A 69,245-nucleotide genomic window follows, 5' to 3' on the forward strand; every position below is an offset into this window, starting at 1 on the left:
TTTAAAGTGAAACAACACAAAACACTGCAAACTACAACACAATTAAATATGAAAACAAAAAGATGATGCACATTCTCTGTCATATAGGCCTGCATGAATAAACTTTCTGAATCCTTTATCATACGCAACTGAAAATAGTTGTGGATGATTACTATAGAGATTGACAGACCACGTGACTTTCACGCATTGCTTTGTGGGTACCCGTGGCAACAAAATCAAAATACTGCATCAAGCGCTAATATTTCCAGCACCGGTAATCATTAATTCTGCGGTTTTAATCCCTACTTGCATTTTATTTGCCCCCAAGAAGTTATGTACAAAACGACGGAGAACACGGCAGGTCCGTACAAAGACAGACTTGACGAAAAGGCAAAAAAAAAAAAAGTACGAGTTAAAAATCAAAGGAGTGAAAGGTTTAGACCCATACGAGCATACAGAGTGGAGTAAGGACGTTCGCGTGCTGCCCAACTTTCATCACGCACATATTTATTATTATATGGTCCTAAGCGTGAGTGCATGCACTTCATGTTTATTAACTTCAGATCCCTGCAACAAGCCCAGGTCCAGTTTACTTTGGTGATTTGGACTATTCTATGTCACAGATGTTTTTTTTCCCCCTTTATCTCCTGTACAGGCAAACGCAAACCTGTCGTTTCAGGTTGTAGTATTACACAACATTTTCAGATCTAATAGAAATAAAATAAGTGTTTCGTAATTCATTCAATTTATTGTCTTTATTTAGAACTGGCATTATCGTTTCATTCTATTATAGAATCTTACAAGATAGAGGCAAAATTGTATTCCATTATGCTTTATTAGCTGCGTCGGTAAAAAACAAAACAATGCAAAAAAAAAAAAAACAAAAAAACATATCAAAACAACATACTGGAAAACAGTTAATTATCACTTGATTGCTTCCCTTGGGCACATATATGCGGGACGTTTCGTGGCTGTTTTGATCTCGCTCTCTCTCTTAACCGATCAAATCTTGCTGTGGTAGCAGCTTTAAACTCGGTATGACCCAGGCTGATAGAGGGTGCCCAGTCTGGATCGCATTCCAGCATTTTGTAGGCTGGTTTTCCTACAAAACACAACAAACATTAGTCCACAAAGCCACAGTGAACAAAGCAGATTTATTTGTAACCTACATCAACAATTATGTTATGATAAATTACGTAATTACAACTACAACAGAAGACTCACTTTTGTGGAAGTGCTTGGAGCAGACTAACATGTGAGCTGGAGTGTTCTGGAACGTTATATTTGGTCTTCGAATGGCTGCAATCCAGATCATCCGTCGCCTCTTTGTTACTTCGGAAACATGGCTTAAACAATTTCTCTTCCACAACGTAATCCGATAACAACCAATCTCTTTACCCGTTGGCTTCCCGTGGCTGTCATGCGACAGGCTATTGCAGTTAATAATACAACAGCTTCTTGCCATTCTTTGTGGGGGGTTTTTTAATCGCTGTGTGACTGTTTTCATGTGAAAGCCTGCGTGCGCTAGTACCGCTTGCCACTCGTTTTTAGACATTAGAAAGCCACAGCTTCCCTGGCTCTCTCTCTCTCCCGCTCTGTTCCTGTGCTACTGCGAGTGTAACTACCGCCCCTACCCCCTCTTCCCAGCGCAAAGCACAAGGCTCGCGTGCGGAGTGAAGCGGAAAAAAGTGCGAGAGAGAGGGTGAGACAAAGAAAAAACAAAAAACACTGCTCCCAATAAGGAGCCCGCTCGCGTCGTTCACTTCAAAGACCTGGCTCTAAGAGCCATTTGGTTCGCAACCGACACATTACTAATTCAGGTGTGTTGACCCAGGGTGAGATCCACAACCTGCAAGACACCACTTGAGGCCTGGAGTTGGACACCCCTGATTTAAAAAGTGGAGACAATTGCGTTTTCACATTGGGCCAAGTAGGTTTGTATGACGTTTTCCCCTTAAAAAATGAAATCATCATTTAAAAAAAAAAATGTATTTTGTATTTTCTGAGGTTTTCTTTGTCTAATATAAAGCATTTTTGATAATCTGACCATGTAAGTGTGATAAAAATACAAAAAAGAAATAAGGGGTGAAACAAATACTTCTTCACAATGGTGTAAGTGAATCTCTTAACAGCAGTGATGTGTCAGATGTTACAGTTTTTAAAAACTTCTACTTTTGGTTTATTGTTTTCCAAAGTTATCCAGCCCAGGCATTCTGCTTTACACTGTGTTTAACGCCCAAGTTGTCCAAAAACTCTGTAAATTGTAGTGTCGTCAACTTTCTACAATTACCATAAATTTGATTTGGAAAGGTGTTCTCACAGACCAAACTTTGCCATCTTTGGCTACGTCCACAGGTATTTTTGAAAACGCAGCTTTTTCTGTGTGTTTGGGCCCTTCGTCCACACGTAATCGATGTTTTGGGTCACTGAAAAATTGAGCTTTTTTAAAAACTCCTGCCAGGGCGGAGATTTTTCGAAAACTCAGTTTTTGCGTTTACATGTAAACGAGGAAAATGGAGATATAGACATTTACATGTGGACAGGATTAAAAACAAAACAAAACAAAAATCTCAGTTTTCAAAAACTGTGGACGTACCCCAGTTGAGACTAACACAGAGCTAACTTATGTTACCAAATAACACCAAATGAAAGCTAACATTCCTGGATGTGTAAATGTGCACCTGTTGCTAAATGGAAATATGGGACTATCTGCCATGTAAAATGCGGATGCTTTGGTTTGAAGGCAGTTCTGCTGCCTCCCATCACCCAAAAAAAGAGCTTAAAAATGTAGACTTGTTTTTAACGTGTGAAAGAAGAATAGACAATAGAAGGTTAATGTGATAACAAGTTAGGAATCTATTCTTACTGGTACTCTGTACGTACAGTATTTCTGTTTTTGGAAAGTTCTTACAGTTTCTGTGTCCTAGGGTTGCATTTGGAAAGAAATCCAACACAGTTTGATCATCATTCATTTTCAAACTGCCTAATGCCATACAATACATTTCTTTTAGTAAGTCTTTGGTTTCTTCATTTGGGTAGTTCAGTCTTGTGTATTTGTGATATCACAGAAAGGAACCTGGTTCATCAGAATTAAAACGCCTGCTTTGTGATAAAGTTGACAGAAGGAGAAACCTTTTATCTCGACATTATCCAAAGTTCATGTGTGTAAATATAAAAAAAAAAAAAAAAAAAAAAAGTATCTTCGCATGTGTAGCCCACTTTGAGGCCGAATACACAAAGCTTGAAATGGTCAGAGGCGGCGACTTTGGATCCATTTTTGCTGGGAGAAGAAAAACAGGTAATTTGCCAGTGAGTAATGACATACATATTCTTATATATCTCTTATAGCGTTCCCTGCAGTAACCAAAGTACTCCTGACTGGCCTGTAGGTGGTGATCAAACACATCCACAAAGAAGATGTACAATGTGAACAAGTGGTGAGTGATCAGAACTTTTTAATAAAGATGTTTCACCTTCTTGTCTGAAAAACTCGTGTACTCATTCACTTTTATTCTTTTTACAGTTTCTGTGGGGAAACCTGAACAGTTCCACTGAAGTTCTACCCATGACTAGAGTGGGAAGTGGGCCACCTCTGTAGGGAAATCTGCCGCCGTCTCCATACTGGACTGGTATGAGCTTGAGAAAAAGGTTGTTCTCATCATGGAGAGACAGTCCCCTGTGTAAAGGAGAAGGTACTGAAGCTGGGTGAAGGAAGTTTTTTTTTTTTTTTTTTTTTTAGTTTTATACAGATTTGTGTTGTAGACTTTCCCAGAGAAGCTCCACAGAGCTTGTTTGTTTGATAGCTGCCACACTGACAGGAACCAGTTTGTTCTTCAGCTCTGCAACTGTTTGTCTTTGTGTTTAACCCATGGGAGATATGAGGTCCCACCACAGTCTGGCAGTTGGGCATGTTGCTATATGACATGCTGGATTGAAAGCAACAATTTACCACATCCAAGTGTCTCTGCACGACGATTCCTTTTAATATTGAGATGTCCCAAGATGAGAAAATGTCTCAGAAGGCCAGATGCCGGTAAGTGGAACTGAACCCAAGCACAGTACCCAGAGCGGAGGCAAAGAAAAGGTTTTGACAGAGTTTTATTGCTCAACACAAGAATAATATTTGGTAGTGACAAACTATACAGGATTTGGGTGATGTGGCAACATGGCTGGGGTAAAACAAAGGGGCAGGACTGAGAAGGTAACTGAGCGGGAATAGTCACACTGGGAATTGAGGAAAACCAAATTAGCGCTTAGCCAGAGGGGAGTTCTAGAGAAAGTATGTGTAATTATTCTTTTGGCTTAATTTGCAGGTGAGAGATGGATGCGTTGAAGGAGAGCCGGCATAGGTCCGGGTGAGTTTGATTATGTGAATATGGCTGACCGGAGTTCCTTGTGGTTCCAAGACCAAGGGACAGCAGGAGGGCGGGCAGGTCAGGCAAGGAGTGAATCCCAGGAAATATAGGGGAAAATTGAAAGACCAAAAGGATGTGTGGTTTAAAGCCGTGGAGCATCTGGGAGCACTGACACACAAAAACAACAAGGTAAGTAAAGCACCTACAGTCAGAAGCATGAACCATATGGCCTGGTTACCAACGTAGAGTAGTCAACAAACTGGCGGAGAAGAGACTTTAGCGCAGAGCTTAAATCTGCCAGCCTAATTAGCTCAATCAGCTCCAGGTGGTAGAGGGTGTGGTGGCCATGCCCATGGGTGGAGACCAGAGAAGTTCAGGAACCTAGTGGAACTTTCCAGCCACTCGCCCAGACCATGACTGAAAATGGAAGGAAAGCTGTGTTTTGGTGCTAACACCGTGCAGTACTTTTTACTTACAAGTTCCAAACTATCACTGAAGTTTCCATCCTGATCGTTGCTTTTTTGCAGATGTGTTTGACTCAAAGTCCATTAAAGTGAGCAACACTGGAACAAAGTCAACAGCACTCCTGGCTGCAAAATCGAAACATAAGGATTTAAAATCAGATGATTGTTTGCACCTGTGTCCCGCTCGTCAACCCTCCTGCAACCACTCTTCCTCTTCATCTTCTGTTATTTCCCTTTTATATATTTTTCTTTCTTTCCTTCTGTTGCTTTGCTCTCTGTAAATGTGTAAATGCATATAGTGCAGGTCTCTGGTTAGAGATACTGCAATTACTAAACAATTGTACATTAGAACATGTGTCTAAAATAACAATATTTTTACTTTACGTCTTTTTTTCTTAAAGTTTATTTTTAAACTAGTTCAAATTTTCTTTTCAAAAAGGAAAAAAATAGCTTTTGTAAGCTGTAACCCTAGTTTAACCCATATTTTTAACATCTGTGTGCTGGAACAAATTCAGCAAGTTGTTGTTTGTTCGTGATTTTGCAGCTGCAAACAATGTTCATGTACAATAAGGTTAATTAAGGTTAATTTGAGGGGGTAGGGACTAATAAGTGTATACTTCTGCCTACTCCTTTTCAAACAAAAGAATGGAATTATATTTTGTAATGATTGTGAATGCACATGTTTGAAATAAAAATGAACTGAACTGAATTACCACATAATCCATGAATATGTTACAGTAATTAATAGCTAAGCTTCATTTCTTTTATTTTATGCATACAGTATATTTTATGATGTGAACCAACAAGTGCTCCGATGAAGCGCTCCTGCTCTTTAAATATGACCCATACGGGTTTTTCCAGTCCACCATGCTGGATTCACAACCACACACCACAGAGAGCCAAGTCTCCTTCAAAGCTTTATTTAGCACTTGATTGATGAGGAACGAGGAAATCAACACAGAAATCCCTCATTCCGCCTTAGGGGCAGAACAAAAACCAGCGTGAATGACCATTTTAGCTAATGGTAACAGTGCTTGCTTACTAGGTATCCAGCATAAATACACACATCAGATACAACAGAGTTCACAAATAAACAAGCATGAGTTTTATTATTTACTTTCTTGGTATTTTTATATCCTGTCACAGGAAGTTAAAGATTATTCACCATTACTGGACCTGCTGAACTTAAAAAAAAATATTAATTTAGAGATTTAGGCTACGTCCACACGTACACGGGTATTTTTGAAAACAGATTTTCCTTTTCTTTTTTTTTTTAAGATCCCGTCCACGTGCAGTTTTGAAAAATATCTCCGTCCACATGTAAACGCTAAAAACAAAATGTTGGCCAATCAGAAGTCTAGAAGCCTGGGAGGGAAAGAGTAAACAGGGTTTTGTACCCTCTCAGAACCTTAAGTACTTCTGAAAAGTTTTTGTTTTCCTGGAAAGGCAGATCATTTTGTGTTACTTTTCTCAAGTGCCTTCCAATATTTCACATGTTAAAAACTAAAGAGAGTATTTTGGTTGGTATAGACTCACAACTTAGGAATGAACAAAATGCATACAGCATACATAAGTTTAAATGTTTTAAAAAAAGTAAATTTATTCAAAACCGATGTTGGGATTTGGGTTGTGACAGCGGCTGTGTTGAATGTAGAAGCCACGTCTGAAGTTCACCCTGACGCCTCTGTCTTTGTAAATGGAGGGACAGTAACTGCGTGTGTATATGCAAGTGTGTTAAAACTGCAGATAGTCAGATTCACAGCAGCAGTATTTTGTCGCTCTCCGCCATTGTAGAAATAATCGCATGTAAACAACGTGGCACACAGCTTTGATGTTGAGTGACTAAATCTCAGTTTTCCTCGTCCACACTTAAACACAAAAACTGAGTTTTCCAAAATCTCCACCCTGGCAGGAGTTTCTAAAAATCTCAGTTTTCAGTGATCGAAAACCCCGTTTACATGTGGACAAAAGGTGCAAACGCATAGAAAAATCTGCGTTTTCAAAAATACCCGTGGACGTAGCCTTACATTTACAACTATACATTTAACTGTATAGTTGGGATGATAACAGCCACAGTTTGTAATCAGTTGTTAAGTGATAACCCATAGACTGTCCTTCTGGGTCCAAACACCTATTGTGTTCATCAAGGCTGTTGTCTTGTTCCATTTAATCTGAAGAAGCTCCCCAAAATAGTCAGTGATCACTGTTGGCCTCTCTGCATTTTTTAATAGCAGTATTAATCTGCAGCATGTTTTAAAGCTCAGTTTTCAAAACCTTGTCCCTCACCCCATGGTTTGCCAGACACCAAATATTTGAACAGGTCACAAAATAATCTCTCTGAGTCCAAAGAAAGATGAAGCTGAGGATTAAGAATTTTAGATAGCACTCACCCAAACCATGCAGTAGTATATTAATGACGAACCTTGGGTTATGGATGGATCATCTCAGATGTTCTCCTAACTTTAGTGTGGCCCATTTTCAGCATCTTTTACTGCCATGCAACTACATTTGTTTCTGACCATTGGGGACCCTCACTTTAACTTTTATTGAAAAGGGTAAAAAAAATGGAAAAGGGTAGCCTTCATTGTCCAGCTTCACTATGCTAATGTGTTCATATTATCCTAGCCATAGCTAGCTACCACGTAGCAGACCATTATATACCAGCTAGCCAAACAACAGTAATCCTAAACAATGCTGCAGTTTAGTTTTCTGTCTTCATTTATGTTCACGCCGATAGCAGAACTATACGTTTCAGTTTTCAAGAAATCCCTCAGTCAGTGTATCATCTTTTGATGGAACACAGCACGCTAACTTCCTGCTAACTTCTAACTCTGTTAAACTTCATAAATCCCGTTCTTCATGCATCTTCTTCCATAAGACACAAGCAGTGAAAGAGAATTTGAAAAAAATGTGAGTACAAATGGGAATTACAGCTGCTGGAATTTTAGCTAGCAACACATTGTACGACAAACTGCACACAAACAGTTTGTATGTTTGCTGATGTTTGTTGAGCTAATAGAAACGTTGAATTTAAAAACTTTGGGCGGAACTAATGGTACTCCTTTTTCGCTTTGGCAGCGCTAACTGGATGCTGAAATACCATGACCGTAACTTAAAGACAACTACACTGTTTCTGGTAATCGTTTACTAAAAACTGATTTGTTTCTTTGTGATTTTTATGCATAATATCTTTACTTAAATGAGTAAATACACTGAAGTAAAGAGTATTTATGAAGGGGTTATATATAAAAAAAAAATTTACTCTACTCATTGTACCGGATTACAATCAATCCTCTCCTTTTTTGGAAACTTAAACTGTGCTTATAGAACTGTGATATCATATTTCTTACAATTTCTGGTGCTGTCTTTACCAGATCTCTCTTAAAAAAACACATTTTTAATGTCAATGAGACTTTTTACCCAGTTACATAAATTACACAGAAGAGTCATTTTGCCAACAATTAATTGCAGCTTCTACTTGGTGATGGGAATCTTACGTCTGGCTTAAAATGACTTGATATCAGTCATGAGAGATATGTTTGACCTAGGGTTGCCACTTTTATAACTACCAAATAAGGGACACTCTGGTATGGCAGAAGCACAATGCACAGACAGCTGGGCATAGTGTAAATATAAATGCATGCTCATATTCTTATAATAAAAATGCAGTACAATGTTGGTATTCAGTTTAATCCAATACCTCATCTAAAGCAATGATGACAGAAATCACATGGGCATTTCCTTTGATAAATAAGGAAAAAAGAAAAAAATATTCAAATACAAGCACTCGTCTGTTACAATTGCGGTCAAATCAGATTTGGTATTTGTAAGTGTGCCATCTGTGGCATTGCGGGCAATGGCAATATACAGGACATTTGAGGTAGAATAAGGGACGAACCAATTTTGCTCATTATATGGGATGTCCCGAATAAAACAGGACAACTGGAAGCCCTAGTTTTATGTATTTTTGACTGATTTTAGGTCAAAAAATCCTTTTAACAATTTAAATTCCCACTATCATTTTATTGCATATCAATGGCAGCATGGTGGCACGGTGGTTAGCACTGTTGCCGCACAGCAAGAAGGTTCTGAGTTCAATTCCACCATCAGGCTGGGGTCTTTCTGTGTGGAGTTTGCATGTTCTCCCCGTGTTTGCGTGGGTTCCCTCCGGGTACTCTGTCTGTGTGTTAGCCCTGCGACAGACTGGCGACCTGTCCAGGGTGTACCCCGCCTCACGCCCCGTGACAGCTGGGATAGGCTCCAGTGCCCCCTGCGACCCTGAAAAGGACAACCGGAAGCAAATGGATGGATGGATACCAGAAATCAGTTGTATTTGTTGTTATAAGTTTGTTTTTGGCGCGTTGCTTTAAAGACAGCTTTGCCATCATAAAAAATAAAAAGTTAAATAAGAATGGAAAAAATAAAGAAAATAAGAAGCTCATAAAAACAAGTTTTTAATTTAAAAAAACTATAAAAAACAGTATGCAGTAAGATAAAGATAAAGCAGATCGGTCACTGGAGTGTTTTGTACAGATATATAAGAACACAGAAACATGCAGTGTAGTTTTTAATAGCGATGTACAAATGTACAGTAAGTGTGATGTCCTCTCCATGATCTCCACCCCTAGAGGTCACAATACACCAGACATCTCCTTGACAACAGGCGAAAAGCAGCTCCATTCTCTCACATCATCACGTCAGCTCTCACATCATAATTTCTCATCTCTGCTGGCCGATGCTTGAATTCACGGCCTCCGCTCGTGATTTAAAGCTGCAGTTAAACTGGTGCGGGGCTCTGTGACTGATGAGACCACCAAAGGAAGAGGCTCTTTCCACACCTTGATGTTTACCTTTCCTGTCAGCTTGTTTCCACAAAAGCTGGGAGTGCCCTGACTGTTTGGGTCAGAGGGACTGCAGCTGGAGGGAGGGCTTCATTCTCACCTCAACACCTCCCACTTGGGTGGGGATGAAGGAGAGAGGAGACACCGAACAGCTGTAGCTACCTGTCTCTGCTTTTCACACCAACACATTCCTATTTTACATCACAGTCAAATTACCATTCAATACACTTCAAAAAGCAACTCTAAAAGAACTGCAAATTTTGCCTTACATGGTCTGTTTAGCAGCACGTCTGAGATGAAAGTTTTGTCCGATAATACATTGAGCTGAAGGTTTTCACATTTATGTAAAATGCTGAAAAGCTGCATGATCTATGGTGGTCCTGAGAGGTCAAACTCACTGTAACCTAGGAAAAAAACACACAATGGAAGTTAAATAAAACACAACGGATGTAAAAAAATAAATAACAAAAACACAACAAAGGTGTATTTGGGGGGCACAATAATGTTATAGAACAGCTTCGGAAGTGATAGGAACCAAAACATGCCAAAGATTGCAACAAGACCGACTCCCAAAGGGAAGGATTCATTGATTAGTCGGTAACTGTTAGCTTGTCACTTCCACATGTGATATTTTCACGTTATTGTCTCCCCATGAACACTTTGGTTGTGTTTTGTGAGTTTTCATTCATTTTTTGTAATTGTGTTTTATTCAACTTCTGTTTTGTTTTGTGTGCTTTTGCAGCTTTTTTCTATTTGTTGGTGTTTTCTTAAGTTTAAGTAGTGATTCATACATAGCACCATACAAATCAGTACTTTCAATTTGAATATTGGTTACATCAATGGAAAAAAATAATCATTGAAACCATCCTGATCAGAATCCTTCATTAATCCAAGAGTGATAATAATATTAAATAATACAAAATATTACAAAATAGCTCTAGCAAATACAAATACCTCTAATATATCCCAATACAGTATGATACACAAAACTGAATATTGACAAAGTTGAAATTGAGGTATTCTTTTTATCATACTGACTTTGCTGCTTTCTTTGTAAAGGATGTGCAGATATTACGGCTAACAAACAATGAAACCTTGGAGACCAAAAGCCAAGAGAAAAGCAAAGTGAAAACTGAACTACTGAACCTCGCACTAAATGATTTTTTTATTTTCATCCATGCATCCATTCTCTTCTGCTTATCCAGTTCAGGGTCACAGGGGGGCTGGAACCTGTCCCAGCTGCTATAGAATAAGAAAAGTGGGGTTCATCCTGGACAGGTCACCAGTCTGTTGCATAGCTGCGACACAGAGACAGATAACCATTGATACTATCATTAACACCTATGGGAATCACCGATTAACCTAACCAAACTAACTGCATGTCTTTGGACTGTGGGAAGAAGCCAGCGTACCCGGAGAGAGCCCAGACATGGGGCAGATGGTGGATTCAAACCCAGATACCTACCTTCCACCTCCTGAGAAATGTAACTACTCATCAGGTCAACGTTCAGGGTTAAGAGGGGCGTCCGGTCTAAATCTAAATCACTTATAACCTTGTGCATGTCCTCATTCACTACATACTCTGAGGTCTTGCTCTTCTCCTCCTCCTTCATCTTCATCCTTTGTCCCATGTATTCACTATCCTTTCTCTGCATATGTGCAAACTATCGTCATCTCGCCTCTTTAACTTTGTCTTCAAACACCTTGACCTGAGATGTCTCTCTGACGATTAACTCCATGTCGATTCTGGTCACTGCAAATGAAAATCTTGCTTCAGAAGTTTCAGGGGTGTTTTTTCAGCAGGACATAGTCTAGTGTTTGACCGTCAGAGCTCATACTCTTTCTTGGAAAGTAACTAAACAATACTAAATGTACTTACCACAAACCTAAAGATTCTACCTTCCTTTTTTCAGGTGGTTGACCAGGTATCTCCTGCTGCTCCGGAAACAAAGAGCTCAAGCCGGTTTGAATGTTGTGCTTCATCAGTCAGCAAACAATAGGTCAGGATGGAAAAACAGAAGAGGTGAAAGGAGGAGGGAAAGCATTCAGGAGACAAGCAGCAGGAGGTTCCTGGGGGATAAAAGCCGGGAGGGGGTGCTGGGTTGAGATGTCAGAATCCCTGTGAAGGTGCACTGCCCCACTCCTGATTAGACTGCTAATAGTTAACTATTGTAAAGGTGTTACACTATAACAAGTGATAATGTGTAGCAGTTAAGGTTTAGAAATGCAAAACTTAAAATGCAAAATCATTTCGAGGGCATTCAGAGTCTTTTGTTTCAACACAGAACATTTCAAAAACTATCAAACGAAAACATAAAGAGCATCCATTGTATATTTGTGTTATAGTAAAAGTCCTCATTAACTGCGTGTCCCCTGCAGGCCCTCTCCCTGTTATCTCCCATCAGATACGCTTGCTTCCTCTATTCTATTCAAAATGAGTCACTTATTAGCGGTACATTGTTTTCCGCAGTGACCCTTCAACCCATTACTGATTTGAGAGCCAAGCTATTAAATCAAACAACTATACTTTGAAATGCAAAAGCAATGACCGGAGCAGACATGCGGAAACAGTCCTGTCAGCAGCAAAAGGACACTGTTTGGGGTTTTTTCAGCTCTGATCAGCAGGTGAGCGAGATCAACTATTTTTGATATTTTGTTTCAATAACTCTTACTTGTGGGTTTCAGTGAGGGGTTTTGCCCCGGGGCTGCCACTGAACAAGCTGTCGAGATCAAATGTGTGACCCTGGCTATGTTACCTTTGTATACTTGAATATAGTTTCCTTTTTAATTACAGCTTTTCTTTTTTTGATCATCTTATTTCAAAACCTACCCTATCCTAGCGTATTTGTTACGGACACTATAACATGGGGGTGTCAAACATAAGCAAAGACTCCCTACTGGACAGCATAAGTTTTGGACTCATAAGTGTATTTTCATAATTTTTACAGAGTTTTCTACTGAGAGACCTCCCCCATGGCTGTTGATACTATCTCAAAATCATTTATATATTAACAATTAAATGACAAATTAAATGAAGGATAATCTGAGCAATGAGCTAACTGCCAAAAAGGGACATTTCAGTGGTCCGGTAGCATTTTGGAACACACTCAGTTCTGTATAGCCAGTGAAAAAATGTTGTAATTAATGACATCCATGGATTTTAACAAAACTGTATCCATGTCTTCAGGCAGGATAGGTTTGTACTCTGTGTGTTAGCTAGCATTATTAAAAACGGTGAAGAGATGAGACATGTTTCTTCTGCACTGTTAAGATTCACTATTGCATGTAATGTATGTCATGCTATACAGTCAATCGGCATACTAACCTTTTGCAAACCCATGTCTTTTAACCATGTGGCGTTAGCTTGTCCACTATTTTGAATGTGTGACCATCACTGTAACATAAAGTGAATAAGGCCTGAGTCACATAGGCCTACAGACATGTCAGTAACCAGCTGGCAACCACCTGTTGCTAGGGGAAAACGTGTATTCCCCAAACAGTTAGCAAAAACATCCTCGTGATTGCCTTGGTTTGGCTATGTGGCGAGAATAAGGCACGACGGGACCACAGATCATCATTCAGAGCCATCTTTATTTACACTCACCACAACACCGCCCACACACACCTGAGTCCCCGTGTTTTAACACCGCGGGCGTGATTACGGATGCCGTGTAGGTGCGTCCGCCCTCCCTGCACGGCACCGCAGACCACTCCCCACCACAGGCTAACATTGCGCTTTAAGCCTAGTTTAAATGAAAGTGATGGACTCAAAAAAAGGGTGATCAGCTCCTCTCTGAACTGCAGTGAAATTGTAAACAGGAACTGGAAATTGAGACCCTTTTCCTTCAAAGTAAAAGTTGGGGCTTTTCATACATGTTAGCTACAGCACAGGTTTTGCATTGAAGGCGAAGCTTCTCCATTTCTGGTTTGTTTTTGCACATTTTACTATCATTCAGCTAGTGGTTAGTGAATATTTGCAGGCTACCATGGCAATCTGCTAGCAACTTTGCTATCTGATCCAATATGGTGGGTTAACTCTTGAGAACTGTGCACTTGATGTCACATGAGAAACCTCAATATAGCAGCATTCAAGCAGCACGAGACCTTCCCAACTGCTAACTCAGGGACATCTTTGATTCTATTTTTATCCTTATGTGGAGCTTGCATTAAATTCTGCGTCATGCTGGGGGCTCACTGTTTACTCCGTGGTTGACTTTGTGGGTGATTTACCCTTTAAATTTGTAGTGGTTCAATCCAGCGCCTATTTGTGCTCTGGTTCGACCGGTAGGCGAGTACCCTCCCCTTAAATGCCAATTAGTCAGCCTGTTTATGTGTGAATGTGTGATTGGTTCATTTGATTTTTTTTTTTCCCTGTAGTATACTTTTTAATTTAAACACTAACTGTTTTGTATTTTGTAATGGCCCAGATCAAGGCCACAAACCGAAGCGCGTTAGTCTGCTGATAAAGTTGTTTCCTAGTTTTCCATGAAAACAAGAAAAATATGGCACTTTTTTGCAGTGAGAGGAAAACATTTAAAACATCTTCTCGGAGATGTGTCTCTTAGTTAGAAATTGAAATAGGGGCAAACAGAATCTCACCAAGTTAGAGAGGTTTTAGGGTCATGTTTGACGTGAGGCTTTTGCTCTGATTAATCAGTGGTCTGTTGATATGCATGGATATTCATTTCTGTAAATTAAATAAGCTGATGTATTCCTCCCACCATCCCCGCTGTATTCCTTCCAACTGTTTTAACACCTGGGCTTTCTTTATCACCGCTGTGGACCTACCGCTGATTCTTCCTGCTGGGAGGGGTAAGTGAGGTGAATAAGTAAAGGTGGGGGGTCCCGAGGTTGGAAGCACTCAGCAGGAAGGAGGGCTATGACTGCTGCCTTGTTTGGCCGAACTCAGTCGAGGATAAGGCATCACCAAGAGATTTACACTACTCTGGTTAATCATGAACACTGGAGCACAAGTACTTAATATATATTAGTGAAAAGAAAAATAACACCTTATTTTTCACAGGACACACTCACAAACACCAGGGCAGAGATCCACTGTGGACTACAGGAGGTCATGTAAGGATTCAGGCCCTGGCCTTTCACAACATGTGGTTCAAAGAAATCCTGCAAGAATTGTTTTTTCTTGAAAAGAGTAAAGATCCAGTGAGCAGCAGTTCTTTGGGCAAAAATGCTGATGTCGATGTCTACCATAGACTGTATATAAAAGATGGAGGCACAGCAGCACTAACCCATTTTTGAACATTTTGAAGCCTCAGTGTTGTTGCTGCCCATGATATTGTTCTTGGAAGCCAGATGTTACTATATTTAGACAAAAAAGCTACCAGTATTGATGCAATGCAAAGACACAGATAGCTAATTATGCTTTATATTATGTGTTAAATATCCTGTTATTTTGTTTCTAATATTGTAGCGTTCTCTTGCTTTGTATTATATGGCAAACACAGTTACAGCTAGACTGAAAGCATGTGTGGACTTGCTTGCATCTTACTTTTCAAAATAATGGCGCACACATACTCAGCCGTCTCGAGGCGCTCACTCTTTTTTTTTGACAAATGCCCATTCACTGCTCCTTCTTCGATATGTTTATCCATGTGAATTAACATTTTAGAAATGCATACTCGCTCATTAAACGGAGAACCACAGTATGATGTGAAGTAAATGTCAGTGAAGGAAAGTGCAAAAGGTTGATTAGGAAGTTAAATTGGATATTGAGCTGACTGAGCCGTGTGCATCTCGGTCAGTGTGTCAGGATTATTGGATGATAGGCGTGCCTGTCTAATAAGAGCTAGCAAATACAGGACAATTGGGTTACAAAAGAGCAACAATTCTACCTCAGGGTGAAAGACAATTACAATCAATACTAACCTTACGCTGAAGTCCTGTATCGTCTGACCTTGAGCCTGACGTATATGCTATGGGGGTTTTTTCACAGTTGAATTAATGGTATTGATGTAGTTAATTATTTCCATATTAAAAGTGAAATTTCCCTTCACACTGGTGTCAAGGGCAAGATAGTGAAAATAGGTACGATTTGTATGATAAGAAAGTTGCTCAAAGGCGAAACTGTTGCTTGGTTTTCAGGCAGTGTTTGTATGTGTGTGTTTTTGCCGGGGGTGGGGGTGGAATTATGAGGTGAAAGGACACATGTTGACAAATCATATGGCCATCAGTCTGGGCCGGCACACTCCATGCCAAAGTCAATCGTCCCATTAATTATAAGAGGCAGGCACCCTCACCGAGTGCCGCACACTGCCTCATTTATTCCTGCTGACCTGTTCGCACAGCAGACATTTTGTTTCGGGCTCGGAGATTTGTAATTGGCAAAGGCCACACAGCGCAGACCTTAACACGGGCCACTTTGGAGCCTCTCAGCCACCCGTCAACATCAACCTCACACAGGCTCGGCCCTGACAACACACGCACTGTTTTAATGCTTGAAAGATCCTGTGTTAGGTACAGAGAACACAAATATGGCTTGACACCTGGAATGAGACTTGATGCAGCACGATCCACGGAACATCTCCTGCACCAGTGTAGCATTAAAAATACACAAATCATCGCCGTGGAGGAGCATTGATACCCTCAGCATCACCCCACCACCAAAAGAGGGTTTCTTCTGCATTAACAGTCAGACCACCACATGATTAAACCTGCAGAACTTCAGGTTCATTAAAAAAAAAGACAGACTTTTGTAATATTAATAAAAAGCACGCAATGACGCAACAGAAAGTTTACAACTGAGCTACAAATCAAACCAGATTTCTGACTTGCTGACAAAGAAATGAGCACATGAGAATTCCCAAAAGTCTCATTAACCAAATTCCTTGACACAACTTTCTTTGGGCTTCATTTGTGAAAGTGATGTGGTAGCAGATGATGCTGGTTGGATTAAACCAAAACAAGTCTTAACATAATACTGACGTTGTCTTCAATAAATGATGATGATGAAAAGTTAGTTACACATTTGGCAGAGACAAAGAAACATTATCAGTCATGTAGTTATGTGTTTCTTATCATTTCAGTCCAGTTTTTTTTTCCCTTTTAGCTTCTGTTTGGGTGAAAACGTTCTTTTTAGCCTTTAAATCCCACCCCACTAGCTGTTAATTTTGCATGCTTGCCATTTAATTTTGTTTGAACTTTACATAGCTGTAAATGTCAATGAGAGCTGTGACTCTCAGCAAAATCAGTAAAGGTTCTGTCCCATTCTTTGTACTAAAACGGCCCAGGTGAGTATTCCTGAAATGACATAAAAAGGATCCCACTTTACATGAGCAACCTGTTTCATTTCAGGAAATGTCAAGTAGCATGAGGCATAAACCCACCATACATTGTAAGGCAGTACAATGTATTGCTTTAGAAATTTGATGCTCCCTATTAATCATCCCCCAAATTATCTATTCAGTCATTTCTTAGCCAGAAATGAAGAAGATTCAACTTCAAGGTAAATTCAGTGAATGCTCACGTCAGGCTGTCAGTTCAGTCAGACGTTGCTTGTACTAAGGCTACGTTCACACTGCAGGCAAAAGCGCATCAAATCCGATTTTTTTTTGACCCTATGCGACCCATATCCGATCATGGTATGACAGTGTGAACGGCACAAATCCGATATTTTCAAATCCGATCTGGGTCACTTTCGTATGTGGTACTGAATCCGATACATATCTGATGTTATAGAAAGCGACTGCTGTTTGAACGGTCATGTCGCATTAAATCCGTCTTTTACGTCACTGACACAAGACAGACGCCAATTATCAGCTCCGGAGACGCGCCCGAGATGACATCGCGAACGCTTCCCGGCCATCCCGTGTAGATGTCAGTGAAACTGTTGGGAAGACAACGTTGGAGAAACGTTAACGTTTTATTTGTACTGTATAATCTGCAGATTCTGACAGAAATCTGCAACTATCCTTTGAAGCACCGCTCCTCTCTAAAACAGCAATAAGGATCATTATTAGGTTATCTACATTATTATGTAAATAACAAAATAACTTAAAGCAAAAATTGGGAAACGTGAAGTCCGAAGTCTTTATATTAAGGGCCATCAGTCAAACAATATTGTTTGCTCTGGGTCTAAACAGAGCGCGTTGTGTGTGACGTCTTCTTTTGCGCATGCGGGCCGCTTTGAGCTTTTACACTAGAGCGCGTTTGCGGTCGCATTTTATTTGTAGTGTGAACGAGCAGACAAAAAAATCGGATTTGATCAAAAAAATCGGAAATGAGCATCAAGACCTGCAGTGTGAACGTAGCCAAAGTGGTCTTTGGCATTTGTGCCTTGACTCAAAGGCCACATCAATTGTTATCAGCTGTTATTGTTATAATATTGTTGACCGAGAGCAGACAGTCCTTTAGTAAAGAGCAAATAACCTCTGCAGTGTAAGAGGGCCAAACGGTGGAGGCGTCTTGTTTGGGAGGCACTGTGTTGAAGACTTTTTTACCCAGTTTTCAGACTGGTTTTGTGTTTTACTTTAGCAATACACTATACTGCATATAACCTAAACTATAGTTTGGGTTCAAGTGCACCTTTTCACACCTTTAATCCTGTGAATGAAAAATGACTCTAACCAGGATGTTTAAACAACATGCCAAGGACTACTTTACAAGAGCCATATGTTATGTTAGTGACAGACCCGTTTTACGTTGTCTAAACCCTACCTCATAACAGAAACCTCCATTAAAGCTTCATAATATTATATTTACAGCATTTAAATGAGGTAAATGCATGTGCAAGTACGTCACATTGGCCAAAATTTCAACCTTCAGACTGCATTAAATATTTGGCTTCTTACAGTATTTGGCTAAATGATGTCATAGAGAAGACATATTCTTAACCCATTTAATCCCACCGTTTTAACCCCCTATTACATGAACCAAATTAAACATATTGTGTGTAGGGGAAGTCTAAGGGGTAAAATGTAAAAAATTGGGGATTAAATGGGTTAATAAAGCAGTCCCACTCCACACCATGAAAACTTTCTGTTTGTAAAGGACAACTAGTCAGAAATTGTTAAAAGCATTATAACATGTTTGCGTTCCTCAATCTTGGCTCCTCTACCAGGAAACACTGTGAGAGACTGTGGTCCATACTGACATGCTTTATTGGATGGAGATCTTCTGACTGTGGTAAATGGTAAAAGGGTGAATGGACTTCCATAGCCCTTTTTCTCTCTAACTGAACACTCATTTTTACTATAAACTTAATTCACCTGGTCACACACAATTTTACACAAGCACCTTGTCTAACATTGAAGACACACTCACACGCCATTGGATGCATCAGGGAAACTTATTCTGTAGTATCTTGCCCAAGGATACTTCCACATGCAGCCCGGACTAGCTGGGTGTCGAACCTCCTCTACCTCCAGAGCCGGAGGAACCCAGAGTCATTTGAGTACAGTGAGCTCATTGTCATGTTCCAGAAGCCGGTTTGAGATTATTTGAGCTTTGCGACATGGTGCGTTATCCTGCTGAAAGCAGTCGTCAGTACATGGGTACACTGTGGTCATAAAGGAATGGACATGGTCAAAAACAGCACTCAGGTCGGCTGTGGGATTTAAATATTTTTCACTTTGTACTAAGAGGACCAAAGTGTGCCAAGAAAACATCCCACGCATCATTACACCACAGACAGGATGGTGTTGTTTACACCAAATTCTGACCCTTTTTTTCCAATCTTCTAACAGGAGTGCGGTCTTCTGCTGCTGTAGCCCATCTGCTTCAAGGTTAAACATGCATGTGTTATATGTTCAGTGATGCTGTTCTGTAACAAGTGGTCTGGCCATTCTCTTCTGACTTTAACAAATCATTTTTGCCCGGAAAACTGACGTTCATTTCTTTTTGGACCATTTTCTGTAAACCCTAGAGATGATTGTGTGGGAAACTCCCAACAGATCAGCAGTTTCTGAAATACTTTATCACTTAACTCACCTTTCTTCGCCATTCTGATGCTCATTTTGAACTTCAGCAGGGCGTCTATACCATGTCTGCATGACTGAAAGGAGTGAGTTACTGGCATATGATTGGCTGATTAGATATTTGTGTTAACAAGCAGTTGAAGAGGTGTACCCAATGAAATGACTGGTCAGTGTATTACGTAATGAAGATGCCACAGTTTACCCAAAATATTCCCAGATGATTTTCTTCTTCTTCTTTTGGGAAAAAAGAAAAAAAAACTGATGGGTTCACAATGTGCATCTGCAGAATTCTACTCATTTATTTAGGAAATAATCTTAAAGTTTGGCTGCGTGTTCAGCCAAACCTTTCCTAGCGCTCCACTCCTCTGCTGTATGTTGTTCCTGGCAGAGATGATACCTGGAGCTGAGCATGCTGGGAAAGCATTTTTCAGTGCCATTGCTATTCTGAGTATAATGTCTGGCGGCCAGCCATGCACAGCATTAGCAGCTCCACGAGCTCACTGCCAACATCTGTAGGTGCTTCACACAGACTCTGCAGAGACTGACAAACCGTTTTTTTCTTTTCAGGTCCACATACCTCCAAACTTTCTGGGGCCGAGGGTTGGGTGGAGGAGGGGATGCAGAGAGGGGTACAGGAGGTGTTTCACAGCCAGAAAAACATCTATCATGCAGGCGCCGCTGTGACCAAACAAATCAGCGGCGGCTAGAAAATATGATTTCACCAGGGGAGGAATGCAGGAGCTGAGACGCTTCGAGGCTGGCGCACACTGTATAGCTGTGTGAGAACGACGGCAGGATGGGATGAGTAGGTTCTGCGGGCCTGCAGCTGGTGAGGGCTCGCGTTAAAGGACATCTAAGTGCTCAGGGGGTCTGGGCTGAACATTTGCAGTTGTGCTTTTTGATTTAAAAAAAAAAGTGGGAGAAATTATCCCAAGTTACTGTTACATACTCAGCGAAGATTTTCTCCTTAGGTTGGAGATTAAGCAAGTTGTTAAGCTTGGAGGGAGGTGCTGCTGTTGTTGTTGCTGTCCGGTGTTGGTTTCCTGCTTGAGACCTCAAGCAAATGAAGCCATGAGGAAGCAATCAGCCCATCGATGAGTGGGCCTGTTGGGATGTCTGAACCCCTCCTCCGCTCTCCAAAATCCTCCAGGAGTCTGCTGAAATCCAATCAATCACTACAAGCAGGATAAATACCCAGACATGCCATTCCTGCCCTGCATTCCTGCTAAGTTTGCAGTTGTTTTCCCCCAAATGGCAAATCAGTATACTGAGCTAGTGAAGAACAGCATGTTCCCTGAAAAAAAAGTGAGTTATTATTCGTAGTTTTGATCTGTTGAGTCTATTGGCACATTTATCGTTATTCAGCTCCAGTAAAGATTAAATTTTATTACGTTTCTGCCAGTTAGTCACGACACATGGCTTTTACATCAAATTTGACATCAAACAGAAAAACTTTTCATCTATTCAAATGAAAAACAAACTTATCTTTACACAAATAGTTTAGATTGATGCCGCCGCAAACAACAACTGCAGAAATTTAGTTTTCATTATTTTAACCACCAGAGAGAGATTTTATTTTTAGGAAACTAAGAAGTTGTGCCATCCACTGGGAATTGGTTGCCTTTTAATTATTTTCTGCTAATGTTAGGAGATGTTTTTTTGTTTTTTTAATTAAAAAAAACGAACACGGATTTGAGTTCATTCGATTAATGTCTTTGCGTTCTCTCCAGCTATAACCATTTAGTATTGATAATGCATCCTGCTTCATAGGAGTGGAATCGATACACTGCTCAACAACCTTGTTTTCAGGGTTTTTTTTGGCACAATCCAATTTATTGAAAATTTGTAATTAAAAATGACTGAAGTTGGCAGCAAATGGAGCAACAGGAAGCAGCTGACAGGCGCTGAAAGAGGCATAAACACATTAAACAACCGAGTTAAACATCTGATTAAACTGTGATATTAAATGTGGGGATATTTATTAACATTTATCTGGTACAATGTTGTCTATTTTAATAAATGATCCTCACAGTTCTTAGCAGTGTGCAGGGATGTTTCTCCGTTAGCTGTTGCTCTCACTTCGCTTTTTCGTTAACATAAATGAGTTGCTGCTTGATTAGAGGATGACTCTCGCACCAATAGGTAGCTGTTACTGAGACAATAAAACCCACTCAGAAGGCAACAAACAAAACAAAGCAAAAACAATGGAGCTGCTTACCATCAGTTGCCTGCATTGTAAAATCACAACAGCCATCACACGAGAACCTCTGAATTTACTGAAGCGTATTAGCTCAGAGTAATGTTAGTACTGACGGGCGGGTATTCTATAAACGGGATGTTTATTGGTGAGGCACAGACACTGGTGCGTATTGACATATTGCAGAAAAGTGTTTTAGCTGAGCTGACCACAGAGATGGAACTAACACTTCATTTAAAAAGCACTTTAGAAGTTAAAAGATCAAATGAAACATAAGCTATAAATATAGCACAGTTAGATAGTCTGCAATTTTGCAGAGGCTATATGGTGGGTGAGCAAGTTGAAACTCCTTCAGTGCCCTAATCTGACTCTTAAGATGAGCATAGTTACAGTTGTTAGATGTAACAACCTAAAATTTATACTACTAACTAGCTTAGCTAGATAAGTCTTCAGAAATAGTTGGCTTTAAAGGTTCACACTATTTGATAGGACCCGTAGAAAAGCTTCAAATATTAGAAGCTTGATTGCAGCAAGGAAAGTTTAAGTTTTTGAACGGTGTGGTTTAAACAAATAGCATCAGCTTGTCTGAAAACAAACAGCAGTCTTCAGTATCTTTTAGACTTTTTTTGATTTTCAGAAAAATGACCTGTCAATAAATGTTTGGAGATTACATCGTGTTAAGCAGTAAAACCTTTATTTTTTGGTTTTAGCACACAAACTGCAAAAGGGGCTCCATTAAAACACAGTCTAATAAAAATGCCCATCATTTAGAGCTGAATATTAATCATACCTCAAGTGGGCACTTTTGAAAAATATATAAACACATGATCTTTGTCTGAAGCATATTATGCCTCTTTGAGCCACAGATAGCATACAGAGTGACTCGATGGCATTTACCTTTTATTCAACATCAAGATAAGTAATAATGAGTCTGTGTCCTCACTGAGAAGTTGAAAGGTCAGTCAGCAGAGAAAGCATGCCTTTGGCCACACAGGAAACTGCTCCACACTTTGCCTAAGGTGAAACTAACACATTTGCCTGGCCATGAATTTCCTATGAGGGGTCTTTTCATGTGGAAATTTAAAAAAGAACTCACACCTTTTAAATTGCAAATTAGAAAATATCAATGGGCTTTCAAGTGTTGAATGCCAATTAAATCCTCTGTTAATAACTCTATCTTTAAGGTGAAGGACACTGTTTGGTGTCCTAACAAGGAGAAATATTACCTTCTGTGTAATTAGCACTGCTCATGAATTAAGCCCTGCACTATTACACAGTGTAAACAAAACATCAATTCCAGCCACCGTCTAAATGACAAAGCATTTCTTGTAGTTTTGTCTGTTTTCAACAGTTTTGCAGGTTTATTATTGTCCATAACCCAAATGTTACTGATAGGTTACAGGTGGGTGTCATCAACCATTGCACCAGGCAGTGGCTTCTGTTGTCTGCGACAACGACCGGCAGACCTGCAAAGGAAGATTTCAGAGCCTCCCTTAATTAAAAGTAATGATCCCACGATGGAAAATACCCAATTACAAGTAGAGCTGAAACGATTAGTCACTTAATCAAGTCAGGCAACAGAAAATTAATCTCTTTGTTGCTTTCCTTTGAGCATAAACGCTTAATGTGCACCGGTTCCAGCTCCTAAATGTGAATATTACAGTGAATTTCATTTGGACTTGTCACTGTTACCAAATTTTCATATTTGACAGCTGGGATTTTTCCGCAGTTATCAGGCGTTTGATAGACTAAAAACATAATCAATTAAGCAAGACCGCAATCCAGTATGATTATGAGCCCTAAATACAAGTTCTAGGAGGATTACCAACAGTATGTGCAAAGTGTGTGTAATTAAAAATGATTAAACTCTACATTTTACAAATATTTAATTACTGATACATAAAATATAAGCAGAATTCTATTATTGTTGCACTAAAGGACACAGTACACAGCACTTTACGCCAGCAGCAGTCCTATGGACTACATTTCCCGTGCACCCCTGTCGTCCCGCCCACATACCTCTGGCGTGCGCTCACGCTGAGCTGTGGGGATCCTGCTCAGCGCGAGTTGCCCCAACAGAAGCAGCGAGGCTCACGGTACAAAAGTTTCTCCACAGGAATGGGCAAGTTTGAGAAGAACGCTTTTCTTTTACACCTCACCCCCGCGATCCCCACAACAACAACGGATTGGATATAAGGATCGACTGTGCCCCGACAGACAGCTCCAGATCTGGACTTTATTTCGTCTTCGTGTTTCTTTTTCTGGGGGTGATAACTTGGATAACTTGGATTCATCTGAAGATAAAAGCAAAACAAGTTGGGAGGTGTTCACTTGGGGGGAAAATGCTTTCCTCTACGCTGCCTCGCACTTTTGCAAAGTTCGCTGTGATTTTCCTGCTATTGTTGAGAGTGGAGAGCGGATCTGGTACCAACGCCAGGACGTGTCCGTCTCCCTGCGCTTGTCTCAGGGAGCTCGTGGACTGCGGTCGGCTGAAAAGGGGACAAACACTACCAGCCGTGATCCCGGAGTGGACAGTTGAACTGTGAGTCTACTGGATCAGCTTTTGATTTGAATCGCTGTGAATAAGGGTTTAAAGCTCTGCGCACCTCTTGGGAAGCAAGTTTAGTTTTCTTGAGATGAGATGGGATGATCCGCATTCCTGTCGCACTGAAAAGGGAACGGGTTGTAAAGCAGAAAAAGTAGAAGAAGACTGACTTAATTTGCTTTGATTTTATTGTTATTTGCTATAGATCCAGTCAGGAGTCCAGAAAAAGTTGCGCGTAATGGTGACCTTAGTCATGAATCCGCTTGTGTGCGTTATATTCACTGATCCTTTTTAGCAACGTGCCATTTATGTGAGGGAAGCGTTAAACACATCATACATACACCAAACCCCCCTTTCTACATAACCTGCAGTTAATTGTGAACAAATCCACCGAGCGACTGCAGGTACTGGGCGTTTAGTCAGGCTCTCCCATGGGCGATCGCATCATAGAAGCAGCTGCAGAAGCTGCCAATAAGCAGTTATTAATGAGCATAAGTGCTGTTAATAAAGAAGAATATTGAGTTTCGATTTGAAAGACGGGCATCTATATGTTTATCCGCACTGTTTGGGTGTTTTCCCTGTCCAGATTTTTAGTGTCACAAACCCCCGCGGGCCTCCCCACAACCATAAAAGCGTAAACCAGATGCAGTCTGGTTGCAGCACTGAAATCTTTCCTCGACTCAGACCTCCATTACTCTGTCCACAGGCTGCTTTTGGTTGAGCTTGGCCTGCGGCCTTTTTTGAAGCTGGGACACCATACCCAGCTGTAACAGCGTGATCCTAGATGTGTTCTACTTAGATAATTATTCTTAGTGACTTATTTTTTTACATCCTGGCTTTAAGGTGGAGTGCTTGGTTTTTATTGCCCCGTGTTACAGCGCTTGATTTCGGTTCTTGGTTGTAGTTCTTGCCCTGCTGCTGAGTGAGTTTTCTCTCTCCCTAAAATGTGCTGCTCTGGAAACTTGAAGTTGCCAGAGAAAACAGACCCAGCCTGAGCCTCGTAACCGAGGCCCAGTCTTCCCAAAAAAACAAAAAAGTTCCATATGGGGGGAAAAATTCTTTTCACTCTGGCATGCTAATTTACGAGTGGCTCTCCAGCACATTTTAAACCCCTTAGACCGCCCGACCCTTTGTTTTCCAGCACCCCATTATTTCTGCTGAATTAGCAACACAAGAGCCAGCGATGGTACTGATTAAGGGGGAGCGTGTAGGATTAGTCTCAGAAAGAGGAGGGGGGCATGGAGAAAGTATGGAGAAGTAGGATTAAGCCGCATATATATGAGGGGACGTTGAGAGAAAAGGCAAAAGATTTGTCCAATTTTTAAACTGAAAACATATTTATTAAATGGAAAGTGCACCATTTGATTTTTAGTTCCTTTTAAAAAAAAGTCTCAGTTGCATAATGTTAAACATATATAGTCAAGTCAAGGTAACTTTATTGTACCTCGACAAATACATGATTTTGGGGGCCAATATTCTTCTTTTTTTTAGGGAGACCCAATATCACAGATGGATAAATATACTGATAGTGACATGGTTTCTACATTAAAACGTCTACTTTGCATTTTATGTTTTAAAAATAGTTTTTATGTGAGTGAATCTCAGACACCACGTTTAAGATCTAGATATAGCTGTCATGTGGCAGTATCAGTCGACTGGTTTCTGAAATGTAGTAATGACTTGATAGTACGTCATAAATGTGAATTTTCTAGCATATTAGCCAAATTTTAAAATTAGCCTAATTTTAACTAGATACTTGTTTAGTACTTGAATAAAGTATTGAAGTACTAAACAATGCAATGTTGTGGTAACTTACTTTTAGTATAAGAGTCATAATGAATTAAGTACATTTTAGGGGCAACCACTATTGACATTCGACATCAGCCAGGCTTTGCTTATTTTAACACAAGGACAGATAACACTAACAATTACTTTGGGCTGCTTCCTTATACACAAACTTTGTTAGAACATGCAACACTGAAAAAGAGGTGAAAAACAAAAAAAATTACTAGTACAGCACCTGATGTCTCTGAGTTTAGCTAGCTAGAACTAGTGAACCCCAGCTGCTAGCCAGTTAAACTCATTCATTTTCTTTAGTGAGTGATAAGTACATTTTCACCAGCCCAGCAGATATAGTTCTGCAGCCTGCATGCAGCACTGCCTGTTATCTTGCTCCTCTCAGAGCCTGCTTTGTGAGGGATATGAAAGTGTCATGGCTACTCACGGTTTATCTCAGGAGTATGATAGGGCACCTTTCCCTTATGGCCCCCAGCGCTGGAGCTGTAACAACAACAACAACACACAGCTGCATGCTTGGAGGAAAAAAATGGGGGGAGGGGGTGACGGAGGTTAGTTAGAGTAAAACTCTGGTTGAGTGGCTTGAGAAACTTTCCACCAAAGAACAAAAACAGGCCCCAGAAAATTCAGCAGGGGTGTTTCAGGCGTATGAAAGGCGTCCCTCTCACTTTTCCCGGCATTGAGAATACATTAGCAGTTGTTAGGTTCTCCCCCTCCTTCCAGAGCTGCTTGATGGATTCCAGATGAGGGAGGTAAGGGGGGCGAAGAGGAGGAGGGGAGGTGTAAAAAAGAAAAGAAAAAAGTGTCTGGCACCACAGCGTCGATCGTGCGCAGCAGCATCAATAACTCCAGTGCTTTATGGCGCACGAGGCTCTGCTTGCCAGATTTCTTGAGCTGGTTTTCAGGCTCCTTTTCAAAAAAACAGGCAGCAAAAACAAGAGTCTCACTCCGAGTGAGCTGCAGCCAAAGCTGCTTCAGACGAGTCCAAGACCAGGCTCGGTTTGAGCCAGGCCTCCATCCAAATGGGGCTCAGACAAAACCAAGACATAGACCAGATCAAATTGAGCAATATTCAAGACTAAAACAAACAACGTGCAGACTATGTACTCATACTTCTAAATAGAGTATTATATTCAGGAGTTTCCAAAATTGTCAAAACTTTAGAGGAGTTGTGATTGCTAGGGGTTTTTGAGGTCAACTACACAACTAAATAACACTGAAAGTACATGTTTAATACATGTTAGATTTGATTTTCAGGATTTGTAAATATCGAAGTCAGAAAAAAGGGATTTACGAGTCCAGACACCAACAAAGACGTCTGGGCAGAGACTCAGTTACTAACAAACCTCTGCCGACTCTACTCGTCCCCCCCACACACACACACAATAAATTATCAGGTTGTAATCTGTTATCTGGTTTTGAAGGAAGCTGTTTTTGCATCAGCTTTTTCTGCTGTGTTTCAAAGGAGAGACCAAATGTCAGAAGCAGCCTTTTAACTTGTGAAGCATTCAGAGGAGAAAAAGTTGTATTGGAACTTTTTTTTCTCTTGCTTTGAGATGTTGTCCAATATTGGGCACTTCTCTAAAACACCTCAAACAATCTTAATGTTGCTGCTATTTGACTGTATTTCAAAGGGATATACCTGTGGTTTGAAACCAAAGTCACGCCCACTCTTAAAAACAGGGTGGGCGTGACTTTGTTTAAAACTTTGTTTAAAATTTGCAACTTTATTTGCGACTCTAAGCATTCTGTTACATCGTGGAGCTTTAACCTCGTAGTTACATTACAGTGATTTTTTCTTTGATCCGCTTTCACTGTTCACAATAACACACCAAATTTGTATGTAATTATGTTTGCTGCGCAGACCCAAATGTAAGACTGTAGCAGCTGAAAACTACAGTGCGTGGGGTATACTTTTCCCTTAATTTTTCTTTCTTTTTTTTTTCGCAGGGACCTGAGCCACAACAAATTGCAGGTGCTCGACAGCACTTTGTTTTCCAAACTACAACATTTAAAAGAAATGTGAGTATGCCTCGTGTTTCGCAGCACATTTCAGAGTAAACTCGGGCTTTTCCAAAACAGTCTGACTAACTCTTCTTTTACCGTGTCTTTTTTGATGATATATTCAGAAAGCTGAACCACAATGGACTGGAGGAGATACCAGATCTGGGCCCTTACGCCTCAAACATCACAGTTCTCATTCTGTAAGTAAACCTTTCCTTTAAATTGAAAGCTTCTCTGGATTCTCACCTCAGCGTGGTGTGGAGGGTAATTCTCCGCCGGGGCTGTCATGGCTGGTTAAACTAGCGAGTGGGGAAGTGGTTCCTCCCCCTCCTCCTCCTCTCTAGAGAGCAACCCATTTGACTGAGCTGGTTCCCAGACGGGGCAGTCAGAGAGATGGCAGTCAGCCCCAGACGGGTCACGTGTTTCGAGACAAATGCCATCAACAGAAATGGAAAAAAAAAAACATTTTGGTGGATTTCACTGCTTGTTGGTGTATTTTTAAACTGGAGGCAGTGACGTGAGACTGGGAAGAAAGAAAATCTGTCATGTGAAAAAAATTTTTTTTTGTGGTGTGATCCCAAGTGGATGGGTCACGTCCAGTCCTTTAAAGAGAGTTGGAAGAAAATGCTTCAAGTTTTAACATTGTCTTGTTGTATCAGTTTTTCTAACTTTTGTTGAGAACGAACACTTCGTGTGCTTGAGTGATGCTGAGTATGCAGAAGGCGATTTGACTTGTCGTAGTCGGTCCCTGTCAGACTTTAACCAGTATTGTTGTGCAATACGTGCTCTCGGGGCAACGTCAGATATTAGTGTGTGAAACCGCAACAATTTTATTTGCTTTCTGTGGCACGTCTCTCAAAACCAGCCAAAGTGAAGTTACTGTGGAGGAATGTGCCTCCACTCTGAGCTAGATGAGGCCTTTTCCTCATCAAGCCCCAACACGAAACCCCGCGGTCGCCACAGGGCGTGCAGTCTTCAGTCAGTCAATTGACAATTTGTTTACAGATTTCACTCAGGAGCGTCACCTCCAGCTATAAGTTTCTTAGCACAGAAACATGAGTAGGGTAGACTTTTTTTTTTAAATCCAAAAAACCCAAAAACCCTTCATACTTTAGAGCAGGGATGTCAAACTCATTTTACATTACAGCCCAGTTTGAGCCTTAGTGGGCCGGATCACTGAAACTCTGTTTTCTGTCAGTGTAAAGAAGTTTAACTACACATTTAATCGCTAACATATTTTAGATAAACAAGTGCGATTGCAACAGCACATCTTAGTTTTTATTTATGATTTAAAAATGCTGCTATGGTAAATGAAAAAGTTCTGTAACCTACTGCAGAGACTGTCCCGTAACTATAAAACAGAAACTTTTTGTTCATTTAGAGAAAATGTCTGATATATTTATTTATACTGTGAATCCATTGTTTGTTTGTTTGTTTTTTGTTTTTAAAACCCTTTCTAAGCACTTAGTGAATGTGAATTGTTTGTCTATTACGTAATTACTTTGGTCTAGTATGAATGGCCAAGGGGGAGGTGTTTATCAGTAGGAAACTGATGTTAAATTTTGTTAACATAAGTTAAAATTCATTCCCTCCGTATTGTTCAAAGCCATACAGTGGGCCAGATTGGAGCCTCTGCTGGGATGATTCTGCAAATGGTTCTGCAAATGTTTGAGCCATTTTTGAAATAAAACATACCATTTAATGCTGACAATTAGTGAAAAACAGGATGCACGAGAAGCTGTAGCTAATATTAGCTAATACACATTTCTGCTAACCATGGACTGTATAACAGATGGAACTAGCTTCCAGGTTTGAGAGGTGGAGCCAGTGTTGAAGTACCTTTAAACTGTATTCTATTTAATTGCCACTAGGGGGCGACTTTTGGGGTTACAAAAGGGCATAAGGTTTAAAGGAAAACAGCTCTTGTTTTCCTTCTTGCAAACATTCTCCTGATGAGTTTATGGGTTCAGTCACTAGTTTTAGGTCATGCTAAATAAAAATTGAAGTTTATTTTTGTACATTTTGGTAATTCTAAGAGTCAGAAAGGAGAAATATCAAGGTTATGCTCATTGGCTAACAACTTATCAATCACAACACGTTAGCAAGTAAATGTGAGGTGAGCTCTCATTTGTCTTGGTCGTATTCAACTCAGTGAGATGGCAACGCCCACGCAGGGCTACGTCCATCTTTGAGTAGTCTTTCATTTAAACAAACTATTCTAGTTAATAGCTACAGTTTGTCATGCTAATTTTCTGGAAGTGGATAGTGCCGTGGAGCTTCATGAATCCTATTTTGCTGACATACAAATTTTTTTTAACCAAAAAGCTCACAATATGCAGTTCAAGGTCTGTTTTAATTTGAGAAACATAAAAGAATGTTCTGTGAAACATTGCCTTTGCTATATAATTAAGTAAATACTGGCTATTTTGCCTTGAAAAAGATCACATTGCAAAACTGTGGTTATCAGCGGGTTTGCCAGCATTCAAAAACTCCCGTATTTGTCAAACCCAAAACACACCGCATTGTAACTCTGTTATTGTTGTCAAGCACAATTCATCTGAAATATGCAAAAACCGGAGTGAAGAAAACGAGCTCACGCAGAAGAAAACGAAGTGAACACTTGCTCTCTCACTAGCCATCCTCCTCCTTCAGATGAAATGGCACAGTGTGATTTTTCCCTCCAGTGAAATATTTTTCCAGAATTTCTCTCCCTCCTTTAGTTTCTCCAAGCTGGGAGGGTTGTAAAGAGGGGGGAAAAAGACCTCGGGGTATCGAATACCACTTATTCAAACAGCCAGTCAGACATAGCGGCAGCTCTCGTCGACTTCTTTGACCCCGTTGCTCTGAGTAAAAACAAACGGCAATAACCCTGCAGCTGGTAGTAATTGAGTCGTGATCAGTTTAATTAATTGAACAATTTCCCAGGAATTTATGGAGGGGGTAAACCCCACCACCACTAAATCCCTTTGCTTGTGTTGAAGGAGGGTTCAACAAATGACCATAGAGATTCCAGGTTGGATTAAGTGTATAAGGAGGTGAACCTCTGTGTTCCTCAGGAAATGGGAACCTTGTTGAAATTAAGAGATCCAAAGCAAAATTGGCACAGATAAAGTAATAGTTTGTTGAATTTTTCATGTGATAGAGATTCAGCTGCTAATGAAAATGTTTGTTGGTTTGCTTTTGATAAATCAGGGTTTTGTTGAATCTGTTCTTTAAAAATCCCGGCGGTATTCCTTTACAAGGTGTTTAGTTGTTTTTGCCTGGGTATGGGTTAAGCTAAACATGATTTGATGCTAATTGAGTTGTTGGTTGTACTCCAGATAAAAGACTATGGCAGCTTTGTTATGTGAGGAAGATGGCTGTGAGGTTAGTGTGAGTTGTGTTAGCTGGTCAGATATGTTTAGATTTAGAAAAGTGTGTCACTGTAGCATTTCTTTAAACTCAAAGTTAAAAATGTCTGCCTCAGTGCTTCAACCAGATGGTTTGATGGACAGTTAAACTTGAGAAACTGCAATTAAAGGAGGGATTAAAAGTTTGTTTCTTGCTGTCGTTGTTTTTTTCGCTCTTACCTATGCTCACTTCCAGCTCCATACTTTGGTTGTTGGGGTCTGCTTAAGTAGAATTGTATGATTAATAGTTCAGAGGAATCCATATATCAGCCCTTGTTCGTCTTTCTGATACAAGCAGTTTTTGCTCCTCTATCCTAGGCCCTGTCCGTGCATACTCGGGCATTTTATTAAATGTTACTTTTTCTGTGTTTTGGCCTTTCAGCCACATGTAAAAATTAAAAATTGAGCTCCTTCTAGGGTTCCTTCTGTTTCTACGTTTGTATGTAGACAAAGAAATCAGAGTTTCTCTTATATCTTAAAAGGAGTGTGCCTGTATCTCTTTTACTAATGTAATACTGTATGCCGTGTTAGTCTTTGTAAGCTTTTAATTGGCAAACATGTGTATATGTTTAAGGATATATGGCCACCAGTTGCTTTGGCATGTTCTTGACAGTCTCATCTTTTTCGTGTGAACAAAGATGTTTTTCAAAATGAACTTGTTTGGAACAAATACCTGTGAATGTCAGAAAGGCCACTCTGTTTTTTAAGCCAACTTTCTTCTGATTGGCTGCCCTTCATCACCAGAAAATATATATTTACAGATTGTGGGCAGAACTTCTGTGTGTAGGTCAGGGGTTGACCATATTAGGGTTATACACTCTTACTGATGTCACACAGAGCCAAGAGCAGAAAAAACTGTCAGAAACAGAGTTCTTAGAGCAGTCTGAAACCTGAGGTTTTAGCTGAAATTGTTACTATTTGACTATGTTCACTATTGGTATTCAGCATTCTAACATTATGTATTTGATAGAATTTAAGAAATACAACAATGTGTTTTAGTACTTTGTGCAGTGCAGAAACGTACAGCCTTGTTCTACACAAGCGTCCTTCAGTTCACGTTAACACAGTGTGTTCTTCTCACTAACTGACGTGTTAAGATGATCTGCCATTTAAGTGAGATATGCAGATATGTGCAGAGTTTAATATGGCGTCTCAACAGTGAAGCACAGCGCTGGTTTTCATTACAGGCGCCACTGCAGAGAGGGAGAGAGTCATCAGATGGCTTCTGCAAACTCTGTTCTTTTTCCAATAGGAAATACCACACACAGGCACACACACACACACACACACACCACAGGCAAGATACATTTAGAAAAAAAGCGACTTTCCATTTAAAGAACTTCCCCCTCCAAAAGTATTATTTGCCAGTTACTGCAGCGAGCTTTGCTGAACACGGGGCAGTAACAATAAAAAGCCTCGACGAGGCTCTCATGTTTTTGCAGTTAGTAAATGTGGTCAGCTCGATGGTGGCTGAGGCCAGAAATACTATCGAACTATGCAACAAGTGCTGACAGGTATAAGCTTGTGTGAAACCTTTGTCTTATTGGTGTAATCGGCCTGTGAGTATAAAAAGGCTTTACCTGATTATATTGCACATTGTAAGCATTTGAGAAGGTTTGAAAAAAAAAAGACCATTACATGCAATTAAATCGTTTTGTAGTCACGAAAGCTGCGCAACAACAACGTTACCATAGTTTAATAATTAGTGCAGATTTCATCAGTATTCAGCATCCATTGAGCTGTTATTGACACATGCTTGGCCTTCCACGGACTTCCAGAAGCTGCAGCAAAGCCCTGCAATCACACTAGTAATGACTCCATAATCACATTAGATTGAATGAACAAGTTTGGAGTGAGTGGATTTAAAGTGTACAGAGCTCTGTTTGTTTGTGTGTGGCAAGGACTCTTTGAGTGGCAGTGCAGATGTTGAGACTGAAAGCAGGGTCTCGACGTACAGTCCCGCAATTGTCTGGGCATGCAGTCGCACAGAGAGTCACACAGAGAGTTCACGGTTGGGTTAATGTTTAAAGATGAACAGCGGAAGATATTTTCTACTGCGAAATAACGGATAGGATTGTGCAATAATTACATGGGAGACAGCGATGATACCATCTAGCAGTCAAATCGAAGGCTAAGCTCTTCCCCGGGAGCGAGGAGCAGGCACCGAGCCCCTCCACCTGTCCCCTGTTTGAGCTCTCTCTCTGAGCAAAACTGGAAAGACTGGTTCTGTCTCACCAGGCAGCCCTCCTTCTCTCAGCGACCAGTCAGGGGAACATGAAAACTGAGATACAGGTGGTGTGCGGTACTTTTGTTTGGGACCCGAGGGCTGTGATGCATGGAAGGCTCGCTGCAAATCTCCAAACAAAAGTTGCTGACAGTGAGCCAATGTGTTTTACTTCGGTAATGATGTAGTTCGTGCACACTGCAACATATGTTTAGGTTTGACAATTCAGTTCAATTGAATTTTAATTATATTGCACCAAGTCATGACAACAGTCAGATCTATGCACTTTATTTTGTAAGGTAAAGACCCCACAATAATACAGAGGAAACCCTAACAATCAGACGACTGCTTTTGAGAAAGCACTTGGCGACAGTGGGAAGGGAAAACCCCCTTTTAACAGGAAGAAACCTACAGCAAACCCAGGATGAGAGGAAGAAGACCGGACAAATTCGAAAAACGTGGAACAAGAAAAGAAAGTGAAGACACGCTTGCCAGATTCTGTGTGACAGTTTAATGGAGCAATGTTTTCATATGTTTTATGAACATATGAGTCTCCGGCTACGTCTACGCTAATCCGGATAAATTTGAAAATGGTGTTTTCATTTAAAAACGCTCCGCGTCCACACTATTGTTTTCAATCGTTTCTGAACAGTTCTTCATCCACACTGAAACGACCAGAAATGCTTACGTTCCTGTACGTTCCTTCACTGTACTCGACCTGTGTCATTTCCATCTGCTGCTTATTTACCTTCCGGGTCTTTGAAACATCGCAGTAAAATGTTGAGGAAAAGCACAGAGTTTTTTAAATGGACTAACAATGAGGTGGAGTTGTTGCTACGAGTAACACAAAAGTACAAAGTTGCAAAAGCGAGTGAGAATTAAAAGAATTTGAAGAAAAGAGCAGGTACAGACTCATATTAATCTTTTTTATGGCTGTCAAAATTGAGAGCAAACAAAACAACTGCTGTACGATGCCGTCCGCCATCTTGGTTGAATTGGTCACATGACTGCATCACATGATGCAATGTGTCAAGGTTTTCGAAAAGCCCCCATTTTTGCAGTCTACACTGTGACAGCATTTTCAAATGTATCCACTTTGGAGTGCGTTTTCAAAAAGCTCAGTTTTCCTTGACCAAAAACGCCGTCTCAGTGTGGACAGAAGGCCAACACGGAGAGAAAAAGATGCGCTTTCAAACGAAAATGTATTAATGTGGACGTAGCCTCCATGCCCGCCAAACTCGTCCATCTCTCCCAACTCTTTGCTTCCCATCATATCACCCCGTGAATGAGAAGTTTCCAAAAAGGTGTTGCAGTTCCCACCCAGTTCTATGAATCTGCAGCACACCACAGTTTCATAGCAGCGTGATGCAGGTTCAGCTAATTTGCATTGGTTAAACATTAATGGCACCGCATCTCATATTAAACCTAAATTATAAAACTGTCCTTGCTTCTTTTCTTTTTTTTTGGCTGCTGGAAAGAGGCTTCAGGAAAACCTCTCTCCTGGTCAGCAAGGTGTAGCTGGAGGAGGGACTGTAAGTAATGAAAACTAGGCCTGTAGTCTGCTGCTTTGGAGGGAAACCCCCCCTCCATTCCACTTGCTCTCTCCCTCTCTGGTGCCGAGTCTCATGCACAAAGAGGGCACTGTAGAGGCTCTGTTTATAACTAAGCAGTCCCTGCACTGCAATTTAGGAGGCGTGCAGCTCAGGAAATTGCTGGCCTCTGCTGAGGCATGCTTTCACTGAGGGAATGGTATTCATCAGCCAAGTAATTGGCAGGTTACTTTTTTAAATACCTTGTTGGTAATTACCTTATAAACAAAATAACACATCAGTAAAGTGAAAGCTTGTTTGGTGTGAAGAGCAGCAACATTAATCATATTGAATAATTTGTTGGCCTTTTTTATGAAATGCGCATGCAACCTCAGCAGAAAAAAAAAGATGACATAGCTTCATGTTGGGTGGTAAGTTTTTGTCATTTTTTAATTCCGCAGCCTAATTTTGGGAACGCGAGTGCTTGTGTATCTGGAAATGTGAAACCGATGCGCACTGCTAGCCAAATACATGATGTTTTTGTCATTTATTGGAGCAATGGTGTCTGTATTTTCAGAGCAAACAACAAGATCACTGCGATCTCCGAGGCTCAGCTCCGGCCCTTTCTTGCCCTGGAAACCCTCGACCTCAGTAACAACAATGTTGTGGAAATAAAGTCCGGCTCCTTCCCTGCTCTGCCTCTCAAGAACTTGTGAGTGTTATGATTTTCTTTATCTTAAGAAAAACATTCAGATCAGAGCACAAGCATGGCGCTCTCATGAAACTCGTTCATTCAGAGCCAAAGAAAGGTGGTGTTTCCAGCTGTAGTCATTTATATTTGGCAGCATATTTCTGTTCTGGGACCCCACAGCAGTCAGTCGGCACATACCACAATACATTTGATCACAACAGAGATGACAGTTATTAGTCATAGATGGCATGAAAATGGGTGGAGGTGGATTGCAAAGCAGCTTGCAGATGCACACTAAATTTAGGCAGGTTTAATCACTCCATCTATTTCAACAGTAGATATTGCAGTTTTTCTGCAGTACATTTGTATTTAAAGCAGATTTTACAAGCGTATCTTCCTTTTTCAGGTTCCTCAACAACAATCGGTTATCCTCTCTGGAGCCTGGCTGCTTTACCAATCTGTCGAGCACGCTGCAGGTTCTCCGGCTCAACCGCAACCGCCTCTCCAACATAGGACCCAAGATCTTCACCCTGCCTCACCTACAGCATCTGTAAGCAAAAAAATGACAAAGGCTTGCTAGACAGTTTGACCATCCATCCATCTCTAGGACTTACGGCTCTGGGTCATCGGGGTAATAGTCTAAACAGAAAAGCCCAGATGTCCCCCATCCCAGCCACCATCGAGGTGTTCCCAAATTTTGTTGCCCCATAATTCCACATTTTCCTCTGGCTTCTAAGGGCTGTTTATCCATCTAGATTATTTTGGTATTGGCTTCCCAATTCTGGACATCGCCTGTCACTTGCCACGTTGGGCTCATGTGGAAAATCCACAGGCAGTCTCTTTATACTAAAATCCACCTGAAGGAAGCTCGCACACTCTTTTGCCATATTCCACAACCTGACTTGTTGCACAGGTTGCTATCGTGGTACCACGTTGGAATTCACTGAGCTCCTGGGAGCGACCCATTCTTTCACAAATGTTTGTAGAAGCAGTCTCCATGCCTGAGAGCTTGATTTCATCCACCTGTGGCCATGGACGTGATTACCTTTAGCAGTATAGTGTATCCACCTGTGATGAGAGATGCATGCTGGTGACACCTCGACAATAGAGCTGTCCTCCTCGACTGAGTTGTAGTGTGAGCGCGGGGCATGCTTGTACTGCTTTTCACTGTGAAAATAGTTTGAGTCCGTGTAAATGATCTGTTTCCACTTTAAACTTTCTGTGTGTGTTTCAGAGAGCTGAGCAGAAACCGGGTTCGCAGGGTGGATGGGCTGACGTTCCAACACCTCCCAAGTCTTCGCTCCTTGAAGATGCAGAGAAACAGCCTCAACCGCCTGATGGACGGATGTTTCTGGGGTCTCAGTAATATGGAAGTCCTGTAAGCATTTTTTGTGATATGTTTTATTCCTGAAAGGTAATGTTGTTTGCAGAATAAAGTCTCAGTGTGTGTGTGCACGTGTGTGTGTGCAGGCAGCTGGACTACAACAACCTGACAGAGGTGAGCAAAGGCTGGCTGTACGGCCTGCTGTCTCTGCAGCAGCTCCACCTCAGCCACAACACCATCAGCAAGATCAAATCTGACGCCTGGGAGCCCTGCCCGAAACTCAGTGAGCTGTGAGTCCACCTTTTTTTTCTCTTTCCCTGCCGTCCCTCTGGATATTTCCCCCCACTTTCTATTCACACTCTGAACTCCCAACACTTCTCCGTGTTGCCCTCTCCTCCTCTCTGGCACTCCCGCCTGCCCTTCCTCACACTCCAGTTCCTCCCGTCGCCAATACACCCCGAACCCGTCTCTCACACACACACACACACGTAGACAAAGCAGCGTCTCTTGTGCTCTGCCAGTCAGTGCCAACATTAAAGCACTGCCAAAATATTACACACCCCTTTGCCTCCTTTTTGCTCTGTTGTCACTTGAGCCAAAACATTGGCCTCTGGAAGTCCCGTTAGTTGTTTGTTTTTTTTGGAAATTCCATTATTAGTTGCATTTTCGTTTCTTTGAAATACCCACAAAATTGATTTCTCAAGCCATCAACGCACGTTCCTGCGAGCGGATTGAATTTCCTTTGTTGTGGTTGTTGTTTACAGCGGTGGCCGGTTTTAGTGTTCGCCATGTCTGGAGCTTTTTTTTCACAGATAGCTTGTTTTTTCTTTTCTTCCTTCTTCCTCCCTCTCTTTCCCCACTTTTTTTTCGCTCTTATCACACAAGCCTGAGAGTAAACAAGTCGCCTGTGGGTTGTGAACGTGTTCAGCTATCTTGATTTGTTCTCATCAGAGTTTACTTTGAGGGAAAAAAAAGTCTATTCGGAGTGATTCACAAATTCTTTTTTGATGCAAAATTTGATCTCTGCAGACTGATTGGAGATAAGGTTGATCTGGAAATATAAAGAGTAAAAAAAATGGCAGTTCTGTTTTGTTTGTTTTTTAAATATGAAACATGAAGCATCACAACAGCCGAGCCAGTTTGTAATCAGCGCTTTACCTTCTTGTTTTTCCCATAGCAACCTGTCCTCCAATCACCTGTCCAGGCTGGACGAATCGGGATTCGCAAATCTCGGCGTGCTTGACAGGCTTGACGTTGGAAACAACCGCGTGAGCTTTATCGCTGATGGAGCTTTCCGTGGTCTCTCCAACCTGCAGATGCTGTAAGTTGTATTCACTGTTGAGTAAGTAGTGCCTTACTCTCTTAACAAGAGTAATTTCTTACACAACTTGTTGAGTTATATTTTGCTTTTACATGATAGACAGTACAACCTGCCCTCTATGAGACGACCACACCATGGTGATAGCCGGGGTTACAATAAGACTGTCAGTCTTCTTTCCTGATGAGCTTATGAGTATTAAGTCATTTCGGGCCATACTGAATAAACAACTAGGTCTTTTTGGTTTTGGAAGCCAAGGTGCAGATGGTAAAAACGCTAATCTGGATGCTTTAAAACAGGACTGCACGAATCAATGGATGGTGTCATGGCATCTACGTCCATCTCTTATACTGTCTATACCTGAGATGAATTGTTACATGTTTGCAAGTTAAAATTATAAACCTGCTGCTCCGTGCCCACACATAAATCCTTATAAAATAAGAACATGCACATGATCTTTTATTTCAGTTTAAAAGACAAATAAAAAAAGACATAAACAAATCAAGTTTTGGCTGGGATCAGCAGCCATATTATGTTACCATAAAATGCATTTTATGCATATTATGCTTTGCAAGAGCTAGCAAAGTGTCAGTTTAGTGTTAGCAGCAGTGGATAGTCTTTCGTGGCCTAATCACGGTTTGCACTTTATTGTCTTTCCCTCTTGCACTACAAACAAAAATTAATGTAATGTAAGTAAATGTAATGTGATTACTGCTTTACATCTAGCACTGATTACTGTAAGTAGTTTGTAGATCATCGTGTAGAACTTTATTCACACTGTTGTTCTGAGTGTTTCATTTTTCTACCTTTCTCAAAAAACAGCAGAACCACTAATCATGTTTCGTTTAAATTGCTCGAACACTTAGAAAATCCTTACCTACCCCAGTCTTAACCCAAAGTTCATTGGCAAACATATCGAGGCAAAATAGATTTCAAACTTTTCTTTTCAGGTTCTCCATGCTAGGGAAAAAGAACACAGCTTGTATAAAAGAAAGGAAAAAAACCCTTCAGAGAGCCACAAACCCAACCTCAACACCCCCTCCTCCCCACACACATACACACCATACACCCATCGTCCCCTGTTCCCACAGAGAGGCTCTAACATTTTTCCCAGTTAGGTCTTTTTAACTAGAACCAAATGTCTTCCTTAGGTCATCGTAGGGCAGGTGTGCACCTAGTTAGACGTAGATTGCTTCAGGCCTTCAAACCAAATGCCCCCTACACATACACACACACACAGACGCACACATACATACTTCCTCAGTTTGTATCAGCCATAGCAGGCGTGTCGAGGAGAAAAAGAACTGTTTGAAAGCAGGAAAGCTGCTCGGGGATCAAAGCAGGCAATTTCTCAGGGAAATGCTTGGCTTTTACTGATGTTCATACCCTAAAACTGTGTATTTAGTTGTTTTGCGTGTATTTTTCTTTCTGTGGATAGCAGGATAAATGTAACCATATTTTTTCCAGGAATTTTTAGTTTTCGTAGCAGAAAATGTTTCATCAACATCAACAATTGGTTACAGTCTCTCGATTTCAAAGAGACATTTTTTTTCTGTGTAATGTTTCTTTTTTTCAACCTCGTGTTTTATTTCTATTCCCATGGGGGTAATTCTGAAGTTCAAAGTTCTAACTCAAACATTGAGTGGAAACTTAATGTTCTCACTGAAGTGGTTCGCATGTAGAGACTAGACTTGCTAGCTACTTGAGTCGTTTCCACAAAGCCAACGTAATATAACACTGAAAATGGCTGAAATATGTAAACTCACAAGGACATAGCAAAATGAGCAATTAATGTCAGGCGAGCTTAACCAATAAATATAGAAGGATATGTTGGTTTTGGTCCATTTTAGAATAAACAAAGTGTCTTTGTGTATGTTAAGATTTTGGTAAACTCCTTTGGGGATGATCACATACAGATTTAAATTGCACGTGGAATATATCATCCCCTCGAATGCAGTTTAAAATGCAGCACAGCTTATATTGCCAAGCTTCCTTGTAAAACTTTTTTCCACTATACAACACAGAAATGCCAAAGCGGACTTTTAAAAAGTGCCACCACGGCCAAGGCGCGACTTCCTGTTTGGGCACGGGGCCACTTTGTAATTTTAACATCTCGAGCATTTTCCCTCCATCACGCGAAATGTAAAGCCGCATAAAGTTTTATTAACATCACAAGCGCAGTTGTTTTCTGGGTGTGGATTTTTTTTCTTCCTTTTTTTTAAAGCGCTTTTTATGTTTGCTTCTCCTGAAAGGGATCTCCAAAATAATGAAATCTCCTGGACTATCGAAGACATGAATGGACCTTTCTCTGCTTTGGACAAGCTGAAAAAACTGTGAGTGTGGGATCATTTTGCCATAATCCTAGTGGAACACAAACAATGTAAGGTCACCGAGTCAAAAGTGAGGTTGGAAATTGATAAGACTTTTGTTGTTTTCCCAGATTTCTGCAGAGGAACCAGATCCGCTCGGTGACCAAGAAGTCTTTCTCAGGCCTGGACGCGCTGCAGCACCTGTGAGTCGGCCTCGTGTTTCACTGATTGTTTCCAAAAGTCCGAGCTGTAAACTAACCAGGGTGAATCACACTAAGACAGAGAGGCTGTTTGTTTCTTCTCCCATTCCTCCGCTTTGATGTGGAATCAAGAAGAAAACTCTGCCATTAGTATCTTTACATGTGTGCCAGACTATATCGATCACCGAGGCAAGTGGAGATAAGTCTGTGTGTGTAAGTGTGTGTGTGTGTGTGTGTGTTGGGGATGGTGGTGCAACAGCTGCATTTGATTCTAATTAGAGTTTTTTCCCAGCCGTTGCCAAAGCTCAAAAGCAGCCCAGCGTTGGGCCTCTCTTGATTAACGCAGCAAACTGCTGCACAGAGTTTTATTGTTCTGGAGCCCAGACTTTTTCTTCACTCGATTGAAGTTTTTGTAGCCTTCGCTCCACACGGCTGATGTCGGCAGAAAAAGCTGCCATCTTTGTGTGGGGATCTTAGCGGCCCTAATTTTCTTCTCTCTTTCCGCTCCGCAGAGATTTGAGTAATAACGCCATCATGTCCATCCAAGCGAACGCCTTCTCCCAGATGAAGAACCTGCAGGAGCTGTAAGTGTCTACGGGCAGCTTCAGTTAGTGTTTCCAATGTTGATGTGGGACAGAACACCAGGTGAAACTCATTATGGTCTGCTGGGAAAAGTCTGCAGCAAACAGTGCTTACTCCAGTGTTAATAACGGGTTCACGGTTTTCTTTGTGTCCTTCATTATAGGATAGCTTTCGCTGAAAAACCCAAGCAAAGCAACCTTTAAATTTATTCAAATTCAGTGCAAGTCTTGACAAATTACATACACAGTACACCGGAATAATGTTTCCTAAAGAAAACAGGTGCATTGTAGTTGGATTTCAGGTGATATTTTAGTATGTGTGTTCGTCTATATCTACATTAAATATCCAGTATAAATACCAAACAATATATGAATCTTATTTTTTTCCTAAACGTATTCACTTCTACATTTACCTGATTCATATACACAAACCGATGGTCTTGTACTGATAAAAATCTCCCTCTGTAGATTCCACTGTGGTCTTTATTTGACAGTCGGCTTTACCTTCATCGGCTGTGTGAGGAAACGCAGACTACCAGCCATTCTAAATATTACTGCAAAGTGAATTAAACGCTTCTGGTATCTTCTCCCCCCGGCAGGCGTCTAAACACCTCCAGCCTCCTGTGCGACTGCCAGCTGAAGTGGCTACCCATCTGGGTGGCAGAACAAACCTTCCTGTACTGCGTCAATGCCAGCTGCGCCCACCCGCAAATGCTGCAGGGCAGGAGCGTGTTCGCCGTCCGCCAGGAGGAGTTTGTGTGTGGTGAGTGATGCATCCACTTGGTGCGAGACCTTGACACAAATGTCCCATAATGTCTGAGAAACAGCCATTTATCCACGACAGGTTTTCCACTCACAGACTGGCCCAGATTGTTGGGTATTTTCCTCCTTGACTTCTGGGTTTCGAGAAGGAATATGATAGACGTTTACTACATTTTTCCTTCAGGGCCCCATCTGCACTTAGTTACAGATAAAATCCTAAGATTTACACTCGTGTCTTGGCTCTTTAACATAATGATAAGGACTAACAAAACATAACATCATATCAGAGCTGATCTGCAAGGCGTCGTTTAACCTGACAATTAAGAAGTTATCTGAAAGACTTTCTTGATTAAGAGATATAGGAGGTCCTCAAACCTTCTGCAACTGAGGATATAATGTCAGTTATTAAAATCCAAAATCTTAAAAAATGGGAAATTGGAATGAGCTAAGAAAATGTAAACATGTTATATATTTATATATGTACTTGCAGCTCAAAAATTCCTTTTTCTTATTCACACAGAGGATTTTCCAAAGCCTCAGATCACTGTGCAGCCGGAAACCCAATCGGCCCTCAAAGGCGCCAATGTGACGTTTGTGTGCTCTGCGGCCAGCTCAAGCGACTCGCCGATGACCTTCGCCTGGAAAAAAGACAATGAGGTCCTTAATGATGCGGAGATCCACAACCAGGCCCACCTACGGGTGCAGGGGGGAGCAGGAGGTGAGACGGAGGTGACGGAGTATACGACCACATTGCAGCTCCGAAACGTCGAGTTCTCCAGCGAGGGGAGGTATCAGTGTGTGATCTCCAACCATTTTGGATCTTCGTATTCTACCAAGGCCAGACTCACCGTCCACAGTGAGTTTAGAGTGGGATGCATCATTTTATGGGCACGCACCTTTAAAGATCCTAAACAGTCTAATCAGAATGTATTTTGGTCTTTTTCCAGTGCTCCCTTCCTTCACGAAGACACCTATGGACTTGAGTATCCGCGCCGGGGCAACGGCTAGGCTGGAGTGTGCTGCTGTTGGCCACCCTTCCCCCCAGATCGCCTGGCAGAAAGATGGAGGCACCGACTTTCCTGCCGCCCGTGAACGCCGGATGCATGTCATGCCTGAGGATGATGTCTTTTTCATAGTGGATGTCAAGACTGAAGACATTGGCGTTTATAGCTGCACAGCTCAAAACACAGCTGGAGCCATTTCTGCAAATGCTACACTCACAGTTCTAGGTGAGAGAAAGGCACCAATTTCAGGTCCAAAGTCTTATATGTAGAAGTTATTGGCCCATTTAAACTCTATTCTTGTGCTTGTCTTACAGAAACACCGTCATTTCTCCGTCCACTCATGGATCGCACCGTGGCCAAAGGTGAGACCGCCGTCCTTCAGTGCATTGCTGGCGGTAGTCCTCCCCCAAAGCTGAACTGGACCAAAGATGACAGTCCATTAGTGGTTACAGAGCGCCACTTCTTCGCAGCTGCCAACCAACTCCTTATCATTGTTGACGCCGCAGAGGCAGATGCAGGAAAGTATACTTGTGAGATGTCCAACACTCTGGGCACAGAGAGGGGCAACGTTCGACTGACGGTTGTGCCGAATCCCAACTGCGACTCTGGAGCACAGGGCGCCGTTGGGGTGGGTATTGGAACTGGGGCAGGATCTGACGATGATGGGTGGACCACAGTAGGCATCGTCATCATAGCGGTTGTGTGTTGTGTGGTTGGTACTTCCCTGGTTTGGGTAGTCATCATCTACCACACCCGTCGAAGGAATGAAGACTGCAGTGTCACCAACACAGGTCAGTTCATGGGGCTTATTTAATTATCATTCAGTACCTGATTTCTTTTTCCTTGCACATTTAATATGTAATAATGAAAGCAAAACTTAATCAAGTGTCCTTATGCTTTAGATGAGACCAACCTGCCTGCCGACATCCCCAGCTACCTGTCCTCTCAGGGCACATTAGCAGACCGACAGGATGGTTATATACCGTCTGAGAGCGGTAGCAGCCATCAGTACATGACGTCTTCTATTAGTGGTTTCTATCTGCAGCCCAAAGAAATGATCGGTAAAAAGCTGCCTTTTCTTCTTTGTTTCCAAAGTGAAAGCTGTAGAAACAGTAGGGTTTTTTTAGTCGAGCCCATTCATTTGTCCTGACAGGTCTTTGTCATTTGGATACAGGAAGTGAAGTGGACATGGAAGTGGCCATTGATCCTCTGCTTTGCCATTACCAAGGTCCAGTTGGCTCACTGCTTCAGAGAGATAACATGTACTTGACTGACCCAACTGAAGTCTTCACAGGTCTGCAAAATAGTCTGGCAACATTACTGTTGTTCAGCTCTAAAAAATCTATTCAAGTGTATGTCTGTGAAGGTTCTCAGTCATCTTCTTTGCAAGCTCCTTTGACTATTCAAGTGTATGTGACGTACTTTAAAAATCTCAGACTCTTTATAAAGATTCTGACTGTTTTTCAAACCCTTCAGGTTGTTCCACTGACCAAAGGCCAGCTTGTATGGACTCCTACAACGGCAGCTTGACAAACTCTAAAAGGAGGGACTACTTCCTGACCGAGCATTTTGACCTCTGCTCGTCCACTGTCCTGACCCAGCTTCCCAATGCTAGTTTGCATCATGCTTCCTCCTACCATCAGAGCGACCATCGTTCATCAGTGGAGGAGGGGGATACGGTTGATTATGGGAGACCTAATGAATGTCTCTCCCCCTGCAACACCTTCATGGGTAGGTCTTAAATTCATGTTTCCCAAACCGTTCTTACTTCAGAATTTCCTGTGCTCTGGCCTGACTTCTTGTTGCACGTTTTCACTCAGGAACATTTGGGAAAGCTCCCAATTGGAGGCCTCAGGACCTTCATCCAGGATTCACCCCACTGTCAGTAACACAGAATGGCATAACTCTGCACGAGAATCCTTATACTGCTCCGGATGCAGAGTCAGACCACAAGGAGTTCAACGACTCTTCATCAGAGCAGAGCAACAGTGTGTATGAACAGCCATTTGACAACACTCGGACTGGTTCCGCCTCACAGTGTCTATCAAGCACTTAGCTGAGTGACTGAGCTCCAGTGAGCTAGTGTTTTTCATGAAGAGAACAACCCAAAAAAAGAACATTTCTACCTCACTGAATGTACACTTTTGCAATAAAAGGACTCCTCATGTGGACAACGAGTGAATGTAAAGGACAATTTAATGTTCCTGCAGAAAGAAAAAGGAACATATTACCAGCTGTTGTTGAGGATACAGATTCTGTTAAATATTAAAGATCAATATATACATTTTTTTTTTATCAAAGTTTATTATATTTTGTAAATTGTATATAAAAAAAGATTTCATTATTTTTGCTTACATTTTGAGTACTTTGCAGCTCTGCCTATTCACTTATTCCAGCTTTGAATGAAGCATTGTTTTGCACATACATTATGTAAACAATAAAAACACCTAAATGTGTGCTGCTAAATTCATTGAAGGCTTCACGATGTTACTCGCTTCATCTTGCAAGAGATGGAGGTGTGGCCATGTGGCATATGTCGGGGGGTGGGAGGTTAATGCTGGCCTTTTATACCCAGTCTTTTTTTTTTTTAGAACCACAAACCACCAAGGACAGTCTAGGTCTGTCATCAGTGAGCCCCCCCACACAGAGAGGATATTTAACTGTTAAGTATCACTGTCTGACTCCAGAAACAGCTTGGGAATAACTGGGTATTACTGTTTATTGACTTTCATAGTAATCATTCAAATTCATGTTTCAGTGCCATATTGGGATATTCACCAGCCACTTTATTAGGTACACCTGTTCTGCTGCTCATTAATACAAATATCTGGCCAAACAATCACACAGCAGCAACTCAATCCATTAAGGCATGTAGTCAAGATGCCCTGCTGAAGCTTAACTTGAGCATCAGAATGGGGAGCAAAGGTGATTAAAATGCGACTCAAAATCACTTGAGTATTTCAGAAAATGCTGGCCTGCTGGGATTTTCCCCACACGTCCCTTGGGTTTACAAAAAATGGTCAGAAAAGGAGAAAATATCCTGTGGCTCAGGGGGTTGGGAAGCGCATCTGTAACTGAAAGGTCGCCGGTTCGATCCCCGGGCTCTCTGTCCTGGTCGTTGTGTCCTTGGGCAAGACACTTTGCCTACTGGGGCTGATGGCGCGATATGGCAGCCTCGCTTCTGTCAGTCTGCCCCAGGGCAGCTGTGGCTACAACTGTAGCTGCCTCCACCAGTGTGTGAATGTGAGAGTGAGTGAATAGTGGAATTGTAAAGCGCTTTGGGTGCCTTGAAAAGCGCTATATAAATGCAATCCATTATTATTATTTTTGATGTAAGAGGAGAATGGCCAGGCTGCTTTGAGTTGGGAAGAAGGCAACAGTAACTCAAATAACCTCGTTACAACCAAGATATGCAGAGAATTATCTCTGAATGTACAATAGCTCAGATTTGAAATAGACGGACAGCAACAGAAGACCACAATGCCAGTCCTGTCAGCTCAGAACAGGGAACAGGTTACAGTTCACACGGGCTCACAAAGATGAAGAGAAGAATGGAAAAGTCTTGATATCTGCTGCCACATTCAGATGGTAGGGTCAGAATTTGTTGTAAACAACATGAAAGCATGAATCCATCCTGGCTCATATCAGTGGTTCAGGCTGGTGGTGATGTAATAGTAGGGGGATATTTTCTTGGCACCATTTAACCCTTTAAATCAGGGGTGGGCAACTTCACGCCTCAAGGGCCGGTGTCCTGCAGGTTTTAGATCTATGATTGATCCAACACAGCTGATTTAAATGGCTAAATTACCTCCTCAACATGTCTTGAAACTCTCCAGAGGCCTGGTAATGAACTAATCATTTGATTCAGGTGTGTTGACCCAAATCTGAGGCCATGGTTCTCAGCCGGAAAAGGGTGGAGTGCCCACTCCGGGTCGGGGATGAGTTCCTACCCCAAGTGGAGGAATTCAAGTATCTCGGGGTCTTTTTCGCGAGTGATGGGAAAAGGGAGCTGGAGATCAACAGACGGATTGGTGCTGCGGCCGCAGTGATGCAGACGCTGCACCGGTCCGTCGTGGTGAAGAGGGAGCTGAGTGTAAAAGCGAAGCTCTCAATTTACCGGTCGATCTACGTCCCTACCCTCACCTATGGCCACGAGCTGTGGGTAGTGACTGAAAGAACGAGATCGCGGATACAAGCGGCGGAAATGGGCTTCCTCCGAAGGGTGGCTGGCCTCTCCCTTAGAGATAATGTAAGAAGTTCATGTCCGGGAGGGGCTCAGAGTAGAGCCACTGCTCCTCCACATCGAAAGAAGCCAGCTGAAGTGGCATCCTTGTGGTCTGACAAGGATGCCTCCTGGGCGCCTCCCGGGTGAGGGCATGTCCCACCGGGAGGAGGCCCCGGGGCAGACCCAGGACACGCTGGAGAGATATCTCTCGGCTGGCCTGGGAACGCCTTGGTGTTCCCCCGGATAAGCTGGAGGAGGTGGCTGGGGAGAGGGAGGTCTGGGCTTCTCTGCTTAGGCTGCTGCCCCCGCGACCCAGCCCCAGATAAAGTGGAAGAAGATGGATGGATGGATGGATGGATGGATGGGTGTTGATCCAGGGTGAGATCTAAAACCTGCAGGACACCGGCCCTTGAGGCCTGGAGTTGCCACTTCTGCTTCAAACCCTAACCCATCGCTAACGACGGGTTAGGATTTGAAGAGTTAAACCCATTTAGACACAAAAGCCTGAGTATTGCTGACCATGTCTATCCCTTTATGACCACAGTGCATCCATCTTCCAATGGAGCTTCCAGCAAGATGCACAAAGCTCAAACTGGCCTCTTGAAAAAAAAAAGCTCACTGTTAATAAAATGGTTTCCATGGTTACCAGATCTCAATCCAAAAGAGAAACTTCGGGATATGGTGCAACAGGGATGCAAATCTGCATTAACTGTATGATGCCGTCATGTCAATATGAACCAGATTCTCAGAGGAATGCTTTCAGCATAGTTGAACCCATCGTGATTGTAAGCTGGTAATCTACAGATGCTAAAAAAGCTTTGCAGACCAGTATCTATGTGTTGTAGCTGTGTATCAAAGTGAGCCTTGAACTCACGAGGTGGGCTGCTCTTTGGTTGTCGCTGATACTTTGGATTTGTGGCATACCACAGAAAGGGCAGAAGTCATATTTTGCCAAAAGAAAACCCTTCTTTGTGTCAGAGTGAAACTGAGTGTTAGAAACAACAACCAAAACTGTTGACAGCAGCCATTCTCCATGCTTCTCGTGTGTGCCTGTTTGATCTTTGATGGCGTTTTGTTTTGTTTTTTTAATCCTTCTTTGTAGTCAACTCCACTGTGGTTTTCTTTCATGTTCAAGCCAACTTTTAAACCAATCGCCATTCAATTTACTCACAGTGTCATCACCATGGGGCTACATGCTGTTGGTTTTTTGGTGGACTGCTCAAAAAACCCGAAATGTATGAGAATTCTCAAAATCCCTCTGTCGCTCTACGTAGCCAAAAAGCAAACAAAGAAGATCAATGCGGGGCCATAAATCCTGCATGAGCGGACTGTATTAGAGTCAGAGCTAGTAAATATTGAAACGAGAAGACGGCATGTGTCACTGGCAGAATACTGGCCTTTTGCTTACTTTTTATTGGCTTATACGTTTTTATGTCTGAATACTGAAGAGACCCATCCTGCACCACACGAATAAATCTTGTAAGTCCGAAATGTTGTTAATACCCCTCCACCCTCAGCTTAGCAGGCAAAGTATCAAGGAAAACAAAGTGTTAATGTCATACAAAAAGATAAACCAGCAAAAACTATGACAGGGGCCAGTAGCCTATCATTAATAATAGCTCTTTAAATAACGGTGCTTATAACTAAGTAACAACATGTGATTTGCATTAAACCCACAAACTGCCGTTAGAACAGTATGGCACAATATACCTTACTCCATACTAGACTCTCTGTTTGCTGGATGACTCATCCCCCTCCCCTAATCCCCCCAGCCCTTCTTGCCTGGCGGTTTGTTGTTTCAGGCCTCTCCTCTTCAACATGAGGAAAAAAGGTGTGCTTGTGCGCCGGGCTAGCTGTTGAAACTTGCACTTGGAACTTGTCTTGCGGCTCCCTGGCTGCCACAGTGGAGCTGTGTGTTTATGAAATGGCAGATTCATGATGGTGGTGCCGGCAGTTTGGAAGAGGATTTAATCAGATCCCCTATTCAGGAGCAGTAACTTTAGTCTTGCACTCGGTCTACTGTGTGAAAAGCATTGTAGAGGAAAGCAGTGAAACTGACTGCTTTTCTTGTAGTCATGTTCACCGTAAAGTTCTTTGGATTCATGCACTCAGTTTGTGTATGGAAACACTGATGTAGACTCTTGCTTTCATAGGATGTGTTATTTCTCTCTCATCCTTCTGGTTGACTAATGTTTAAGTACACCTGGCTGTTGGCTACGCTGGTCTGGTTTGTATGCTTTTACCCCAGTCTAAAGGAATGAGGGGGTTTGTTGGAAGTCTTGCCAGTTCTTCGAGGAGGCTGCGATTAAGACAAGGTGGTGGAGCCACACACATCCAAACACCTGGGAAGCAGCTGCCGTGCTTTTGCTGCTGAAGCAACATTCAAGGACTGGTCCACTTTTGTCTAATAATCTAAAGTCAGCGCAGAGCCGAGCTAGTTCACATCACAAAAGGACTTCTCACAAACACGGCCTGAAGCATGGATAAAATGGGGCTGGGGAGTGATAAATGATAAACTCAGTGGATTCTGATTACACTTCTTGTTCGACAAAATGTGGTGATATTTATAGGAGTGTCACATTGTATTGTTTTGCAAGTAAATAGTCAAACCTTTGCGTGAGCTCGATGATATATGGTGATCTGGTGCTGTATGTAAGGCATTCGTAAACAGATGTTGGAACAGAAGAGAAAATGTACTTTCAGGAGATGTAGTGGTGAAGAAAAAGGAGAAGAAGTAGAAAGGGGAAAAAAAATCTAGTTTGAATGGTAGATTTATGACTATGAATGTGCATCAGATACCCAAACACTGCACAATACTTAGAAGTACTTTAGAAGAGAAGTTTGGAAATCTGGAGAGTTATCTTGGCAACTTTTGCTTTGTCTTTTGTTGCAAAATCTGTGCATAAACAGTAGAAATCTTTTGCATTGTAAAGTAACATATTTCAGTTAGTAGCTTCCACGCTGGCCCTGGTACACCCATGTTGACCGTGGTACACAACGGGCTTTGTGTTTTGCAGAACATTACAGATATTCCTGTCTAGAGATCTTTTAGATCTCTGTAGAAAATGAAAACACAAATAATGATTGATACAGTATACAGTGATGATCCATCTATTTGTTGTCTTCCAGTTACCGAAAGTCAGGTCACGGGGGGGAGGTGCACGAGCCAAGGTATTCCAGAAGTCCCTCTCCCCCTCTCAGCAACACTTTCCAGTTCATCCTGGGGTATCCCAAAGCATTCCCAAGCCATGCATGACAGACATATAAAACCTTTCCAGCAGATTCAGAGTTTACCATGCTGGCTTTAAAAGTGTGCCCATCTGTTGACTCCATGTTAAATCACAGAGCAGAAATAAAATATAGAAAATGAATAAAGTTAGACTTAGCTACTGTGACATCACCTTTAGTTTTTGGACTTCACGTTTCAACTGGGAAATTAGCCTCTTGCCAGTCTTTTTGTTTTTTGAGGGTGTAGCACTAAGTAATCAGTTAATTGAAACAAGCTCGGTTAACAAAGTACAATAAAGTGTACACATCCAACACTTATTACTGCTAATTGTTGCTATGAAATAGATACATATAATCAAATTTCACTTATCAAAAATGGACCACAGACCTGAGAGGTCTGTTAGTACAATTAACCACATAGCAAGCCATACTGCTTTAGGTAACAGGTGAGTGCTGGCAGCCGCTAGGTTTCCATCAGACACTGCCTTGATTAACCAAACTCAGCGTCCTCAATCTCCCAATCATATTTGTGGTGTTGGTAGACGCACTTTCTGTGTAGTCAATAGAGTACAAATAGAAAATCTTCTCAGTATTTTATGACGCACCCATACAGTCTATGCGCTTACATTCGAAAACCAAGCTAACGGACGTTAGCCGATAGCCTACTACTGGACCTTTTCCTAATTTCTCCAAATTTATCCAAAATGCTTGGGGCAATTTTGTGGTCCACAAGCCAGTGGGTTCTATCGCTGTGGCTTCATCCATCTTTGATAAATAGTTTTTGATTATTATTAAAAGCCACCATTTTCTACCTGCTAAATACAGCTGATGGAATATCCGCATCTATCTCACTGGAGTTTTCAGTATATATCTTTGGCTGGTGATGAGATGGGCCAGCTAGGCTGATAGAAAACAACCTTTTTCACATCCTATAAAATGACTGCAAGAATAATGTTAAAAAGCTCAGATTGAAGTCTGCTGACAGCAAGAAATTCTCAAGGTTTTTTTTTCACCCCAACTGCTGTGCTCGAGGTCCTTTCCTGTAACAGAGGGAATAACTTTAACTCCACTTTAGTATTTTACAGCTGGTCTGGTGGATTCAAGTCTTCTTATCAACAATATGTGATCTGCCTCTTGAAAGCAAGGTTTTACACTATGCATGTTACAATTAAGTGGGTGGATGTAATTCCCCTCAGAATGGTTTATTTACTCCTAAAGTCTCTGAAATTGCTGCAACCAAAAAACAATTTGTGGCCTAACAAGCGACTGAGGCATGGAAGGTTCCCACTCTAACAAAAAAAAACAAAAAAAAACCAAGACTGTGTATCCAGAAGTCTCCAGCAGTCAGTGACAACCTTCCCATTTCCAGCCGGGGGAAACACCCGCCAGATTGCAGAATAATTTCCCCTCTTTGATTCTGTGTCCAGAGAAACGAGACAGGAAGCTGACTGTTCCTCCAGACCACCAATGACTGGCAGACAAACATTGGAGCTCACTAATCCTGCTCTCAGATCAGACTCTGATCTCCATTTTCAGACTCTACTGTATACACAATAGCAGTCGCATGCCGATCTAGGTTCAGCTCCTTAGGTCATCGTTGCTCTCGACCCCCCAGGGTCTGAGCCAAGAAAATGAATTTAGCATGCCATGTTCTTATCAAACTGCCAGACACCCTGAATTTTGTAGCTAATTTGCTTTCATTATTACCAGATGTGGTGACATGCAGACAGATGTTTATTATATTAAATAGCTACGGGCGGCTCATAGAAATGATTATTCCTCTGTTATGAAGCTCGGGAAAGCTGCTCAGGGATTGGTGTCTGAAATTTACGACTGCTGAGCTGTTTTTCCAGGATTATATATGCTTTGTCGATACTAGAATACAGATTTTAAAAATGAGGTGACCCTGGATTGTTGGTATGTAAGGTCACACTCACTCTGACTTCTCAACTGCTGACAGATGAATCCAGAGAGATTTGTGTAGTGCTGTTTTCTTGGAAGGTTTTCACCTTTCCTGGCTGTCCATTTGGGTTATCCTTTTATGTAGCAAAACATTTCAATCATTGCAGATTATCTTCAAGCCTGCAGAGAATCTACTGACCATATCAGACAAGAGAAACAGCACTTGCTTGGCAAAAACACACCAGTGCCAAATTCAGCCTGGAAACACTGAGCTGGAGAAATCCCCTGGCCGTGTGAGACGTTCACACGAGTTGCCATCAGTGTGAATCCCAGCATGGACTCCATAAACCTCCATCAGCCCATCTCTTTTCAATCTCTAGCTCTTTGTATGATTAAAAGCATATACAAGAGCTTTGCATCTTGCAGATGTTACCATAAATCACCAGTTGGCCCTGCCTCTGCAACTGGCTGCCTGACAAATGCTCCACAATAACTACAGCCCCCACCCCACCCTTCCAGTAAAAGAGAGAGAAAAAAAGAAAGGGGGGTAAAAAAACCCCCCCCAAAAAACAGAAAGAAGTCTGGAATTTCTACACGGCTGCTTGTAACTCTTTCAGGACTATTGTAAAACTTCAGCCATGTCAGCACAGGTGGAAACCTGAGGGGTCGTAAAACTAGAAAGAAAAGAAGCCCGCCCACTCCAGGCTTTCTCTTTCCCCCACAATGTCTTAAACTCCCCACTGGCCTGGCTAGCCCTCCACTGTGACTAATTCCACACAAATCTAAAGAGCTAAATCAGTCAGTCTGCCTGTGTGTCTGTAACCGACACCCCCATGCCCGTAAAAAAGACGTGACCATAATGGCTGAGATGGAGACCAGGCTGTGAATCACAGTCTCTGGGGCTTTGGAGCAAAATGCTGTCTGTAGGCAACTTTCAAAGCTTAAATCCTCACCACCATCCGTGCAACTTTTAAAAGTTTTACACTGATATTGACAAGGAGGGGAAGCCAATTAAGGGCCGCTGGAATTGGACAGTTGAAGTCCAATTTTTCCTGTTCTGCAGGTTATTTTACGCTGTAAATTGATTTGAGGAGTGGCTGACAAAGTTGGATGGAAAGTTTGAAATCATGGGATTCAAAAGTTACAGAAAAGTGTCTGGCAGTTTGGATCAGTCATCATACTATACACTAAAAAATATCCAAATTTTCACAAAGCTTAAGTGCTGAGTGATTAGCTTATCATAGGGGAGCAGAGTTAGTGCACAGATTTAACAAGAGAGATAGTGGCGGGCTCCAGGGATGGAAGTATTTTGCTTCAGAGTTAACTGTCTCAAAAACTGTGGGATGACTTGCCATGAAATTTCTGTACAGATATCCAAGGTACCCAGAGGATGAATCCTAATTACTTTGGTGATCCCCTGACTTTTCCCCTAAAACCCCTAAGTCATAAAGGATTTCAAAAGAAATGACTCAACATTTTTTTATGCATGTATTGCCATGAAATAGAGGACAAAAATCCCTGTTCAACGTTGACTAATTTGTAGTAACTTTAGTGATGCCTTAATGCTTCATCTAGAGTCATCTGCTTCAATATAACTTTAGTTCATAAACAAATATTTACTTTGCACTCCTATTAGCTTTACCTTTTGGAAGCAATCAAATATTAGCATGCTAAAAGCGTTTGGCACCACCTATAGCAAAACTTTAAACTGTACTCACTGACAACTGCTATATTTATATATTATAAGTTATAAAGTTACATAATTGTCTAAAGGTGTAGTGAAGGTGCTAAACATTGTACCTGATTAATTAGCGCATTAGGTTAAATCTTGTTTATTTTTTATTTTATTTATACACTAAACTTTCTATAATTGGCATCTTAAATTTCTGGCATCTTAAGGGCAAAGGTTCTGCCTGGAGAACTCTATGATGAGGATGCTAGTTAGCTTAGCATAAATCATTTCAGTTATGCTATTAGATTACCTTTAGCTCTCTAACAAAGTTCAACTGTGCTCCTCCAGCCTTGTTTTAGATACGTTTTTTTATAATAAGGTTTTGGTGGGTGGGAGTGAGGTGTGAGGTCTGGTAGTGATGAGAGTGGAGGTTTATAAGCAAGACACTGAAAACAAACTGCCCGAGGGTTAGCTATTTCCCTGCACCTGGGATATAGTTGCTTTGTTTGTTTTGTTTCTTAACAGCTCTTACTTATTATCTCTCGAATACCTACATATTGCAAATGGCAAACTAACAAATTGTATGTTGTGTATTTTGATACCATATAATTAAGTCTCTATTAAATCTGAAATTATCTTTAAAGTGAAAGGAACATTACTGAGAACAACTGATATTGTTTCCATTGTTCCACACCCAGAAACTCTCAAACACTTTACCAATTAGGAAGTAATTGCTGTTGATGTTTAGCTTAGGTTAACCATTCGGTCTGGATAAATCAGGTCTGGTGAAGCACTAACCCACATTTTTTTTCCTTTTTTACAAGCCACAGTAGGAGATAAATGAAGAAAGGTGACCTTGTGGGTTAAGTTTAAGATCCAGGTGGTTTCCGCTCATCCTGTCATTGCCCATCTGATGCTTCAGACAGGCTGCATTCCTTCATTGTATGTAAAGAAAGCTGTGCTATGGTGGCTAGTTGTTGCAAACGGTCTGCAATTATCTTTTCAGTTTGTCTGATCCCCTTGACAGAGTATATGGAGAGCCATTTCAAAGCAGATGATGATAAAAACACCCACAGATACAGTATAGAAGGTGAATTATGGATAGCCACATACTGTATATTTCAGACAGACAGAAATGCAGATTGCAGTAATACCTTTAAGAGGCAGAAATAAAGATCCACACAACAGCAAACTAATCAGTTTGGCATGTCGTGTTGCAACACGCCCAACGCTGACTCAATTCTAAATCTTACTAAATCTTTACATGTGGGCTCTTGCTTCAGTTGCACATCTACCCATATTTTTTTCAGTGCAAAGTGCTTATTTTGCCGTTATTGTCTTATTTCCTACTGAATACTTAAGTAATCTCTCAGAGAGCCTTTTGTGATATAGTATCTTTTCAGTATTACACTGCACACAGCTGGTAGAAGAGGGATTTAAACAATTATACAACAATGTATTGCTCCTCTTGTTGTAATGCACAGCAGCAAGTAGTGACTCAAATAAAGCAAATAATAAATATCAGTGGAAAAAATGCTAAAATCTGTCAAATAAAAACTACGACAAATGGATTTGTGTAGACCCTCCCTGCTTTTAGACTGTTTTTAAAGGGGCCTTTGGTAGAATAGCTCAGTCGTCACTCTTCGCCTGACTTTTGACCTTATAGAGCATCAACACTTCAGACACTCCTGGGTCAAACACACTGACACTGAGTGTGTGCTTGACCCCAGATTATGTGCTAAAAATCTCACACCTACAAACTGATGCAAACTTGCCATAGAAACTATGCTTTTTTTGTTAGTTAGCAAATGCTGTGTTCCTGTTGCATTCCTTTTTAAAAAATGAGCAATTTCATGCATTCTTTAATATTTGGACGCTCCTTGCCTTTTTGGATGCTATCCCCTCCACCAAGCTGTTCTCAAAAGACGTGAGTGATGCTGTCTCTGGGAAATGATGGGAAAAGCCTAGCGCTGACAACGAGCAAACAAACACTAAAGGTTTTTAATTTCAGGCCAAGCCTGCTGTCAACAGCTCGAACAAATGAAAGCAAAGGAAGGAATGGGGATTGGTTTGGGGGGGCAGCAAAGACCAACAGGACACAGTGTTCATCGAGCCTCTTTCTTTGAAAAAAATCTCTCCCTTTTGTTGATGCTGAGAGCTCTTTGTAGAGTCCTAATCTGATAACAGGGTGTGAGTGTTTTCTTAAGTTAACCTCTTTACTATTTACTGAGACCCAGGGACGCCAAATGGTGCATGTGAAACCTGCTGTGCTATACTGGGGAGCGACACTTCCAAACAAAGGTTTAATGATGTTCTGATGGTTGGCCTACAACTCACTTGGATTTTCAACGGCTTCTTTGGGAAGGAATGTTTAGACCGCTGAGTTTATACGTTAGCTGAAATGTCACAGCAATTCTTTGATACTTTCTTCATGTGTGCCAGTTTATTAATGAGTACAATGTGGCCAGTCTGTTGCTGGATTCCATCTTGGCTGGGTGGAAAGTGAATCCAGATCCAAAGAAGTTCGACTCGAGTAGAGTGGACAGAAATCACGAGTTGCTGTACAGAAGAAACGCAGCTTTGCATTTCTAACCTGGTCTCTGACAATACCATCATACCCAGTGAGCTTTGTGAGCATGTTCTGGCAGGCGCTGTTGTGCAAACAGCTCAGGCTTTTTAAAGCAACTGAGCTGTCAAATATTTATTGTTTGGTTAAGGGTTCAGTGAGAAATTATGACATCAGTTACAGGAGCAACAGCTAGGAGCTGAGGAGATGGTAGAGAAAGGGGGGATTTCCCACTTTTTCCTCAGACAAACCCTGTCTGAGTCAAAATCCACAGATCTGTCCAGAAGGACTGCACTGAGGCCTGATGGGTCTGTCTTTGACTGATTCTCTTTTAACCTAAAACAGGCTTTTCAAAGCGACCGTGTGCTAATATTCTGGGTTTGAAACAAGCAGTTTAATGACCAGGGTGATAAAGCATCATTCTCTCCTGAAACCTGAGTGATTAAAAAGCAGTTCTCACCTTAGAGGTCGGATAAATTCAGAACACTGTCTTAATAGTTTGTAAACCAACAGCAGGAGAGTTCAAAAGAAAAGTTGGATACAGGGGAAAAAAAGCCTTTGATGGAGTTAATTGGGCATACTTTTTCACCTTTTCACTGCACTCAACAAATTGGTTTTTGGAGACATTCTCGAAACTCCCAAACAGTCGCACTAGTGCAGCCGTTAACTGAATCAACCTTTCCAAAGTGGATAAAAGTACCAGATTTTGCAGTGTTTGGCCCTCTGGAGCCATTCATTTGAAAAATATCATTAGCCTTTTGAAGTTTTAAAATTTCAAAATGTTCCTATTTGGCCATAATTTAGATTTTAGGAAGCAACATTTCAACCACTAGATACATTTCAGAGGTTTTACTCTTGAATTGTCATTTTTACTGCAAGTCAAATTTATAATTTTGCCAGAGAGTCTTTAAAATCATTGCAGTGGTACATATGCTGCATGTTGCTCCAATGGTCCGATGACAGGTCAGTATGAGAGTATTGCCCTTTAAGCTTTCTGATAGCACCATGACGTTCAGACATTTAACATTCATCCAGTGCTAATTTATTCCCGAATGTCATGTATTTGATGCATGAAGGCTTTCCTGTACCCTTGGCTCAGCTCTCTCATTGCTGGCACAATGCTTATTTATGTAACAGGCTAACACAGAGAGACAGATAACTATTTAGTGTCACACCAGCAGCTACTTTAACATCACCAATTAATCTGACAAGCAGGTCTGTGGATGGGTTCACTCCAAGAAACTTCCTATCTCAAAGCAACCAGTGCACAAGTTATTTGTTATATCGGCTGCGTCACATAACTAATCTAATCACATCTTTGTCCTCTGCAACTTTTACTCTTCTTTTTTACTTTCTCTTAGCACACAAAGCTGCATCCACAGACCCATTTTTAATGCTCATCATACACTGTGCACACCCACATGGTATTTGCCTAAAAACACCTTTTGCAGGAGCTGGGAATCAAGCCACTAACCTTGTGAATGGTAGGTAATCTGCTCACCATAAACAATAAAAGATTTGGAGGCCATACTTGATGTCCACCCAGGAGATGTGACTGAAATATGTAGTATATACTATCTGTGCAAAATATTTAAGAAGAAAACAACAACTCTGGAGTGATTTCAAACTTCTAAAGTTGACTTTTGTGTGGCAGAATGTGAATGTTTTGATACTGTGATCTTTCAGAAAGACACGTGTAGTAGCATTACTCACCAGGCTTTCAAACATGGATGCACACTCTCCAAGCTAGGCATAGAGATTGTGGAAAGTGGATGTGGTAGTGAGTTGCTGTATGGTCTGCTTATGATGTATTTTGAGTATAGCATCAGTTGTTCATTACAATTAGTATAACAATATAGCGTACCATTTAGGGCTGTTCGATATAACGATATATATCGGATGACGATATAAAAACGTCTATCGTTTCATTTTACGCTATCGTTTGTTACGTGGTGTCGCAAAATAAACTGTTTACGGCAATATTTTTTTCATCGTTTTCATGGTCACTGTAGTGGCTATATTAATTTCTTAAAGTTCTCTCTTTCTCTTATACTTAATATAACCACACTACTGACGGACAAGCTCCTGTTTTTATGCGTTGTGGTTAGCAACAACGACGGTAACACCATCGCGTGTCCGCTTGTTTATGTTCCACATAAACCTTTCACAATAAAGCTCAAGATCCTGTTGAGACTTTTCAAAATAAACTGAATCACGTGAAAGAGCAGATTATTTACAGATGAAAAGTAAAAAAGAGCCGGCAGGCTTTTCCCCGCAGCATGCTGTGTAATAAATACTCACAAAGAAAACGGTGGCTGTTACAACTTGTGTCTAAAAATGTATAGTTTCATGCATTGGTTAAAACACTCGACTCCAGGTACACGACAGGTGGCTGGATACACTTCCTGCAATTCGAGCTGCCCGAGATTCACAGAATTTACAGAAAATGTTACATTTTTGTGATTTATATCGTTATCGGGACGATAGAATTCTTATATCGGGATATGAGATTTTGGTCATATCGCACAGCCCTAGTACCATTAACTATCACCAAAAATATCTGCCTATGCAGATTATATCATTGTATATCTCACAATCCCAAAAGACTAAAAGACCCAAAAGATCTCCTAGGACTACTCAATGAATCAATGTAAATCCACAATTTTCCTCTTTGTGCTGACAGCTGATGTGTATAAAAATCCAACATTCGCAGGGACAAAAGGCATCATCTGATGCCTCTGTGTTAATATTTCCACTTATTTCTTTAGGATTGCCAAGAAGTCATAAAGTACAATAAAGCTTAAAACTAATACGCACATACCACTTTTCCTTTCTTGAAAATCTGGGATTCATTTGCCATGTTTAGAGACATATGAATGAAAACTGTTTAAATAACTGCTAAAAACAATCTGACAAAGAACAGCCTCATATTGAAGCAGAACATCCATGATTGATACTTAATAGCCCATACATCAGTCCAAATGTATAAAAAAACTGCTGAGAAATACAAAAATAATCCCTCACAGGCTTAATATGTTATGCGCTTGTGGGCCCACCCAGAAGAGTGACTTGCAGCCATTTGTATTTTTTTAATAAACTATTTTATCATCCACTGTGTTGTACAGAAAGCATACACACATCCTCCCACGCTGACTAAGCGAACTCCAGATGGAAAATGAAGCCATCTTTCCCCCAGCATGCAGGACAGGCACTGCACTCTTTTCATAACAAAGATTTTTAAATGTTTTCCAGACTGGATGGCAGCAGCCTCTGTGTGGCGACTCCATCAGCGTCTTGGATGATGTCTTGGCACTCTCGGATAGATTTCTGAAACATAAATACAAGTACTGGCTGCCTGCTGGAAAGGGGCTCCAACAAGCCTCCTACTTAGTTGTTCAGTGCCCCCTCCCTTTGGGGGAAGGGGCGTTCACATGCTCTTGTTTGCTGAAAATAGGTAGATGTTCTCTGTTTTAAGTAGCATAACTTTTTAAGGCATACAGCAATCTATTATTTCTGTCCAGAGTGAATTTTTACAATATATGTGGATTTATGGTGCTATTAAGTAAAATAACAGCAATGAAAGCAATGAATGAAAACGTACCATTTGACATGCTATGATTGCAGAGTATAGCAGAGTAACTTAAAATGAAATTAATAATGGTTTCAAACAAGCTAAAGGGCGCATCTCATATAAGGAAATATATTGAAAGTCAAGGTAAAAGTGGGGAAGGGTTGGAGCGAAAGAAAAGGGAGGAAAGACGGCCCTGCAGAGGCTAACATGTCTTCTGGCCTGAATTACTATCATTATTGTAATGACTCTGTAATGTTTTCTTTCCTGAACCAGTAATTGTTACCAAGCCTGCTGTTCAGAAGTGCAGGTGGACAAATTGCTGCCAAGCATTACTTTCCATGATAGCAGGGAAACATAATCATTTCCATCTCAGCTTCAAACAGGACAGTGCCCTTTCTCAACCAAACTGGTGGCATTTGTGATAGTTAGTATACACGCTTGAACAGTATAAAGCAAAATAAATACATAACTTTTGCTTATGGGATATCAACCACTCAACCACACTTGCTGTACATATTCTGTTTATGTTAACAGCCTTGTGCACTCCTTTTTGGCTAAAGAATTATAACATTACTTTACTATTAGCTGACAATAATGCAAGAGAATCGTTTTAGAACAGTTCCTTTATTAAGTGTAGCACACCGCATTATTAAAATATCTCACAGCACATAAAACTGTATTTACAAATTTAACTAAAAGGATCAAATTATAAAAGTCATATTATTTATGCTGCAGAAAAATGTTCCTACTAGTGTTACATAGATCAGTATTACCACTGCAGAAACTTCAGGTTAAGTTAAAAGTTCAAATACTTTATATCTCCACTAACGCATCTTATTCAAAGAGAAATCATAAGATTGACAAGTGGCTAGGATGTGAGAATGCATCTTTAAAAATAGCAAAACAGCTCAAATTGTACCTCACCTCAGAACAGTGAAAGCAGAGCCAGAAGCAGCTTGCACCACAGGGCAAGCACTGCCTGTCTTGCTTGCCCTGAGAGAAAGCTGCTGCCTCGGTGTATGATCATGTCTTCCTCTGGGTTTTTGTCTGAGCCTTTACTGTGTAACCTGTTTCCTCTATGTAAATTTTTGTGTCTTCATGTTTTATAGTTTGGACCTTTTGCTGTTTCTGGATTTTGGTTGTTATATTTTGAAGTTTGCATTTTCTGTTGCTGCACGGTTTTTGTCTGCAATTGCTGTTGAATGAAACCTTAACAAAAGGAACTACAAAACAGATGATTGATGAAAGCAAGTTAGTAAAGTTTAATATTTCTTGTTTGATTGATTTTTGAAAATTACTCCAGTTTCTGTTGTTTAGGAAGCAGCAAAATGCATTTTTTTTACCTGCTTGCAATGCAGTGCATTAGCCTCTAACAACTAGGGCACAGATGGCTGAACAATATTCAATTAGGGCTGAAACAATAACAGATTTCTTTAGCTGTCTATGTCATGTCTTATGGATTGTTTTTGCACTTTTGACTGTTATAAAACTAATGTTAGGTGTATATATATATATATGTTATAATATTTGTTATGTTTAATTTGTTCCATTTTCAGTTAAATATATGTTTGAAATGTCTTACAAATAATTGCATTCTGTTTTACTTTGGGTCCCAACATTTCAGGAAACAGTGTTATACCGCTAGTTACTGTTGTAATGGCTGACTAAATTATATTACTTTATCTTTAAAGGTCATTTCATAAAAACAAATGGGAAAGAATGCACATTTTTCCTGCTGTTTTCTTATTTCCCCCTTTTTCCAGTTAACATGAGCATAAGCTATGTTGTACTTGCAGGTACTGACCCTTTTAAACTTCCACGGTCCATATAACCCACATGAACCTCCACCCAGCACCACCACCACCACCTGCGGCAAACTGTCCATGACTCTTAAAACCAGCCAGATGTTGCCTTAAGTTGAGGATTTCTGTGCAGTTTCACGATCAGGATTGATGCTAATTGCTTTGGTGAGGTGGGAGATTTTTATTGTCGTGTAAGATGTAGAATTGCATGTCTTTATTTAAACTATGAGGAAAGGATATCTCATTAAAGTAATATAATTACTGAAATCATTTATTGTTCTCAACATACTTTCCTACATTTCCCAGAATTGCCTCCAACTACCCCAAGGGGAACATGACTGGACTTGTTGCTCTCAGCAGTTTTAAAAGTAAAAGGAGGGTTGAAGGAAAAGAAGAGCAACATTTTTGTTTAAAACAAAGGAAATTCTGGCTTTTTTTCGCTACTACTAAATGTATTTCAGGAAGTGGGTTGCTGAACATCAGTGCACGTTTGTGAGTTAAGAATTTAACACGAGATCTTTACCCAGAACATTAAATAGAATATTTTAGATTTGCAGGAGATGTATTAGTATTTACTTTGTCTTCCTGGCCAATCTTCAAAGAAGAGATTGAAACATGTTGCTGCAACAGACTGCTCTTAGGCTTCTTTCCTACTCTTTGCTTTCTCTCCAAAAGGATTTGTCTTTTATTTTATGAGAACATTTGTTTGAAGTTACGCTAAACCTTAGTTTTTCCAGTGTTGACCATTTCAGTTACAGGAGGAAAGGCACCAACTCTTACTCGGCTTTGTGATTATTTTATAGCAATTTAACTGAACAATCAACATTTAACATCTAATTAATAATAAATTGCTAACCAAAAAGGATATAACCTAACATTAAGATGACCTTTAGTTATATAGAAGTTGTGTTTAAGAATATCATACAAATTGCTTGCATATATATTAAAAAAAACCTTAACAACGTCTGTATTTTTTGCTTTTTCACTACATCCAACAGGCACATAATGCAGCCTTGGATGCTACATTCCCTTTGCAAGACATTAATGTGACAGAAGCACTTATTCCTTTCCCCCCCACCCCCACCCTTTCTTTTCAGTCCCAGATGTAGGCGACATCAAAAGCAAAATCTACATCTTTTGAAAGTGTTGTAACTGCCAACATGAATGCAGCGCACATGTGACACACACTGCATCAATCACACGGCAACACCTGACTTTAATCACCTCCCCATGGCCGCAGTAATCGTTTTGACACCCACAAAATAGCTGAGAGCTAAATGGTTGAAAGAGGAAAAGTAGGATATTAAAAACTATAATTTTTAGAGCGGGGAATGAAGAAAAAAAAACACATGACAGCCACCAGCTCATTTTATTTTATTTTTTATAGAATGCACAGCAGTCTTAAATGACTGTGTTGTTTAGTTCTCTTCCCTGCAGTAAATTTGAAAAGAATGAACGCAGGCAAATAAAAAACAAAACATTAATTCAGCTCCACAATCCACAAATAATAACACAAAAATGTAGTTTTTTTTACCCATTTTGATGACACGGGGAGGGGGGATCTTTCAGGAAGAAGTTGTGTAATCTTAGACTTGACCACAATGACATGGGTTTCAACCACGGGGAATTTGTCAAATGTGTTGCTTATGTACTTGACCTCCCAGAAATCATTAGATAGTTAAACAGAAGAGGGCAGCGCCATGACATCTGTTAATGAGGTTCTGCATGTTCTGCTAACAACTACTGATGTATTCTACTATGAAAATTCCTCACTCACTGCATAGGGTTTATGTGCTAGTCCTACAAAGTCAACTCAACATATTCTGCTGTTTGTTTCTAACATAAAAGCCCGACATTAGAGCTCATAGTGATACATTCAAACATCAGCGGTTATTCAGTCTTTTCAGAAGTAATTCACTTTACTGACTAAATAGGTGTTCTCAAAGATGAATAAGCCTACCAGTGTAAATGATCCGTATTCTAGTAGCTGCAATTCCAGAGAGAATTCCAAGAGAGACTTGGCAGCAGATGATGACCAAACATAAAAAGCTGTATACATGCAAATTCCAGTGATAATGTGATGTTTATAGTTTGCGCTCCTGTAACTTTACAGCTGGGCTTCTTCCAGTGCAGTTCAACATACTGCATATACAAAAGGTATTCCTTCAGCACAGATCTATAATGCATTTGTGGGGTTTCCAAACGATTTTAAACTGAAACTGATAAACTGAATTGCAGTAAATTAATTCAAAAAATAAAAAATAAATTTAAAAAAATACATATATATATATATATATATATATATATATATAGATATATACATATATATATATATAAGGCACACCGGATTATAAAGTGCATTAAGCGAAACAAAACAGTCAGATAAGTCAAATTTTACTCAGCTCATTCTTCTTGCTTCCTCCTCTTCCGTACCATTGTTTTATTAATGCTGAATTCCATCATCCATCCATTGTGGATGGATGATCTCAGTTGTTCTCCTGACTGAAGTTTGGTCCATTTACAGCATCCTGCCATGCGATTGCATTTGTCCCTAACCATCGGGAACCTTCCCATTAACGAGTGGAAAAAAGTTAGCGTTCATCCTCCAGCTTCACTGTGTTTATATTATGCTAACATAGCTGTGTCGCTAGCAATCACGTAGCACATCATAATATACCAGCTAGTCCAACTTCAGTAACCCTACAAACGTCACTGCTGGTTAGTTTTCTGTCTTCATTTATGTTGGAAGTGATAGCAGAGCTGTACGTTTGAATTTTTTTCAGAAATCTCTCAGTCAGAACATGTTATATCATGTTTAGGTGGACACTAGCGAGCTAACTTCCTGCTAACTTCTAACTCCGTTAAATTTAATAAATCCTGTTTTCATGGATGCCTGGATGCTAAACTTAATTGTTACACCTGGTAAAGCAGCAACACTGATCATTTTATTAAAGATGAAAGAATTTAGACAGTTTTTGGCTCTCAGTGATGCTGCAGTGTTTGTTTGTTTTTGGGACCTGAAGCAGCACCATGAGCACCATGTACCACATGAAATCGGTTCAAGTTCAGTAAGCACAACCTGAATTCATAGATAAGGCACACTGTCTATTTTTGAGAAAATTAAAGGATTTTAAGTGCGCCTTATAGTGCGGAAAATACTGTACCCCAAACATGCTCTATGAAAAATATCTGAACCTTTTTGATTTTATTTATAGCTTATAGCACATTGAGACAACAGAAGTTGACCGAAAGTGCTCTATGAGACAGGCACATTTACATTGCAGGTCTTCAAAAAACCCAGTTTCAAAATACATGAAAAGCTTAAACTTAAGTTTTGTTGTGTTAATTAATTATTGTGAAAAGGAAAACTTGCATTGATTTAGTGGTCATTAAAGTGTGTTCAGCATTTGCAAATTGATGATGACTCATGTAATAAGTCATGACACACTGTTCTCCCCTATATAAGCTGTATCGGTATTGATATCGGCAATATTGGCCCTGTATTTAATTGGTATAACAAAATGTGCAGTATTGCACAGCACTATATACTGTATACTTTCTGAATTAATTGTATCTCCTGTTTCCTTAGCAGCTTGAAAGAGTTAGTAAACATGCCTACTGTCACAGTAGTCATAATACAGCTACGTTACCTCCAACTGCAGTTCTGACACCTAAACTTTGTCCTTGGAATAGCCGGAACAGCCGTGACTTTTAGCATTAACCTAGCTGAAAATGTAGCTTCATACTGGGCTCTACAATTAGAGGGTTTTAGAGCCTTGTCAGTGAAAACAGCTGCGTGTAAAAATGATTCTGAGACTAGGGAGTGTGAAACGGTAAAATTGTGGGCTATAAAACCAAAACAACTAAGAAACATGAAAACTTTCTGAAGAGCTGAAGGGAAGTGCATTTGTGTGTTTGCTGCTACAAGTCACTCATTTTAGTCATTGTTAGAAGAAGAATATTGACAACAGAAGCTTTGTTTCTTGATTATTTTAAAGGTTTAACAGTGTGACCTAATTGAATACAAATGTTTAAACACCTAATGGAAAATAAAATGTATTGTGCTTTCAGGTCAACTCCCACTGAAAGCACAGTGTGGCTTGTCATGCTTTGCGGTGTTTTTAAAGGTCACCTCGCAGCATTAGCAAGCATTTGACATGTATTTTTCGTTGTGTATGTATGTGTCGTTCACACATGTTATTATTCAACCCCTGGATTATTGTCTGAGTTAGCGAGCCTCACCATGTTTTTTTGGGGGGGGGGCATGTTTCTGGTCTGTGACTCATGCAGCATGTTGAACCATGTGAAACCACAGCTCTGTGCCCTTGTGTTAGTTTGCCAGGAGGCCTGCAGGACTGTCGGAGCGTGCCTTGCAAGCCGTTTCTATGCTCTGTCAGCGAGCAAACTTGCAAACAGCTGCGTTTTCCATCAGAAGTGGTTTCAGGAGATGGATTTCTTTACTGTCTTCCTCGGAAAGGGGAGGAAGGAGAGGGGGGTTGGGAGGTAAGAGCTGCAGATAAAAGTGAGACGTGCCTCGTACACGCTGGTACAACAAAGTCTTGAATTTGCGCAGACCAAAATTTACTGATGGGAACGGGCAACTTAAAGAAGGTCAACCTGGCCGGTGGGGGGAAACCAATCAAGAGTGTTTTCCTAACTAATGAACTGTGAGATGAGTCACTTCAAGTTACATTAAAGGAAGGGCTTTTTAGCAAGAAGTCTGGCGTCTTGTCCTAACTTCAGGTTCAGTCTTGTGTGCAGTTTTTATAACTTAATGCAGGGATTTAAAATGCAAACAAATCATTCAGGAGGCCTGGTTGATGCTCAGGTCCTCCTCTGTACTCTTACACCTCCTCACATGCTGAGTGTATAGACACTGTATGCAAATACAGGATTTGGTGTGCACTGTGTGACTGTTCCTCATGTTAATGCAAGGGTTAATAAGGTGGATTAAGGCAAAACAGAGAACTATATGATACAGAAAGCAGCGTCAGAGCGACCTCTAGTGGATCCAAGTGTAATTTTAGTAGGTAATCAGAGAAAAGAGGAAGAAAAATTTGGGGAGTGTTTTGTACAGATTCTGCAAACGATGTCATTCTCCTGAGAAATGTGACAACACATTTTAATTTGATGACGTTTTCAAATGAAATACAGAAAGGCATGTACAGATGTTATTAATGAAAGTGTGGAAGGTTAAGAAGCAGGCTCAAGTGTCTCCAGGGAAATCAAAATATTCTTCCTTTCCTCATCAGCTTTAGCAGAGCTGCCCTCAAGCAAGGCTCTTAATCAATGTCTGTATTCAACCACAAGGATAGCCAGTGGCAAAATGACCAAAGATTAGCCTTCTAATATAATCATTTATAGAAAGAGAATCAGTTTTAACCACATTTCCTTTTGGTTTTGTTGCAGTAAAGGCAGCCTTTGTACGTGCGCTGCCTTTGTCACTTCACTTTGAGCCTTTATCCGAGTCACCCAAGTTCACTCCAAGATCGATGTGTTTCTCTCACTCCAGCACGTGTGATAAGCAGAGCGTTTTAAGGTCATATTCTATGTGTGTTTTCTTTTTGTTTACTCTGTAATTGCCCGCCGACTGAGAGAGACAGAAAAGTGCCCGAGCCAGTGGCTGATCAATAGCGGTGGGTGCAGCGTTAAAAGCGGCGTAGCGGGCCGATCCTGCCTCATCCGTCGCTGACTAATGAGTGTGATGTGTGGTGAAGATACAGGGTCAGAGTCATCCTCACCCTCCTGAGTAATGAACCACATGCTGAGTTAGAGTGCATGTTAACTCTGGGAAATGATAATGAGACAGAATGCTGCAGGAGTTCGAGATGTGCTCTCATTTAAAGTCGTGTTTTGATGATAAATGGCAACATCGTAACCTTAGGTTGTTGTGGTGCTCTTCCCCTGGTCAGGACTCCAGTGATTTGTCCTGAGAATCAAAAACTGTACAAGTGCCTCTGAGGTGTGTGACCTTTATAAGCCCAGGTTACTGGGCAGTTTGGACCGAAAAGGTGTGAAAAGACACAAACTACCCGTAAATACCAACAAAGAAAAGCAAAAGTGTATTTGTTGCCACGTCTTTGCATGTATGAAGCTCAAGAACACAGTGTAGCAGTTGAAGTGATCAAAAATTTGACCTTTCAGTTATCGAATAGTAGGCCTGTGTCTTGCCAAACGCTCAGTCTGTTGTCCCAATTCCTATCTACGATGTCAGAGACAGGAAAATGTCAGCAAAAAAGAAAGAAAAGAAAAAAGGAATTAATCCCTCCCTCGCACGGGCCCTCGGAGAAGACACGGTAATCCCTCCAGTTGTGGATGTTCAGGTTCAGCTGTTCCGCCCGCTGCCAGAGCTCAGTCACACAACTGTGACAAAGCCTTCAGATTGGAGGACACTTATCTGGACTTGGGACGCAAGAGACAAGAGGTCAGACTAAATTGGCTCACCAGAGAGTGGAGTCCACCCTTCAGGCAATCTCCTACTCCTCCCTTCAATGAATTGGAAGTCCCACCGGTGGCCCGCTTTGGCTCCGAGAAGGCCGGACACGTTTCACAAATGGGGCGAGGAGGAGAATGAGGTGATCCTGCGACGTCCTTGGAGTTTTGCATGACAAAGTATCGAAAGGCAGGAGAGCATTCAGTCTTAGCTGTCTTCACAAGGCTGCCAGTCTCCAGACCGCTGATCTGGTCCCTTGGACAACAAAGAAAAAAGACAAAAGATGTCAGAGTTTGATAACAAAATCAATAATTCTTCCTGAAGAAACAGGGAGTTGAACGTATTAGTTATTCAGTCGAATTTTTATGTATATAGAGGAGTACACTGTTGCACAGAAAGGG

The 69,245-nt window shown here is 41.0% G+C and overlaps 1 protein-coding gene across 1 annotated transcript; it reads left to right on the forward strand.

The window, feature by feature from the left end:
- The first annotated feature begins 23,825 nt into the window (after positions 1–23,825).
- On the forward strand, positions 23,826–45,901 carry lrig3 (leucine-rich repeats and immunoglobulin-like domains 3). Its single transcript, XM_084910350.1, has 19 exons — positions 23,826–24,310; positions 28,061–28,132; positions 28,240–28,314; positions 35,834–35,968; positions 36,354–36,497; positions 37,182–37,325; positions 37,418–37,561; positions 38,449–38,592; positions 40,842–40,922; positions 41,030–41,101; positions 41,611–41,682; positions 42,279–42,442; positions 42,962–43,297; positions 43,389–43,670; positions 43,760–44,236; positions 44,348–44,506; positions 44,620–44,739; positions 44,922–45,176; positions 45,266–45,901. The coding sequence occupies exons 1-19, from the start codon at positions 24,111–24,113 to the stop codon at positions 45,499–45,501; spliced, it is 3,312 nt and encodes a 1,103-aa protein (XP_084766476.1). The 5' UTR covers positions 23,826–24,110; the 3' UTR covers positions 45,502–45,901.
- Positions 45,902–69,245: the final 23,344 nt, after the last annotated feature.

Source organism: Perissodus microlepis, chromosome 17 (assembly GCF_051167445.1).
Source record: "Perissodus microlepis isolate ML-2025 ecotype Zambia chromosome 17, ASM5116744v1, whole genome shotgun sequence".
In the NCBI taxonomy this organism is placed as follows: domain Eukaryota; kingdom Metazoa; phylum Chordata; class Actinopteri; order Cichliformes; family Cichlidae; genus Perissodus; species Perissodus microlepis.

Bases quoted from the DNA above. Each gene is read 5' to 3' on its own strand.
- lrig3 (XM_084910350.1), top strand. From the start codon at position 24,111: ATGCTTTCCTCTACGCTGCCTCGCACTTTTGCAAAGTTCGCTGTGATT. The intron at 28,133-28,239 runs GTGAGTATGCCT...TGATATATTCAG, and splicing joins CTACAACATTTAAAAGAAAT to AAAGCTGAACCACAATGGAC. The intron at 44,507-44,619 runs GTAAAAAGCTGC...ATTTGGATACAG, and splicing joins GCAGCCCAAAGAAATGATCG to GAAGTGAAGTGGACATGGAA.